The sequence below is a fragment of the Barbatula barbatula genome (genome assembly GCF_947034865.1).
Source record: "Barbatula barbatula genome assembly, chromosome: 23".
Lineage (NCBI taxonomy): Eukaryota > Metazoa > Chordata > Actinopteri > Cypriniformes > Nemacheilidae > Barbatula > Barbatula barbatula.
Window position 1 is genome coordinate 15,515,081 of NC_136786.1, and position 60,948 is coordinate 15,576,028.

Below are 60,948 nucleotides of genomic sequence, written 5' to 3' on the forward strand. Positions count from 1 at the left end.
CATATACAGTACAACTTGCCAAATGTGTAGCATTGCCCAAAAATAACCACCCCTGAATAGGGTCAACTGCCCCTTTAGGGCACCATGTTTACCTGAACGAGGACCAAGTCAAAATCTGTGGGTGGTCATGGAAACTGCCACGAGCACATTGCATTAACAGAACTGTAACAGACTGAGGGCGTCACCCAGAAAAAAGTAATGACATTAACACCTGCAGGCCGAGACTGCTCACAGCTTTCATACAAATGTCCAGCCACTGTGTGTCAAAATTAAATTCTACTGGCATCAGCCGATTAAGATCATGTTCATGATAGCAAATGTTTGAAGAAAAATAACAAAATCATATACTTGTGAAAAAGGTTTAACACTTTAACACAGAGAAAGACATTGATGTAAAGTAACATCCAATGTTATGTTTCAAACAGAGAAGTCTTCTGCACAGCCGAGGACAGAATCATATGGACACACAGCCTGAATTGGAGACTTTATGTTCAAACACACAGTTTATTTGAACAGGCCAGAACAACCACTCCAGACCCTTCACTCCGGAGTTCACGACAGCCATGCCAAGTTACTTTCGAGAAGCTTTTCTTTATATTTGCTCTGGAAGGGATCGACGGTGCAAGCATACACTCAAAGCCTCTCTCGTCTCTCTCACCCCTCTGCATCAATCTGTTCCCAAGCTGTTCCCACATTTTGGTGAATTTCCCAGGCTAATTCTTTGGCACAGACGGAGCAGAGAGGCTGATTACTTCAGTGTGAACCCTACAAGCCTCTCCAAGCCTCTGAAATGCATGCGTTCTGTGGACGAGCTCTTCTTTGTTTGCTTTAGAAAGCCTGTGGAATGTGCAGGGCACCAAACAATCTGCGTTTCTTTGCATTGGCCGTAATTATTACTTCACTGAACAGAACATTTTAAAGAAACAGCAAAATTTGGAAATCCAAGTGGAAATGTTTAGTGTCACCGTTCCCATTTCTTCAACCCTTTGACTTTATGAAATGTGAAAGGTGAATTTTTGTCCTCACATTTTTTCCCATATAATAAAAGTAAATATGGGACTGAGTCTGTCCAGCAACAAAATGACAATAAAACAATCGCCACAAAACATCATGAAAGCATTTCATTATTATAAAAGTGTAAAACTGAGACTTTTACGGTCTATTTTCAGATACCAACTATAGATCTTTCATAAAGTGCATCCAACAATAAATCCGAACCTCATTAAAACATATCAATCCTAATTCAGTCCTAAAAGTCTATCCGCTGTCAAATTTCCCCTTTTTTCTCATGAATAACAGTTCTGGTGCCGCATGCAGATATTACTAGGCTACAGGACAGCTGTGTCCCATTAAAATATGTGATGGTTGCTGATTTCCTACAGCACATGGTCATCAGGCCAAATCTACAGCCAGTAATTAGGAAGATGAAATGTTTAATTGTGCCTTAATTTTGATAAAATTTATCTGTCACCCATCCTATAATCAGCCATTATGCTCACAAATCAACGTCAGTAGATAGGCATTCTCCATTTTGACAGACATGTATGTCACATCACTGCTCTCAGATGCCCTCAACCCAGGGAGGCATCTGTGTTCTTTTGAAAACAATGCTACACTGTGGTCCTGTGCTATCACTTTTCATAAATCAACCTTAATACAGACACGATACTAGAAAACAAAGTGATAGTTCACACAAAAACAAACCAAGTGAATGTCTACCGCTGTTCCCGGTTACCAATATTCTTCAAAATATCTTCTTTTGTGTTCTGCAGAAGAAGGTTATACATGTTTGAAATGACAAGAGGGTGAGTAAATGATGACAGCATTGACATTTTTGGGTGAACTATCCCTTTAAGATCTTAATGTACCTAAGCCAGTGGTTCTCAAACTGGGGGGCCCCAAGATGGATTCCATTTTATGCAACCAAACATCAGAACAATAAGACCACCAACCAAAAGAATCGATGTTCTAGCATTGTATTACTGAATATGGTTTTGGTTTAATTCAAATTCTAAGTTTATAAGTCTTTATTTGGGGGGCGCAAAGGGGTGCACCCTACACAAAGGGGGCCCTATAACAAAAATGTTTGAGAACCACTGACCTAAGACATTGCTCCAACAGTTTGCAGCTCTTCTATCTGTCTGGTATGCCTATTAACCACCAAACAATACTTCTTAAAGTGGCCAACACAAGCCGACTCAATCGGACTGACTCACAATCAATTTCACTGAGCTAAATTAATTAGCACATGCTACAGAACAGGAGTTTCTTGTTTCAGGGGGACAGAAACTGTCCATCCTCTGTCAGCTCCACATTATGGACAAATGGACAGATGGACGGAGGAGGCAGAAGAGTGGGAGAAGGTCACAAGGAGAAAAACAAAGCTTTTCATGCCGCATGACGGAGTGTGATATTTCTAAGCAAAATGCACAGCTCTGCCAAGAGCGTCCCAGCCAAGCTCTGCCGAGCTTGTAGCAGTTATCAATGACAGCATGCCTGAGGGGGCACCCGAAACCCAGCAGAGAAGATGAGGAACATTTAATGCCTTCAACTCCAGTCTAAGGAGAAAACACAATGTAATGGATCAGTACCATTCATTACCCATAGCTCTTCGAAGCAGGGTAAATCAATTGTAAAATATCACATAGACAAGCAAATGAAGTATTACACAGCGTTTGATCATTGCTCATTTCTGTGTTCTACATTCATCACAACTTGTTAACCAAGTCAATGGCCACGAAACTGCAAATGTTCTGTCTTATTCAAAGAACAATCTTGATATGCCATTGAATAAGTAGAATCCCTTTTGTTTATGTGGCTGGTCTTAATGTGACACTAAATAAACACATTTTTTCTCTATAATGCTTCTATTCAATTCACAGCTTAATACAATGCAAAAACGCATTAATGGAGAACAGACCTAGATTATGGAAGTCTGCATATTAATGACTTCAGTGCTTCCCAGGAGGTGCTGCCGCCTCCCCCCTAGAGAATTATGGGTGATTATCGTCACTTCAGTCCTGCCAGTAATTCACCCCGCGTGCCACAAGAGACGCATCATTACAAAAGGTAATATGGGGCATGAGAGGGGCAGGGCTTTAGCAGTAGGGCTTTATAATCACATAGTCCAACTGTTCTTCTCTGTGTTCACCATGATCATCTGCATGGACTTTGGTAGCTTCTGCAATGTTAGAACATTGTGCTTAACATGTGGCACCCATAATAATTAACACAAAATTAACACATATCATTTTATAGCCCTTCTGCTGCCAAGCTTTGCCAAAACGGTCCCCTTGTTTGTGCAGTGATCTCTGGAGCACTTCATTACTCCCACTCTGCTTCAACATTTCTTACTCTGACAATCATTTGGAAAGAACAATCTTTGAAGATGTGTCTTATGATGTGTCTGTATATCTTATGATAGCATATATCCTATATATCAGATAATAACTGTCTATATTTTTATTCTGTGAAAATGAAGCAATAATGGATCATGCCATGTGATAATGGGCCAGGCTGCTAAATATTGTCAAAGAAAAAAAACGAATTTTAGGCTATATACATTAATCTTGTTAATAAAATATTTTAAGAAAAATCTAGTTATCTGAAATTTCGTTGATTTGCAATAATGACAGGCTGGCTGACTTTTTCCCACACGTTTTAGGTTACAAGCCTATGTGGTAAACAATGATAACTGACTATTCGAAAGCTTCCGCTACGAAAAATCTTCCATTATAATGTGGGGAAACAAGCGATGCAAAAGGCACACGCTCCAATATAATAGCCACAAATTCTATATTATTATTATTGATTTGTGTGAACTTACCAGTTCTGTGTTTTCGACTCTGTGAAGTAGTTTTCGTGCTTTAACTTTGAATTTCCAGAGTTTCCAGACATCCATCAAATGTTTTGTGTCCACTATAAAGCGAACGCTAAAGTCATCATTTTAAATACAGTTGGAAATCCTTTGATGCACAAGATGTCGCCACTTAAAGTTACCTTGCGAACATATGCTTTTAAAAAAAATGACGTAAGCGGCTGTGGCAAGCTTTTGAATTTTTACTAGTAAAAAATATAATTATTGATATCAAGAATGGAATTTCTATTAATGACAATTGCTTTTTTGAAATGTAATTACTAATATAAAAATAGCATTTGTTACTAGTAAAAAAAATATTGTTTATAAAAAATTCCCATCCTGAGAATGATTCAAAGCTGATTCGGCTTGCCACATTGAACCAAAACAGACCAGTTTAACGGGCGAACAGTCTCACCTGGGAACGCGATCTTCCTTTAACAGGTGTCTCTGAGGTTTCCAGGGACAACTTTGATAACGGTAGTCTTCAGCTCAGTAACTAGCTATTCTAGATGGTACATCAGTTTGCAATGTAAATTACTCTAATCCAGGCACTTGCAAGGACAGGACCCTTATTCGTGTCTCATTGGCACACTTACTGATAAACAACATCTGGCAATATGATAGTTATGTATACGTCATTGGTAATTTATCAACAATATCTTAATAAATTTCTTCGGGGCAGTTTTTATTTTGTAATTATTTTAACGGCGCTATTAGGAACTATAAACCAATATAGCTCGCCACTACTGACAGTTGACCTACGAACCCTTACTATACTTAAAACCTCAAATGTATTCATTCATATGCAGAAAATAAAATGAATATATATACTTTTCAGTTCGACCTCTTGAGTTCGATGACATTTTCTGAAGTACTTCTTTCCAATGACTGCTTTTGAAAAGAAAAATCATTTTTAAGGCCTTTATTACAACCATATTAAAGGAAAGCGCCATACCATCATTGAATAAAGCCAAAGACATACACGTATGTACTGAGTAGATCAGGATAGTCTTGCAGCTGACAGGATTAAAAGCTTCAACTTCAGTTCTCTATAACAGCAGGACATCATTTGTGTAGATCACAGAGAACAAGCCGCCCATGTTTCTGAGTTGAGTGAGCAGCGACGCTGAAAATCTCACTCTGATGCTGATGCCCCCACTGATGGCAAGAGCTAAAAAGGAGGGCGTTTCAATAAAAAGAACAAACCTCCCACCCGTCCTTGATTTTTGTTCTGTGATTAAAGAAGAACATTTGTGATTTGCATTTTAAAATATGATGATCAAAAACAATTATTGCTCCGTCTGTATGTCTTTCAACAAATGAATTAGATTATAAGCCTTCATGAGCACTGGTTTCTTACAGCCTTGTTGCGTTGACAGTATTTGAAGTTTCCTGCGGTAACTTCATTACCCGTATTTTGTCCAGAATTAGTGGAGCGTGCTGAAAATTGCTAATGACAGATGTTTCACCACTCTGTCACACTCCTTGTATCATTTGATTTGGAAAGCAACATAAGGTGTTCTGGTCTATCAGTATGTCACAGACTGTCTGCAAACAGCTGGTCATAACTCAGTTCAGTGAAAACCATTACTTTCCAATGAAGTGCTGGAGACATTCCAAATTGTGTTTTGGCATGGCCTCGGCCCCCTAATGCAGCCTGCTTGATGCTGCAGGTAGGGAGTGACAGGCCGGGTGCCAGCATCTTCCACTAAACAAAGCACAGTGCTAGCGGGAGGGAAAATAAGTCACCAGGACACTCCAAACACGGGGACATTTCGTCTCGTAGATGAACATTTGAATGAGGTGAACATCTTTGACATTTAGCAAAGGCACATCTTGGATGCCGCTGTTGGTACAGTATGTAAACATCACTGATGTATTCGATTAATATAAATGTGCAAAATGTATATATGATTAAAACTGCCACTGCTTTGACGTTAAAAATACAAAATTAAAATTGAGAATGCATTTTGAATTTCAATTAAAGTCGAATTGTGGGAGCAAATAGGATGCATTAACAGTCATTTGAATCTAAAAGAATAAAAAATGTAATAAAAAGCATTTTCTAACTGTAAGCATCGTTTAAACAAATAATGTTTGAAACCCCATCTATAGAAATTTATTATGGAGAGATATTATAGGTAATAAGAGGTTATGTTATATTTAATACAATCTTATATCCTACGTATGAAATTATTCATGAATTTTACTAAAAATAAAATAAATACTTAGACAATTATGCATTTGGCAAACACTTTAATAATAAAAAACTTTAAAAAGTAACTTACAGAAGTTTGTAAAGTTTAACTATCCTGTGGGCAGCACACATTCTTAAAATCAACTGTGAGATATATATATATATATATATATATATATATATATTTAACCACAAATGTTTCAAATAAAAGATCTCAAATAATGATAGCCTTTTACCGGACAGCAAACATTCAGAGCTTTAATAATTTCCAGTGCCCACTAACTGATGCTTGAGGGTTGTTAAATCTTTCCTCGGTAACATTGTCTGTAGGCTATTTACTTTCACGTTTGTTTGACAACTGTAAACTGACAACTGATCTATAAGCGCCCCTCTAATAATGAAGGCTCGAAGGTCAAGTAGAGCTCCGATGAGTCTGAACATTGTTAATGTCCCGTGATTCAGTCCAGGATTTAAGTGTTTGCTTTTTTCAAAGCCCCTAGTCCTCATTTCCTCTGCCCCTTGTTAGCATTGTGGGTTCCGGGACTGACAAAATAGACAGAAATTGCATTAACGAATGTTTGTGGCAGTGAATGAGTGAATTCACATGGGTAAGTGACCCCCTCTTTTCTTTCCTGCTTTGTGTTGATTCCCACTATGAATGACTATAATAAGGATGTCCCGATGCTGTGCCACGTCTCCAGCAGCCTACATGTTCTGTTATCACACCAAGAATCACGGTTGTTTTGCACACGGGACATTCTAGTCATTTCCATCAGCACACACCTGCTGGTTTTAGGTGAGGTTGTTAAGACATGAAGTTTAACAACAATATAGGAAAGTGCAAGTGACTCCAAATGAGGTGAAACTACCTTCAATTGTACAGCATGTGTGCAACCGTCATATGTGACCCTGGATCACAAAACCAGTCTTAAGTAGCACGTGAACATTTTTAGTAAAAGCCAAAAATACATTGTGTGGGTCAAAATTATAGATTTTCTTTTATGCCAAAAATCATTAGGATATTAAGTAAAGATCATGTTCCATAAAGATATTTTGTAAATTTTCAACCCAAAATATATAAAAACTTTATTTTTGTGAGTGGATGGCCTGCTACAGTGCCTCGGATTAACAACTTCAAAGCCAATTTTCTCAATATTTAGATTTTTTGCACCCTTTACATCCAGAGTTTTACACTCTTGTATCTCCACCAGATATTGTCCCATTTTAACAACCCATATATCAATAAAAAGCTTAACTATTCAGCTTTCAGTTGATGTAAAATTCTCAATTTCGAAAAATTGACCCATAAGACTGGTTTTGTTGTCCAGGGTCACATATTATCTGTGACTTGCGGAGTTTTCCTAAAATCGAACAAAATTATTTGCTTAAGGGGATGTAACAAGTTCAGATATAGCTATTTTTTTCCTTTTGTGCATTAATGAATAGAAAGGCTTTTTGTTTCATACCATATCGTAAAATTTCAATTTCTATAACCTTAAATGCATCTTAGAAACAGTTAAACTGGAAAACGAAGGATCTCCACACAAATGGATGCTCCATTGTATTATTTTCACGTGATTTTGACCCGATTACTTTAATGATTTACCCCATTCAGTTGCTCAGCTGTAGTCTCTCTCAAGCATAGCGGGACCGTCTCTATCCTGCCAATCAATGTGACATGCTCCAGCGATTTCCCTCAATTTCACAACCAAGCATTTCCATCAAGCATGACTGGTGAGAGACAAAAAGTCACATTTATTACCAATTAATTGCCTTTACGAGCTTATCGTAGTGAGTTTTGATTAAGAATTTAAATGCATCACTCTGCATCTTTTTCGGTCTTCTCTTTTTTTTTGTCCACAGATTGTCGAGCGGGTATGTCCGATGCGGAGGCACGTACGCACACTTGGAAGGTAATCTAAGAGCGAGTTGGGCCATAACAAATGGGGACAGCTGGCCTAATTGAATCATTTGAACTAAGACAGCTCAACTTGGTTATCCTCTCCGCTGCCTATAGTGATATTAGCCCGGGAATCATTAGCCATGAAATCATGTCTGAGTTCTCGTACTGCATCTTTATGACACGGCGGCCAGGAAAGGCCTGCCATGTGTTTTTTACACCAATGAGAATACTTAAGTGTGAGGGAAATAAACTCTGTCGATCGTGTATTATTACACATGATTAATCTCTCAGATATATTTTAGATAAATCACAGTTTTGTTAATAATTTGAAATTTATAGCATTTATCATGTTTGTACCAGATCGATACTGCAGAAATGAATAAGAGTATATTCCAGGGGTCCGTAACGAGGGGGCTGCCAATTATTGTTTTGATTTCAAACTAATTTGGTTTGTTAAATTATTTATTGTCCCCTACACATTAAAATGTACTAGATCAACTTGCAATGTAACATTTTACTACAATGTAAGTAAGTATAAGGCATCTATAATGATTTTTCATGTTATCAGGATTAAACTGCATTAGTTAGTTTAATGCCATATGTAACAGGGGTCCAAGTTCTCTAAAAGTGATATTTTGAAGATATTTTTTTAAATGCAGTTAACCGGTATCCATTCACTTGCATTGGTGTCCATACAAAAAAAGTGAATCGGTGCTGGTGCTGTGCGGTTACCAGCATTCTTCAGAATATCTTCTCAAGTCATACAGGTTTGAAATGACATGAGGGTGATGAAATGATGACAGAATTTTCATTTCGGGTGAACTATCCCTTAAAAACAGTGTTATTATCAACCAGTCAGAATCGAGCAAAATGAGCTAACAAACAATGTTGATTCAAGAACATGTCCTACTAGAGTAATTCATGTTGTGTATAACCATAAAAACTGAGAGCAATGATTGGTTGATAATAATGTTGTTCCAATGTTGTCTAAATCGCATTAAGCTATTGGCCAAAACCAGATGCTGTGTTTTTATCTCTTTCCTGTTTTTGGTACAAAAGGCCCGGACAGCGTTCAGGACCATTCCAAAGGTGGAAAAATATCATCTCTTTTAAACACTTTCACACTTCAGAGCCCATAATGAGCTGCAATTACACTCATTCCTGCAGATCGTTTGCCAGTAATGTAATCAGGTGCGTTTCATATGCCTCTCCATAGATGGGCTCCTCATGTCTCCAAACCCGGTTTCATTCCCTGCTTCCTTCCCCCCAGCTGGCAGACTGCCATGCCAGACACAGCATCTTCGTTTTCCACCCCCCTACGCAGCAATGGCAGAGAAAACGGATAGTATGGCAAGAACCACAGTGTTATTCGAGGACGGATGGACCTTTGCGCTGTGGCACACATTGGAGATTCACTCACGACAGAGTGATTTAACTGCCGTGTGTGGGATCCCCTGCTACGTTCGGGTCAATTTCCGTTTTGAGGGCGAGACGTGACCCCAATGAGACGCCTGCTTTGGTACCGTAGCATTAAATTATGTCCCAGAGTCCCCTGAGCAGGGTTGTGCAGAGACCTCAATCTCATGGGTGAGCTTGACTGGAGACGCGATCGACAAGGGTACGTACACACACGACGAGCCCTCGGGCACATTCAAGTAAAATTTGCCATGAGCAATTATTGAGAGTTCTAAAATGACAGGTCTATTTCAGGTTCAAACCCGGAGCGGAGCGGAGAGGCGTGCCGAGAGTCATGTGAAAAGATGGAATTATCACCTCTCCTGAATGTGCGGTCTCGGGTGACTTTCTTTACTTCCTTGCTTCATTCCCTCTCCTCTGGTTTCTGTGAATTGCACCTTTTCATATATTTATATGAATATTTTTCTGCAGAAGACACAAACCAGCGTAATTTTCTAAGTTTTAATAGTCAAATTCATATGTTATGAACAAAACAGCTTTTTTAAGACTACAATAGCGCTGGCGTCATTACATGAACATATCACTTGAAATATATCTGCAAATATTATTATTGATTTATTTAGGAGTAAAAAGAGCAAAGTGAAGATTAAAACAGTTCATCAGTAAGATTTTTATCCAGAGAAAAACTCTTTTCCTGCAAAAAGCAGAGAGAGCGACAGAGCGAGCGGGTGTTTGGTGTGGAGACACGTTAGAAAACAGTGGCAGTGAAGCATTGGCAGAAAGTGATAATTATTTTAATTAATGATAATGGTTTTAATGATTCAACATTTTGGCTAATTGATTATGATTGATTGCACATTACTGAACAAGGAAAGTGAATCAGGGAGGTAATCAGGGAGATGACAGCACAGGTCAACACTGCAGCATGCGCGAGCATACAGTACACATGCTAATCAGGCCCGGAGAGATGGCCGACACCAACACTGCCTGCTCACCACCCTGTCTGTCTGATCTTCTGACTGTCTGTCGCTGGTATGGGCACTTTTGGCCTTGTGGACTTTCTAACTTAAGTTCGGCACAATCATTTGTTTGTCCAACATGTATAAACCTGTCAGATTTGACTTCCATTTTTAAATTGCAATAAATGTTTTTGTGATGGATTTTTTATAACGTTAAGACAATGGTACAACAATTTAAAAAAGACAAGAAATAAAGGCATAATGTTTCAAGTTATTAATATAACAAAAACAACAAGGTTTAAGAAAATCATAGGTAGATCTATACGGCATTCATCTTTAAGTTTTGAAGTGGCACACGTCAAATGATAGCCAGAATAATGTTTAACTAAAAAAAACTGTTATGTTTTTATTCATCATTACAGAGTTATGGCAGTTTACTGTGATATTTTTAGTTGTGAACCGTGCTGCTTGGATGCTCATTATAAGAACCTCAACACAGCTGCAAGATCTCTTATCTATTTATCATGTGTACAATTTCACCTTGTTGGGCATATGAATAATAATCAAGTGTGCTATTAGTATACTTATTTTATACCAAAAATCTGAAATGTTACTTTCAGGGTTTTCTTTACGGTGTGTACTTCTCAGAAATATACTTAAAATGAGACTTAGTAGTTTACTGCAAATTTTGCCCCCATTGACTTTTTATAGCAAGAAGAAAAAATGTAGTTGAAGTATACTTGACACTGACAGAAAAGTGTATTTGGCCTATACGTTAATCTTTTGATATAATTCAAAACATCTTTAATAACAGGTAAAGATTTTTTTAATGCAAATAAGCAAACCTAAAAAGTAACGAGGCGGTATACTAAAAGTGAAAAAACTATATATACGAACAGTACCATAAACATGATGTCAAGTTCATTTACAAGAAAACTTATAAGTAGGCCTATACACACAGTATAAAAACTATAAACCACTAGCTTGCTTAGAGCACACATCATACGACAAAAAAGCATTACGATTATTGAACTGTTTACTGTACAAACGGAAAGTAACTGTAAACTAGTTGTGTCCTTAAAATATACTTAAAGCTAATTCCATAAACTGATATTGGGCCAATTTAGCCATAAGTACTAATAGTACACTTACAATTATACTATCAGTGCATTGATATTAGTCAACTTAAACTGCATAAAGTACACTTAAATACATAAATATACTTCAGAATAAGTTTTAGTTATATTACCACCTTACAAGAATAAGTATAACACTTATGTTGCTAAATCCTGAAGCTAAAGCTACACCACGCTAGGCTATGTAGACTGTTTAAGTCTGTTTTGCATGAAAGTGCGTGTGTTTACAAGAGCTGTGTTAGTATAAGCTACCCGTGATAATTGCGGTTGTTTGTGGAAAATGGCCATCTTGGTGCAATAAATGGGGGCATTGAGGGCATTCCTTTTTGGAGACACGTTCCACAGGACCCAACCGGTGTCCGTGACAAGTAGCACTCATCCCAGCCACTCCATATTCATTTAAGAGGCCTTTGAGAAACAGAAGAGCCTTGATGTTCTGTGACACGTCTGACCCTATTATTCTGTGCATTCACGTTTTGCTCAATTCTGTCCGTTTGGAGGACACTCATCGGGAGAGGAACCCATCGCAACCTCCCGCTAGACCTGAGTCGCAGGAACCCACAAGCCCCATACATGCAAATACGACACCCCTTTTTATTTCACGTTGGAGAGACGGTGAGTGGAGGGACCTTTGAACTCCGCCCTCCTCTCTCGACTACTTATCCCTTCCACTTTCAACCCCTAGAGGTGGCATGTCTCCGAGCAGGTTGACTGGGTTAGACTTTAATTAATGAAATGTATGATAATGTGATTTCTGTAATAGAATGACATAGTCTAATGGTGTTGTGTGATTATGATTAATATAGCACTTTACAACATGAAAATTTAGCCAGGAGCTGAACGACGGCCTTTCTTTGACTTCCGACAACTCACATGATCCGACAAACTCACCTGATCTGAACATGTATATATTCAACGGAGTTCACATTTTAAGCGAGAATTAGATATATATTAAAGATTAATATTGGTCCTTATTCGTACAACATTGCGTTAGCACATATTTATACACATATTTTTATATTTTAAGTTGCTTTGGATAGTGCATTATAGACAAAACACCCAAACATTCTTATTCTGACAGTTCTCGGTTTTGAAGGTTAAGCCAAGGAGACATGCAAACCTTCTCCAGGAGAAAAGGGGAACTATCACAGGTGTCTGCGGAGGAGACACCCTCATACCTTGTGAATTTGATAATTAATACCGTAATTCAACTAAAACCGCTCAGTGCGAGCCGTAATGAAAACTGATGTAGCTACTCAGCACAGCGAGCATCACAGGTGGGCCCAAATTAATGTGCAAATAGAGGTAAATTGCCTGTGTTTAGTGTTTTCGTCAGCACCATTTGAGTTTGTTGGAACTATCAGTAATTAATTCTGATATAACAAAGTCATAAATTTAAGGTTAAACACTGGCATTACCTTCAAAGCCGGTGGTGGGAGGGCTTTCATTTGAGAGTCGCAGCTGGGACCCAACATCTCACCGTTACCAAGAGATCAGATGAGCCGATGAGACAAAGAGAAAGTACAACGTGCTGTCAACTATGGTTGGTGGTCTATCATCCCTCAATCCAAAGCATTGTGCAGACCGGACATAAATGTGGCTTTATAAGTATCAATTTGGGCTGTTTACTTCGGTTTAGGGGTAATATTTGGTTTTGTTTGGGCGTAAAATGCGAGTCAAAATATTTTTATTCTGCTTCGGCTTCTTGCAGTAAAGCATCTCATTTATTGAAAATTGTGTCTGTGATCAAACCTCAGACAATTCAGAAAAATAATCACAGATTTATGAATATTTAATATCATAGTCACGGCAAATAAGGCGAGTAATTAGTGGGTTCCATAAATTTGCAAATTGTTATTTCATGTTGATGAAAGAGCTTCAGTTTTCCTCATAAATTATTCATGCATCAACAAAAGTTTAACGGAAAGAAATGGAGAGGAATTAAACTGAAAATTGGTGGACTATGTTGCAGTTGCAAAAACAAACACAAAGAGCTAAATGATTTTGCTTGCCGTTTTACTCTTAACTCGTGAGATCTGATGAAGTTCTTATGTTTTATCTAAGTGTTAATGCTGTCTCAGATGTTTCACCTTGAATTACTTTTCTTAAAGAGATCCCCCAAAAATGTGGTCATCATTTACTCACTCTCTTGTCATTTCAGAAGAAGACAAACGGAACAGCGGTACCCGTTCACTACTAATGTATGGACACATAACAAATGCAAGCCAATGGGTACCGCAGTGGGGTTCCCTTAAAAACATTATTTTGTGTTCTGCAGGTCATGCAGGTTTGAAATGACAATAATGTGAGTGAATTCCAAATTTCTTTGGGGAAAAAACATACAGATAATATATTAATATATATCAAATCTCCTGTAAGTATAATATAAGATAATGCAGTTTTGAATACATCTGAAGAGAAACCATATTTAAAATCATACGGAAATCTTTTCAATAATATTGCATGCAAATCTGAACTCTTGCGACTTTGTTGAGATGTTTTCTAAAAAGTGGGATGTATGATTTCAGGGGATTTCTTCTTTCAGAAAACGCATAATACGAAAATAGTCATTAGTTCTCTTTGCATTGTCTAAAACTATTTTTATAGCCTCAATTATCTATTTGTGCTTTTAAAGTACATTTGACTGAAAGGCTGATGCTGAGCTCACACAGTAGCCTATATGTATCTGTTTGAATGGATAAATAATACGATTCATTAGGTTGTGTGTTAAGAAAATGTGTGCATCTTCACATTTCCAGATGAAATCCCCCAGCCAGACCCCCGCCAATTTGTCCACACCCTCTAAAGTAACTCATCCACAAACATGAATATTACAGTAGAGAGGCTCGTTGTGATTGTTATGGTGTGTATGTGTCGTGTGTTTAGCGGGGCGGGGTGAATGGGTAAATGTTGCGGAGCAGCCGTGAGATGCAGCGAGTCAGAAAACAGGAGCAAAACAAATCTGTGATCTGGAACTTCCCAAGCACCCACTCAGGAGGGATTAATGAAGAGTACACCGCTGTGAAATTACGTGCCCTTTGAGTCAAGAAAATGGCCTTAGTGGTGCATGACCTTGAAATGAGGTGAGACAAACTTCACCTGAACCACAATTAACAATGTTACATGGGGAGGCTTTGACATTACGAGACAAAGATCATAAACGCTTTTTTTGTGTGGAAATTTTAAAAGCTGATTTTGATTCTGGTTTTATTTTTGTTGATTTTTTGTTTATTTTGTTTTATTCCCATGTTGAGAATTGGGGCCAGTTTGGATTGAATGCATTTTTAACAGTGTTGTTTTTCAATAGTTTTTCTATGTAAACATGCCCTAAACAGTCAACATATTTAACTGTCGTGAGCACTTCATGCTTTGATGAGTAAGGATTTTCATCCTTAGGAATTGAACCCATGATGGTGATGTTGCCAAGCATACTGTAACAACTTTGCTACTGATACAATGTAACTCAACAGTGTTTACAATAGTGACATTATATAGTTTCAAATATTTACCGTATATTATGAGGCTGCTGCCTTCTGTGTGCACTATTTTCTCAATTTTGTAACGCAAGAATGTGTTCTCCATGAAATGCCTCTTAAGACTCCACACGCTTAAAGGGTATTACAGGAAATGAACACTCGCTCTCCAAGCTGATGTTTGTTTTTCTTTGTTGTCCAGTAGCTGCTCTTATCTTTTGTGTAATTCTCTGTCTGCTGAAATGTGTTTAAAGAGATGAATTGGGATTGGAGAAGCCGTCCTGACATGATTATGAAGGATTCATCGGGAGCCATCTGCCACCGTTATGAAAGGGGGTGAGGGTGGGTTCTCGCAGCGAGTGTGGAGAGACAGCGGACCTTCTGTTCAGCCGGCTTCCTACTATCACACAATAGACAAGCCTTTAGCACGCAGAATTAACACGCTCTCGCATTCGCAAGGGACAGTTGTGAGGTCAGGCAGAAGAAGGTACGAATCCGTTCTCGTAGACGGATGCGGCCAGACAGGCATGGTGTTGGACAGAAATCTGTGATACTTTCCCAGAGTAAAGACCAGGTAACAGAAGGACGAGGATTCTCGCTGAACATATAGTCTACGTCATGTTCACACACCAGTTGGAGGAATTTAAGGAGCAGATGGGTTCTATTGCTCATCAAAACGTCCAGTTGCTCTTCAAAAGGGCCGGTAATGAAGCCAGCATGAGCCTGTTCTGATAACACGTACTTAAGAGTTATGTTTGAATGTCACACGTTGGTTAAATTTGTCCTATAATTATTGACTGTACAGGCCGACATAAATCTGTCAGTGAAGGTATTTAAACTGTATACACCTACACAATCCTACAGACATTCTTAACTATTTTACGACGTGGCTATTTGTATGGATTCGTACGATGTCATTCGTACATTTTAGTATGATTTTCTTTCTCGTCAGTGACGTTGGGTTTTGGGGGATAGGGGAGGGGCTTCAGAACTGCATTATTTTAATAAAAGTAAGTTTTTTGTACGATTTCAAACGAGAATTGGTGAGACCAGGTTGGTGTAAGCATAACGCTGGATTTAAAAATGTTTTACCCGTTTTTCTCAACACAATCTCAAATTAGTTACTATTCTGCAAGTTTACAAGCTATTTCATGAATTCTGATGTCATTTTTATTCATTTGTATATGGTATAGTCTCCTTCGATTTAACGCCGGAATGCCGGTTACATTTAGGGGTGGGCCATTTTGCTTTAGATCTGCAATTCGTTCGTTTTGTCAAATTCACATCACACCAGCCTCCACATAAAATAGTAACGAGTTCCTTTGAGATCAGGCTGGTTTTTATAGTTAGCCCAGAAAAGTCTATAAGAACAAAACATTGTTTCTTAATACATATTTTTTGTAAAAGAAGAATCACCACAACCACGTAAAATAAATGTTAAAATACTTACTATCTATACATGACGCCAAATACCTAATACTAGGGGAATTGGGTACCAAATGTAAAGGTTTAACACATCTCGAAGCCTACAACAAGATTTCTGAAGTGATTCAATCTAACTTTTTCACTCTGCACCTCATCTCACCTGTCATTGATTCTTTGAACATAAAATTTCACTATAAAAAGATTTATTACCCCTCTTTAAAACTGATTTATATTACAAGTCTTTAAAGCATTTCTTCACTAAAAAAGTCAGCGATGTGCACACTACGGACCGGATGATCATTACCACAGTAAAAGAAAGAAGGTTGTGGCGAGTCTTTTCATCCTTGTAGGGGAATTAAATTTCACATGAGTGCACCTTAAAAAATTGGATTGAATCATATATTGTCACCCTGGCCTGGGGCAGAGCAAGCACCACGTCCGCCGCCATCATAACCGTGGTGAATTGTCGCCCATAACCTGTGAGGTAAACGGTCAGAAATCTCAACACTGTCTGGGCAACTCGGTGACAGGCCGTTACGAAGATAAACCCAAGGAGAATCGGAGCCAAATAATTTCTCCTCTCTGCATTGCTTCAACAGAGAGTCTCTTTCATTCCACCTATTACAATCCTGCCATCACTTCACGTTAGAGGTCAAAGTTATGGTGCTTAATTACATCCCGCCCGCTCCCCGCTCCTAATAACCTGTCATTTGGGGGGAATTTGAATGTCACACCATATTGTGGAGCCGTAATGGTGTCCGGCAGATCCACTGATAGGACGTTTTAGGACAATTATAGCAGATATTCAAATCGCAGGTGGGATATTGAGTGACCCGTAGCATAGCGTACACACACTCTCTTCCACTGAATCACACAGACATGCACGTTCACATACATCGTGACCCCACGATCCCCCGCGCTTGACATTGACAAAACGAACGCCTCCGCCGCCGAAATAGTTTAACTGTAGCCTGATCGTTTTTATTATCCTTCTAATCCAGATATCAGCTATTTCATCAGGCCGGAAGATATGCATGTCATGAATTATTTTGACACGGGGACCTTTTAATTTTCTCCGGCAATATTTCATCCCACCAATCAGTGCCTGAAGTCAGCGGTGCCGTGCGGCCGTGGATATGTTGGAGGACAGTGCTCTCCCAATGGCTTCAAATCATCTGGGAGCCGTAATGAGCTATGGACACAATTATTATCATCTCCCGTGCTCCCACATTTCATCAGCCTGTGGGGGGCAGACGCAATATCAGTCGCCTTAAACATAATATAACATAAGAGAAATATTTTGGGCTTACATCTAAAAGTGGTGCTTTATGGTTTCATCGGACGCACGTGTCTGAGTTAACATTCTGCTGTTTGGTTATAATAAAACAATTTATGTGATATATTTTTTTATGAATATTAATTTATATAAATTATTAATATTTTGGAATTAAATCAAAACTTCTGAAGTCTTTCCAGAGTTCTACTGGAAGTTGTTTGGGCCACATACCGTTGGTTTATGTTGTTCCCACTGAAACCGTCTATACTTTGGGACCCTCATTTGTTCTCACGGGGACGGGGGGCCAAGATGGATCCAGGGGGTCCACAGATTCTGTGGAATTATACGGTATGAAATATATTCTTTTATCATAAATTTTATGCAGTCAAACATCAGAAAATGAAGACCACAAAAAATAGATCCCACTTCCAAAGGGTCAAGTGAACAACTTTAAAACCAAAAAAAAACATATTCATTAAAAATGTTACGAAAGCTCTTTAATAAAAATACAAGCTTATTTATTTAATCGCTTTAACTCAATTTTTATTTGCTATATTTTTTAAACCCTCTGGCATATCTTGCATCATAGTTTTCTGAGGGGCAAGTTCAATTTTCTTTTTGCATTTACATGCATTTGGCAGACACTTACAGTACATTTGAACCAAAAACCTTGCAGTAGTTAAAGCAACACCGATGCCATATAGTGATCCCACATCATTCTTTTGTTGTGAGCCCAGATACCAATTTTAAAGGGATAGTTCACCCAAAACTGAACAGTCTGTCCTCATTTACTTACCTTCTTGTCATTTCAAACCTGTATTACTTTCTTTCTTCTGTAGAACACAGAACAAGATCTTTTTCATAATGATGGTAACCCAACTACGGCGGTACCCATACACTTCAATTGAATGGACCAAAAAACAATGCAAGTGAATGGCTACCCCCGTTGTTTAGTTGCCAACATTCTTTAAAATGTATTATTTTGCGTTCTGCAGAAGAAAGAACCCTCAACCTGTGTGAGTTGAGTAAATGATGTCAACATTTTCATTTTTGCTGAACTATCCCTTTAAGACCTGCAATAAACTAATAAATTACAATTCAAGGAACTAAAGACCATAATTGACCTCCGCCTACCAGAGTATCTTTCTTTCATGTTAATTGAATCAGACATCGAATGGATTTAATGTCTGAGAGAACTATGCACACAAACATGCTCCATATCTGAATGAATCTATGACCTTCCGCCGGCCAGGGTGATGACCCCCCATTTACACAACGTTACCAAATATCACACAACAACACAACCCTCCGTCAGCCTGCGAGGAAAAGAAAAATGTTTCAATTAAATCTCCAGTATCAGCTTCAGCACTAAACACTGATTAAACACACACACACACACACTTTCACATCCTCAAAAAGTTATTTGACATAAATTACGGGTGTCACATCATTTTCCAGCACATAGAATGTAATTTACGGCCGATCCCATTGACTGGGAGCTGAACCTCAAATAAAATCGTCAAACTGCCTGGGCAATAAGATGCACCTTTCTCTCCCATCAGCACACAATCAGCCCTGCGGACACAGGCAGATTAACAATGCAAATACTGCTCATGATAGTGACGACACATTTATGAACAAATACAGAGCTGTGGCTCATATCTTCAAGCAGCAGGGAGCTTTAGAGACATGGGCTTTATCGGTTTCCCTCTTCATCTAAAATGAACTGCCTAGAGAGAGCAGATGTATCAGTAATACTCAATAAATAAATAAATGAATTTTACAGCATCCCTGTAAATGTCTCAAAGGTGAGTCTGGAGGTCTGTATGACATTTCATATTGCCAATAGTTATGAAAAGTTGAAATGTTATGAAATATAATAAAAAAGAGTGTGCTTAATGGGATCACTCCAGCAAAATAAAATGATTTATTCACCCTCATGTTTTTCAAAACCTTATATGACTCCTTTTTCTCTGGAACAAAGAAGATATTTTGAGTAATGTCTTTTTCAAAAGTGATTCTGTCTCAATGGGGCCAATGTGTATTCTTATGTATGTATTTTTTTGTGTTTTGCAAGAAAGGTCAAAGAGGTTTATGTAACACATTTATCTCATTGCACTGTTATTTAAGAAATCGCTTCTGTCCTTCTGACATCATATCTCCATATTTCATGATTTAAATGTTTTGCCATAAATCATTATTATTAAAGTTTTGCAAATATCTAACCAATAAAAAGCATTCAAAAGTGCCTGTCAACTTTGACAACACAGTATTTAATCATTCAAAAAGTACAGTGTTCTTTTTTCATTTCCTGAACGACAGCAAATTTGGACATACAAGGTTTCAAAAGGACAGTGACAATAGAAAATAGTGTCACATTAGGCGACTTAGAAGATTTTGATCAACATTAACGTCACATGCTACAGCATCACTCAAAAAGATTCTTAATTTAACTTAAAATAAGGTTAAAAACATGACACGACTTTGACGTAAATATAGGTGCAGTCTCCCTACGTATCATGACCACCACAAAGCGCTCATTTTACTCTTATCACAAGGCCACATCTACACTATATACTCAAAAGTGATCATTTAGTTCAAGAGCATTTTATCAGTGGCACTTTACTGACAAATCACAACCAAGCAACGCCCCCTTGTGTCATGACTGCACTATTGCTATAATAAAGGTGTCAGACATGTCACCGCAAGGCTTGAAAGGTCTCGCTGGGTAACAAGCTTAGCAAGTGCCAGAATCTATCTATAGAGTCACAAGAGTGCTAACACAAACTTCCCGAAAGCTAAACCAGCCGGATGTACCCTGGCTTCACACACTCGTGTTATTGCCATATGTGAGTCTAAGACTTTGGCCCAATTGAGGAGGTTGACCCAGTTCACTTTCTAAGGAACTTATGGAACAATAAAGGTTCATCAGTTGGATAAGGTCCGATTTGGCCTTGGGCAAAATCCAGGTAGATCGTAACCGAAAAGTGGCACACACAAATTGGGTCACGGACACGAACCCGAACCCAATTTGACAAAAAGGAACAACAGTGCAAAATGCAAATAATAATATGCAACTAACCATATAATAATTTACAGTTAGGATGGACTCCTGTTGGGTCATCAATGGAAATCTGGAAACTGAAGCAAAACCACTGCCATAGGGAATCTACGAATACCATGACCAGGCATCACTTCACTGGGCACTTGTCGATTTACCCATTAAAGCTTATGGCGATCTTACCGCTGTCGCCATTGCAGGCTCATAGCTGGCCTTGCTCATCTCTGCTGTCTAAGCAGAACTGGATGAGGTGGGGAGCCCCAGGGCTGTTTACACCCATCATCATGAACAAAACAGATTTCCTCCCCTCCGCCTCCACTGCTGCAGGCCTCAGCACCAAAGCTGCCGTGGTGATGCTGGCAGTATCCCCCGGCCAGGAGGTTGGACCCCGATGTCACTACCCGGCACCCATTGGTCTGCGTCAAGAGATTATGTATATATTTACAGTAATGCACAATTACAATGAACGTCAATGGGCAATGTGAATGAATGTAAAAATACATGGAGTAATTCCACCCTCTTACTTTACAAAAATTTATTTTCTGGAGATATCAACATGCCAAAAATGTTATTGATAGAACAGATTTATTTTGGGTTGCTCCTATAAGCATCAATCTAAAAAATAACCTTAAAGCCACTTTCTGTAATATGGAAATAATGGAAGTCTGTTTGTTACCACTATAGTTAACAAAACCCAATAACACTCAGTAAAAACAAAACACGAAAATCGTTTATTTTATCTATTTAATAATTCTTGTCATTCCTGTGAACAGCCAAGAATTGTGTCCCCTAAAACTCTTGGTATATAACAGCTAATATGCACTGTACATGAGAAGCTCCTAAAATCTACAATGAGTTCCGGTTGTGATTTGTGGGGTACCAGCGAACAGTCGCAAATTTTAAAAGATGATGAAAGAAATATATACAGAAAAATGCAGATTTTAATACAAATTGGATTTTGTTCATAAATATAATACTGATGCCCCCCCTCATCTAAATAAACCAAATAAAAACTGGAGATTAAATCCATTACACTAATGCTGTCTTTAAAGCAAACACCTCAGAGTGTAACTCAAAGTGATCATGATGTGGAAAAAAAACATTTATAATGATATACAGTATTTTAAAGCATCGCTGACTAAAGGGATAGTTCACCTAAAAATGAAAACACTCAGTACAAAACACTATATATATATATTGTGTTCAGCAGAACAAAAAAAAATGTATACAGGTTTGGAACTTAAGGCCGAGACAGAAATTGTATATTTAGGCAAACTATCCTATAAAATGTAGCAATCTGACATACACAGATTTTAGACTCAAGAACCAAATATTTTGATACTGATGTGTGCAGGCCGTCTTTAAAGAACACACCCCAAACTGAACGCAAAAATTTTACACCATGATATCATGCGTAACACCATCACTTTTGGGAGAACATACACACATCCCTGAGCGGCCATCTTGAAAGCGGTATGTGAGGTCAGTTGTTAACCTAAAAATAACTTTAAAAGACACTGTTGGCCAGAGAGAGAGAGAAAGGAAAAAGCGATGGGTGGCCATGCAGAGGTGACAGACACATCCATTCAAGAATGACTGGATTGTGTGTTTGGCTAGCAGGTGAACCCCACACTTAAAACATAGCATATAAAAGGTCCCGAAAATTCAGGTTTTTAAGAATCCAAGGAAGGAAAAATATAAACAGACAGAATAGCATTGTTGATCCAAGAAAATCAATGTAATGATGAATGGTACAAAAAAAGCCAAACAGGTATCAATTCTCAAGGGTCATCAGGTCTATTTTACAACATATTTGTCTTGTGTACAGAAGGTACTGTGGTGCTTGGCACATGCTGTAACAAAGAGCATTAGTATTACACGCATAGTAAAAGCAATTTGTGGTAACTTCCCTTTACTGTCGGCATAACCGTTCAAGAATTAAAGCACAGCAAACACTGCTGGGTGTAAACTAAAGCGGACAAATAAACCGTTGCTACACATTAAACCTAAAACTTAAGAACAAAGATGTCTTCGGACGTTTTGCAAAAGCAAATAGAGGATTTAAGTCTAAATGAATCAAAACAAGCTTTCTTATAAAGGCACACACACACACACACACACACACAAAAGGGCGAGGATTTAAAGATGGTATTGAAAAAACAGCATGCTTAAAAAAAGTGCTGACAGATTAAGTATCAGTATCAGAAAAATCGTAGGCCAAGAAAACAGAATAAAGATGTTAAAAATGTACAAGAGAGCTAAGAGGAAGGGTTAGGCCGACACATCTGAAAGCCCCCAAATCCATACAAAACCTCAAGATACGACACACGATCATTAACAGTCCTGCTACGTGACAAAGCTTTGAGGTTCCTTTGTTCACCTACCAAACGTAAAACGTGAGTAAGAGAGAGCAAATAGAATGAAATGCTTTCTATGAACTTCTCCCGACATCTCTCTGGGTCTCACGTGGTGTGTGTGCAGCGACGAAGTGAAACTGTCTGAATCGCTTACCGCTGGAGTTGTAATTTTAGGTTGAAACACAGTATAAGTTTATTGCAAAGTGCGCTTAGCAGTCTTGCGCTTCGAAGGCGGGGCATGCAGGGGTGGTCAAGGTCACCAGTAAAATGAGCGGGACAGGAAGTTAGCGGCCGTGCCCAGCCAGCTCACACCGTCTTGAGTGGAGCCAAGTCGAGTCACGGCCTTGTGCTGCTCCTGAGAGGGGCTCTCCTCCTCCGGCAGGTAATCTGGCAAATCTATGTTCTGCTCTACAGCCACATCAGAGTCTTCCTGGAATGGTAGTACAATCTGGAAAAAAGAGAGACAAAATTACTTTTGACTCGTATCAGAGATAATACATTACTGTATGATGCGACAGAATATTACTTTTATATTGAATGTATACATTTTACTTTTTTATACAAATGTATAATATGAACCACATAAATTATAATTTTAGTTTTTCTATTTTAGTAAAAAAAGGCACTTTTTATAAAACACACACACACATTTATACATTACTTATTACAGTCAATCATTTTGGGCTACTGTACATTAATGCATATTAATAAAAGTATGAGAATACAATCAAAATACAGTAGTCAACATTTGAAGTGGATAAAAAAAGTGAATCAAAGTTGTCCTGAGACAATAATGTGTATTGTTCTTGTCTTAGGACAACTTTGATGAACTATTTTGATCCACTTTAAAAGTTGACTACTGTTGTTTCTGCTAAACCAAACTTCCTACAGTCCCGGTGTATTCTCCATGTCTTGTTTTTGGAGCAGGGACAAATTATGCAGTAGCTAGAAAACATTAAAGACTAAAACGCAAATCAATTGTGCCACCTTATGGATGACAGAGGAACTACAGTACGTGATAATACAGTGTCAAAGTCCACCAGCACAATGGTCACGTGAGGTCACGACCGCTGCAGGTAGAGATCGCCCTTCCAATTCAACCAGAGGGGACACATCTTCAATTACATCACAGAGACTATCTGCACTGTCTGCATGTTTCCCCAGGGCCTTCTGACATACTGTTCCACAGCCAGCGGCCTCCTGAGAGTGATCACGTGATGAGGGATGTGAGTAAGTCTTGTGAAGAGGGGAGATGGCTTTACCCTAGACACACAGCACTAAATCCACGTCAAACTGTTTTACTCTAAGATGCTTTGTGACCTCAATGTAACCATAGGCTGAACAGATATCAGCGATGAGGTCTGCTTGTCTCGATTCACTCACCTCAGATCCATCTTCTCTTTTCACCACCTGCTGTGCCTGCATAACTTTGGTTGAAGCTATAGCAGTTCCCAAGGCCTAAAGAATGAATAAACAGATCAACAATAACTAAAGTTCACATTATCAACTGTAAACAAAGAAAGGCTTTTTAGATTCTGTACTCGCCTCTGCCGTCAGATCAGAACGGATCCTCACTACACATCTCTTCACTGCCATCTGGAAGGTAAAGCTGATGACACCTTTGATCTTTAACAAGGCCTCTTCACAGAGACTTCTGCGAGTCTGTTGTAAACACAATCTGCATTATTTTGAATCTGAAAATCACATTTGTTTCATTGTTGAAACTCACAAACACAGCATAAATGGGTAGGTCACTGCGTTAACTGATGGTTACCGAATCATCAAGCCCGTTGATTTGAAGCACCACCGTTTTGGCCCGTTTGTTCGTTGCGCCCAGGAAGAACTGAGCTTTTTTTCGGCACGAGGCGGCCGCTTCCGCCTCTTCGGCCTCGCTGCTGCTGGAGTTTTGCAGGATCTCATAGATCTCAGAAGCCAGCAGCTTGGTCTCGCCTGGCGACGTGCTCCTAAATAAATACATCACAACTGATAAAGACTCAAAATAACGACATCGTTTCTCGCTTTAACGCGAAGTGCTAATGTTTGAAAAGGTCGCCTCTACAGCGGACATGATAGAGATCTGAGCGGGTGGTAATCTGCCGAAATGTAGACGGGATAAAGTCGGCCTGATGGAGCTTGAACCAGTTAACCTTTAGTATTTAAGATTATCCTGATTCATGTAGATCCATGTATTCCATATATTTTAACATCAAACTTAACCTAGTTTCTACATTTGAAGAATCATAGCAAAACAGACAAAACGCTAAACACAATATTACAGTATATCTAAAAATAAACAACAGAAAGTGACAAATGAATAGGTTTTATACTCATTCCAAAACCAGCCGTAGCAAAACGCATTAACAAAAATAATAACTGTGATCATAGAGCAACACTTTAAATCCATCAACAGTTATAGAGACTTTCCATTTAGCGCATGTGTTATATGGGCACTAACTAGGGTCAAGTGGCCTGTTAATGTATTAAGTAAAAACAGCAGTTCATTGACATTATTTGAGGTCAGACGTGACATTAAAATCTTGAAATGCCCTCCGGGGCTAATGGGAGATATAGAACGCCACCATCATTCATGCCGTTACAGTAACGTACATCTGGTCAGTGACATATCTGAGCTGCCAGGCCTCTACACGTCCTGTCCATACCTGAGGGAATTATTACAAATGTATTGAGCATAACAATTGGATAACTTGACAATTCTGTGTTTTAGAATGTGGTTTGGGGCCCCTTTTGCTTCAACCCCAGCTGGTGGATGTTTGTGCAAAACCTGATGGTTCATGTGATCCCAGCATGCTTTGAGATTGTTCCAAATAACATGTGAAAGCCAGGAAATCTGACCATGGTCAATGCCACAAATCTGCTTATCTGTCCATAGACAAAGAATAATAGAAAATCGTAAATATTTCTTCTACATTAAGTAAACTAAAAGGCCTAAATAAGATTTTAAATCCCAAATTTCCCATGTGGTCAAAGACTTTCATACCTCACTATATGACTTCAAAATCATTAATTATTCAATTAAACAAATACAATTAATTAATAGAATTACACAAAGAAACCATTAACACTCCCACAGCTTTGGCATGACACCAATAGTGAAGAAGGACTGCTTCACTTCCTCCAGCCATCATTTTTTGCAGTCTGGGGCGATACACGACCTCTACCCAAAGTCGGCGTGCCTGAAATAGTGACGAGCAGCTTGTGGAACTGCAGGGCACTCCTTGATAGCTCCTGCGCTAACTGAAGTGACTGGTGAACCGAAGGGGGTGGGCAGGGAGTCGCCCTGAGAGAAGGATATGAAGCTCGCTGCCAACCATTGGCACTTCTGTCTGTGAAGCTTCGTGTTAAACAGAAGGCACTCGCCGTCTAAATGCCTGCAGACTTTCGCACTCAGAATAAGCCTGGACTGCGGCACATGTACATGTGAGGATCCCGCGTCTCTATACTTAGCCCCGGAGGCGTCGGATACGTAGCGTTTAATGTAGACATAAAGAAACTTTGAATATTCAAAGCATCAGTTGGCATCTACAGAAGCGCTATATGATATAAATACAGAAGGTCAATCGAAGAACCCTGAAACTGAAATTATGTCATAATTAACATTTAAATTCATTTATTATATATTACTATAATGTAAAACTATTTTTGTTATTGTTCATGTAGGTACAGTATGCAGATATTTATGAATGTGCAAGTTAAAAAACAAACGCATATTGTTTGAAGCAAACTACTGTCTGAATGCTTTTTGTCTTGAGACCTGTTAGACTTGGCTATTAAGAATACTTTTCACGGTTGCTCTGGAAGAACATCTATAGTTTGTTTATTGAATAAAAATTATACCAGAAAAGTTTCAAAGTTAATGAACCTTTAACTAGTGTAAAGAAAGCTTGGTACACGATTTTCAGGGGAAAAAAACAAAATGAATATGCACTGTGTACACGCATGTGTATTGTGTAAACACAAACTGTTATTCTGGATGTGATTAATCAAAATGATCTAATGAAATTAATCTAATATTTAAAACAGAAATATATTTTTTGACACGTCTATGTATATATGTGCAAAAAACAATGACCTCTGCCAGACATTAACCCACCAAAATTGCTTTTTATGCACTGAATCAAATGGCCGGACAGTTCGCTTTACGCTGTAACAGCAAACTTGCATCATCACACTCATTTAGTTTCAAAACATCCAAAGCTGCATGTGACAGGACGACCTTTCTCCTGCGCTAAAAATCTGCCCACAACACACTTTGCCTAAACCAAAGCTGCAGGACGGTGTTTCCTGTGAGAAAGTGCAAAGCGACGCTCGCCTGCCTTCATGTTTTGTGGCAGCCTGATGGGAATGACTTACTTCTGCATGACGTTCTGCAAGCTCAGCATCATCCCCAGTTCGCCCTTCATCTTCTCCCTGTTGACACGGCATTCTGCCAGGTAACGCACCGCCTGGAACGACACAAAGCCATTGGGGGTCAGGCGGGGACATCACAAATCCGCTAACAGAACACTGTTTTGAGTGTGTGTGTGCTGAAGAGTGTTATTCTAGTAGTGTACAGGTGTGATGTTGTTTGAAAGACGTGAAATTAGTCATACAGAGAGCAGAAGACTCAGTCTGTCACTTTCTTGGGGAGAAAGGACAAATGGGAAATGGCTGGCCTGCCAGCACAGCCAGCACAGTGGGGCATTCCTGTGGGAGTGTACTGTAAAGTGTTATGATAGATCTGGACAGCAGGTGGCAGTCATGTGAGCTAACATGTCTATGTAGACAACTGAACAGGGCGTGATATGAGCATCACCTGATGGTGGATATGAACACTTTTATGCAAAAAAATGTATATCTATTTGCAAAGGATAATAATAAAACAAAAATAGAAACAGTTATTCTAATATGTGTAAAACTGTAACAAAGAACTTTTGACTTGTCCTTTACATTTAAAACTGTATCAGCATGGCACTTTTTATGCTTTAAACTATGATCACAAAAAGTGATCTACAACAATTAAAAGCTACGTTTTGTTCCTCAGTTGTGAAAAATGACAATCATCTTGTGCTAACTTTAAAAAGGGCAAAAGCAGTTGTGTAAATTAATGTTTACCAAAGGAAAAAATACAAGATGAATAATAACACAATGCTCACAATCACAGCATCGCCACCCACAGCTTGTAGTAGCACGACACAACAAATTTCCCAGAAGCCGTTCCAGTAAGACATTTTTCTCTGAATATGATAATTTTAAGGATCTTACCAAGAGCGCAGAGTAGACGACTTGCGGATTGGAGTGGTCTAGGAACAGAATGAGGCCCGGCAAGCACCCATGATCTTCAACAATAGCTCGTCTGTTGAGCGGGTCAGCAGCTAAATCCCTCAGTTGATTCACCACAGCCAAGACATCAGGCTCCCCACTCATGGTGCTTTCACACCAAGGGCCATGCACATCAAAATCACAGATCTAAACTGAGGGGAGAACAGGACAACATTATAAGGTGATCGTGATAAGTAATACTTGTAATGGTACTACCACAGAGTTCATTTGAAAGCGATAAGGGCAAATTTTCATATACCACGGTATTTACATATCAAAGAACTTTAAGGAACGCAATGTTATCACGACAGTGCATGTGAAAAAATCATTGTGTTGACATATTATCTCTGTTCTGACAAACATATGACATTTTATACATACAATATTTACAAAATGCACAGTATGACGTCATTCACTGAACACGCCTTGCTTTACTCCTTATATTGATTGACTGATGGTACCATACACGTTGCACAACATTGGCTCTTAAAGCGCCCTGTGTGACCCATGATGGGTACTGTCATGCCTTTATTACGCACAGGCCCGTATGGGCCCTGTGCTAACCGGCTAACTACAAAGCCGCATTAAAAGCATCACTTTTGACAATCTAAGCCATAGCGAATCACTCAAAACGACACGTAAAAACAAACGTTTGGGGCTCGTGCCGCATTTATATTGTTAGTCCGTTTCATCAGTAACGTACATTTAAGATCCGAATGAATAAAAACAATGCCAATACGTAGAAGATAAAAGCGATTTCATCCATGACACATACAAATATATATGTAGATGTAGCAAATCAAACATATTAAATGAACAACACGTGCGTTTGATTGTGGTTTGGGTGGTCAGTATCTTGTTAACCTTGTGTGTGTGTTGTGGCACTGTTGTCCACGCATAACCTTACAGAAACACGCCCAGGACGACTCCGAGATCACACGAGCCTCTTTAAAGCAAAGGATCCAGCCCGTCGCCACTCGAACCTCCGGTGAATACGAGAATAAATGCCGCTCGTGTAATGTCAGCAAATGTATTTTAGATTTTCATGACACCGGTCCTGGTCAGGAATATTTCGCCCATTATCTGCGGAACTCTCTTCCCATAGTCTCAGCACCCCGTGCATCACTTCCTGGATTCAGACGATCTGATTGGAGGATACGGCGTGGACGCTGCGCGATCGTAGCCAATGAGAAGGGGTTTTACTGAGAGACATTTAAACGACGTTTTTGATATCCAAATTGTGTTGTAAATGTATTTGTTTTACGATGTTATGTTTTTTTAACGAACTGCAAAAGTCAAATTACTTCGCAAGATATTTGCGTTAGTTTACATCGCGCCATACTACGACCAAAAGTCGTAATTTAGAATGGCGTATGAATGACAAAACGAATGGAGATGGCAAATGTATGACAGAATTGAAAAACACAAACAAATGGATTTAAAATGTACGACAATCGTCGGAAAAACTAGTTTCAACGAACTGTCATTGATATCTTGAGAAACGGAATCAGAAAATCATCTTCTCACAATAACGACGTGCCGCGTGTGTGAGTCACAGCGATTTGATGATTGGCTGACTGAACTGCCAATCCCTCAATCTAGCCACTGGTTGAATTGGGAATTCTACGACCCGGCCTCTATTTAAATATTCTCGACGTCAATTGGCCAATGATGCAAAGCTCCGCCCTTCATACGCTCCCGTTCCACTCTTGGAAAACATTAAACATATGTTACTTACTTACTTACTTGCTAGCATTAGCATTAGCACAGCCGCTAGAAAGTCTATTACACTGGTAGCGAACACGGTAAGTGTTGTTATTTTAATTTTTTCACCGGTTAGAAGTCTCAACAACTTTTATACATAAATGAAATCTATGAATTATAACAACGAAATAATACAGCGGGGTTTAAGTGTCTTGAATCATTGAATGTGATCTACCAGCAAAGTTTAAATAAACTCGCTAGCGTTAGTTTTCATTGACAAATTTCAGCACCATTTATGTGCTTTAAGGAGAAAAAACGAGAAATAGTCCAGTACTAGAGTGTTGCTGGCAAGTGTCAAGGTGATCAGCATGGCAACCATGACTGTTTTCCAAGTAACGTGACTGTGTAGGTCGACGTATTCCCGGAGAAGAAGCGGAGACACAAATCCCTTTTTAAGTGGCAGTAATGGTCTGTTTACGAAAAGTTTACGCAGGAATCCACTTTATACTTTTATATACAAAAAGACACACGTTTAAGAAGAAATACGACACACTGTCACTTTTATTAAACTCATAATGACTCCACAGGGCCTTTATTTGAATATGGTCTAGCACAGGATACCAATGATGAGACAGGATGAACAGAGATCAGAGACTCATTGAAATGGACCTGGTAAGAACCGTGTTAAAATGTGCTGAATAAGCTGTTCAGAAGCCCTCAACTTGTGATTTGAACGGAATGACCATCTTTCTGTTTCTCTTAGGCTTTAGTATCATCAAAGCCTTATGGGTCATCCAGGAGTATCGTCAGACGGATCGCCACAAGCCTTCCTCTGGCACCTTGTCCTCGTGTCCACTTTCAGGTTTGAGGGATGATTTATTAATTCACCTTCGTGTTTGGATATGATAACATCTGCATATGATTATTTAAAGTTGTGCGCCATCATATCAATAGTAACAGTATGGATATTTGGATACATTGCATTTTCTGCACCTTCTATCTTTAAGTTTCCTGTGGCTTTTATTTCCTTTCATCTTTCAATGCACACGTCTTGTTCCTCTTGTATGTCTGTTTGCTGTAAATAAACAGTAATTAGTCATGTGGATACAGGTTTCAACTAACGCGATCCACTCTTTCCTTTTCCTTCTAGCAAACATTTAACACGAAGTAAAGTACAGTGACATCAAGCTCACCTTGAAACTCTTACATTTGCATTTAGTCATTTAGCAGACGCTTTTATCCAACGTGACTTACAGAGAGTTCAGGGAGCAATAAGCTATAGGTCCTACAGGAGCAAATAAACTCTTATTACTGTCTCTGTTTTTCTTTTCTGTTGCTCCAGCTGTCCTCTGTAGAAGGATTGCAGTCTATCTGCTTTAGGTCAGTTCTGTGGTTTGTTCTTGGAAATCTTGTCTGAGACTAAGCTTATAGCATGTCTTTAAAATGCTTGGCACTAAAATGTGTAACGCTGTAGTCATCTTTTCGTCTTGATCGTGGTTGTGATGCTGTATTGTTTGTGTAGCACTCGAATCTTAAGGCTATATTTAAACCGGTTTTCCTGGTGTTGTTTATCTTGTTGTGACAAACATCAGGGGCTTGCTTTGTGGTATGAGTTTGTTTGTTTGTTGTCAACAGGTTTATGTGTATAAGCAGGTGGTGCAATTATTAACCGTCCGCAAATCTTTAGCTTCCTCAGTTTGGTGCTGGAGCGGGTCTTGTGAACAATTCAAATGGACTAAATGGGCATGTGGCCACGTTTGCTGACGTCGGATGGATTGACAACGAAGAAAGTGATGTGGCTGGTGGAAATAGGTGAGAACATGAATCAAGAAGTCAACATGGATTAAGTGTGAATTCTATTAAAAGTTTTATCGTTTGAATTAAATACATTCGTCATTTTCATGTTTAATAGGTTTGAGGCAAATTCTGGGTTGTTTTTACGCAACCAGCAGCGCAGACCCCTGAGACGACAGCACTCATTACCCAGCATGCATCGGGCCAAGCCAGCGCCACAGAGTCAGACGGTTATCAACGATAACGCCATTCAGAAGATCAGCGCTCTTGAGTCCGAGCTGGCAAAACTCCGACAACAAATCGCACAGATTGTTCAGGCACAGGAGCAAAGCGCTCTGTCTGCAAGTAAGCTGAGCTTTGAAATCACAATTTATAGTTCTGACTCACTATTTGAAAGTCTCAATGTATGTATTACGTTTTAAGCTCCAGCTCCAGGTGGTCCTCCTGTAACCCTGATTCCCCCCATGGCTCCTATACCCCCACCTCCCCCACCACCTCCTCCTCCTCCGTGCCCAGTCCCCGGCATGCAGAGAAGCTATTCTGCCATTGACCTCATTAAAGAGCGTCGTGGGAAGAAGGCAGGACTGAACACAATACTGGACCCTGAACCCAAAAAGCCAGAACCTCTGAATATGCTAGATGTTCTGAAAGATATGGGTAAAGTGAAGCTACGCTCTGTTAAGAGGTGAGAATGCAGCGAGTTTTCTTCCATTTACAACATGATTCATTGTGAATGGTCATCACAAAGTGGCATTGACACTTTTCTTTCATTCACAGTCGACCAGAAGATGGCGACACTAAACCCAAGCCAGCTGAACCTACAGATGCGGTAGCGCTGATCGCCGAGGCGCTAAAACGCAAATTCGCTCACCGCTACCGTAACGACAGCGAGTGTGACAGCGGTTTTAACCTGCCAGCGTGCGAAAACAGACCTTGTGTAGAAACAACACCTCTGGTAAAATCACTTTGCATTCGATTGTCGATTTATACAGACATCTAGATTGTGTTTTTTATATTTCAACCAATAATTTGTTCTTTTTACAGTTTGGTCAGCATATGTTGAAATCGACTGGAAGTAAAAAGCTTTACTAGACTGGTTACAGAAGAAACTCATCCTGTTAGTGCGTTAACTAAGTGCCTTGTTACCACAATGGGCTTTCACTATTCTACATCAGCATTGTTGTGTGTCTTTGATATTGCACTTTTAAGAGAGTCTGACTGTGTTGTACCACAGTCTTCCTATTGCATGTTCGTTTAAAGGGATAGTCATTTACTCGCCCTAATGTAATTTCATACTTTTATAAATTACTTTGTTCTGATGAACACTGTAAAATATTTGGAAGAATGTGAGCAATTTTTAGTTCTGGGACATCACTGACTACAATAGTAGGAAAAGTAAAAAATCCATGTTTTTACTCTTGTAGTGGATTATGTCCCAGAACTGAAAATTGCTCACATTCTTCCAAATATCTTTCTGTGTGACTTTTTAGAACAAAGTCATTTATACAGGTATGAAACAACCTGAGGGTGAGTAAATGACACACATTTCAGTTTTGGGTGGACTATCCTTTTAACATCGATGCCAGTTATGTGATAATTTTTATGCATGTGAGATTTTATTTGTTTTTAGTTTAATCCGTTTTAGGTCCTCCGTATTGAATTTCTAATTGTATGGGACATTAGACACTAAAGCAAAGGCTTTTTCTAGCTGTCGTTTTGCACAGTACCTAAACCCAAAAGAAATTTGAACTTCAAAAGGTACAATTGCTTTTTGGAAAATCACTACTTTACTTCTGTCACCCAGTCTGACAGAAATGTGTGTGCCTTAAACAATGAACCATGTCTAATTGACAGTAAGTGCTGTTTCACAGTGTTTTCTGATCTGCTTTATTTTATTATTTAAACTGCATTTTTAGATTTAATTTATTTTTGAACATTTGTGTCTGTTTTTTAGTAAATCTCTTATGTAGTTTCTTTTGTGAAACTGGATTAACAACAACTATTTCTTTAGTCACCTTGCAATATAAGATACTTTTTTGACAGTGTTAGTGCTATGCTTTTTCTTTTGCACATACTAAATTATTCTGTTGTGCACATGAGCAACAAACACTAAAGACATGTGAAAAGCCGGTGTATTTGCACAAATATATAGAATTCAACATTTGTAGACTGTAAACTTGATGGTTAGAGCACATAGGAACACCACCTCAGAAGTAAAGGGAATCTCTTGACTGAGCTGTTTTGGTACTTCATAAGTTAGGAATTAAAAAATATTCACACAACCAACTGCTTGAATTGATTTTAATTTCTTTAATAAAAACACAGTTAATACATTTTTCCAGACAGTGCTGTAGGTTTGTGTTTCTTTGACTACACCATTACTCAAATGTTCAATAACAGCACAAGTTTATGCCATTCAATAGAGAAACATTTTGTGAAGTTTTATTCATCGAAAATGCAACTGCAACATGTATCAAAAGATTAAACGGCAAAGCCTTAACAAAATGGCTTGACACATAAGGTCATCTCCCCAAATGGCTGTTACAACAAACTGTAAACAGTTTATTTTTCTTTAAATCAACAGTCTTAAAGCACTTTCAACGAAAATACAAACCACTTAAAATAAAGCACCTCTTCTCTAAATGCCAAGAGAAGCACAATAAACAACTGTCCATTCTGTACAGAATCCAAAACGATACACAAACAAATGGAATGTTCAAATGTTAAAAATTAAATCACGAAACCAATCCATATATAAAAAAAAGTTCGCCACAACAAAAAGGAAAAGGGTCAGACAGTGCACTGAATGAAGTTTAAAATGAAAAATGACAGCTGGTTTGGTCACTTAGCTTTGTGCATAGTTTTAAGGCATTGTGTAGCAGTCTTCCGAAGAGACGAGTGGCTTTGAGACATTCTGAGAAGGAGTTCTTGTCTTTACAAAATATGGAGAGAGGCAGGGTTAGGGGGTGTGGCTACCTATAAAAGGCACCTTAACTTCCTTGTTTCGCTCTCAATCCGTAGGTCGATGAAACCCTGAGCAGAATCCACAGACAGTTCGTTCGGCTACACGTCCCGTGACACGATTCTTCTGTGGTCATATGGGTTCGTCTCCACTACGTTTTGCCACCTTTTGGAGTGATGTTCCTTCAACACAAGGGCATTGTCTGTAGGGGCGTGTCAGGTTGGACCCCGGCCCCTTGTGTCCAGGGGACGAGAGGGGAGATGCGATGGAGCACGGATGGCATTGATATGGCATCTGATGCAGCACACGCCGAAAGAGTTGCAGTCCACCGGATTTTTGTTGATCATCAGCAGTAGGTTGCGAAAAATATACAAGTGGTTCTTCACATCTGTGCTTAAAAGGCAATAATCACAGAACTAACATGATTCATTTAGAAAACAACGTGTGTAAACAGTCTTCCGAGGCAGCAAAGGACTGGGCTCTTCACATTTGTGTTTTTGTACACGAGGAGGAAGATTGATTTGCAGAAGCACTGGCACTTTCACACGCACGCACGCAAAAGACACACACACACCGTCTCTTGGTGCAGTTGTAAAAATCTCACCTCTAAATATTCGTTTTCGAATCACGTTCGGAGCAATTGTCTCAAAATGGCACGTTAAAGCCATAGGAGGGGGGCTTCCATCCCACCCCACATTCCCTTACAGTTTCTGTCAAAGCTGAAATAGTAACGCCCAAAAACAACAACATAAGTTTAAATAAATATGTTACAATAATTAAAAAAAAAGATTTTTTGCAGCAGTAGCCAAATGAGGTATCTATGTATTGCTCTATGTTGAAGGGTAAATGAGCGTTTAAAATTAAATAAATTAAATCGACAAACGAACAGAAAAGGAAAACGAATCATCAGTGGTTGGTTTGGGATGGGTGGCGAGCAACTCAAATGTGACTAGATGTTTGGCTGAGGGCAGTTAGAGGTGTTCTCCCTCATGTGAGCTTTGGGGTGTCATGACTCTTGGCTTCCCTGAGATAAAGATCTGGAACTGGGCTGTTCGGTGGCACGGGCTGGCTCGGATTCCCCGTCCTCTGAGCTTCCCGACGCCTCCGGCTCCATGGCGCTCCAGCTGGCTTTGTTCAGACCCAAGTGGCCGAGCATGGTTTGAGAGAGCCGCGTGTCTGAAAAACGCGCCCACTCTGCGAATAGAGGCTCCACCACGTAGGTCATGAAACCTGGTGACCAGGAACAAACAGTTGCATTCAAACTAGTTTAAAGTATTTCTACTACAATGCACGGCTAGTAAACCTGGAGCGTGAAGATAAAAACGTGACGATCTTACCGATTTGAACACTGGCTATGGTGTTGGCTTCACTATCACACAGTGGGCTGACTTCAAGTTTATGCTTCTTTTCAATGTCACCTGATATGGAGATACAGAGATTAACTGTGGAACAGTGGATAAAACGAACAATGGTCACAGTCATGATCGTATTGGGCACCTTGGTGGAAGAATTCTTCCGTAACCTTCTCACTCCACTGTTTGCTGAGCTCCCACGGTCGGCATGGGTTACAGATATCTGCACACTTCAATGCCATCTGGAACACATGATCAATGCATGCGTGTCTTTTCTCAAAACAACGACAAGAATCTAAACTTGGTTTAAGGAATTGTTCAACCAAAAATAAACTCAAAAGCTAGCGTCTCTTGACTAGTTCTCACGTGTGTGTTTCGTCACGAGACATTCCAGAATCAATACAGTCTATTTAAATCAAGCAATATAAAATGATTCATGTGTTCAACTAAAAGAAAGGATTGGTATGAGGGCTAGTAAATATATTATACTTCAAATATAACTTCATGTATTGCTATTACATTATTTACCCAAATGAACAAATTACCCAAATAAATATGATATAACATAATATATAACACACATTTTAAATACTAATGTCAATATAAAGCAAAAATTCTAAATGCATTTTATTCCGTATTTTCTAACAGGAATGCAAGTAAATTAAATTAGATTAAAGTAAAATAAAATACAAGTTGTAATGTAATTCATTCTGAATTCCAAATTCCAACCTGCAGAATGAAATGCCGGTGAGAAGCGTTTCCCAAACACAGGTTGTTCTCATCCAGGTGACTCCTGAAACGGGACAGGTAATCGTTCTGTCTGCTGATATCCGTGGCCAGAATCAAAGATCCCAGCTGTCTCTCCATATTCAGGCTGTCAGACACACACGAGACACATGACAAATCGCAGAAAAATTGTGGGATAATATCTGAACACCGCCGCAACAACTTGGCAAGCCCTTATGAATAACAGCAAACAATCCTTCAGTATGTGGGTCATTCGACCATTAATATAAACAATGCTGACGCTAACCTGTCCTCCACAGGCAGATGGGAGAAGAGTTCAGTTTCTCTCAGCAGACCCACTGCAGACCTCCAGTGGTGGTTTTCCAGAACTGAGGTATTCTACAGAGCCGCAAAACAGTCTGTGTTAAAAGTAACTTTGACTTATTTAAAAACACTGTGGCTTACTTAAAACGTAAATAGGATAATGTAACTAATGATGTGCTTTAATCTCATTGGAGGGTGCGCTAACCCGGTACAAAGCTGCAAGGTAATGGTTGGTTTTGATGAGGAAAGGCTGGTTGACCCCAGGGTGGTCCAGATCATGTGTGGCCGCTGCCAGCAGACCTAAGAGGATGTCGCATGACGTGAGGGACTGCGCGAGCTGCGACACGGATTGCAAAGACAGTGTTTAGTGTGCACGTAGTCATACGTACTCATCATTACCCATTCTTACAAGTACCCATATTTGATGTATCAGTTGTTTTAAATGCAGAATGTATATATAATGGCAGAATATCTTACCTTGGGTTCTTTCAGGTAGCTGTACATGGCTTGGGTCACATCGGCAGCATGCACTGCGTTGTGATAAGGGTTCTGGTTGTGGTAGTCTTCTTGAACCAAAACTAAAAACCCGATGTCACAATGAACAGCTATTCAGCAAGCTTCCTATTATTATCACAGACAGACGATTCCCCAAAAACTCAAGACTGCTTACCTAAAAACCGACGCAGTTTAACCATGTCTAACTGGAAGAGTTCGATGAGGCCGTACTGGTTCAGCAGATGAAATGTCAAGAAGACGAGACTGTTTCCTTTAAAAGCATAAAAAGGATTTTAAGGAATGAGGACGCAGGTGTTGCACTTGTTGCGCAATATCATATTTAAACCAGCAGGTGGCACCGTTGACCACAACTAATATGGCTTCAATCTTTCTGTGTATATATATATATATTATGTATACACTTTATTATGTTTTGTTTATATTAAATTATTCCCAAATGAATAATCAAATTTAGCCCATTTCTACGGATAAAACATAGCTATGTACATACACAGACAGAGGTATAGACACAACAAAGTTCATTAAAATCTAAATATTTACCATTCGTAAGTCTATCAAACCGGAATATGTCAAAATTCCAGCTTCCAACCTTGTCTAGCATACACTGTGAAAAAAGATGAAAGATAAAAATGTGATGTTAAGCATACCATAATGATGTGATAACGTAAAATAGTATGCATTTGGGATTTTCTTTAATGCACAGCTGCGTACCCTGGCCTGGCCACAGTAGTCCTCATCCAGGATGTGGAGGGAGTTGAGGTGTGGCGTTCCTCGTAGCAGACGTGACGAAAGCATGTGTCGCTGGAAACTATAAAGCCTCTGGATTCTCCGTGCCGGGATCGACCCTGCTGACTCAGCACGAGCTGCACATACACGTGGGAAAGAGGCCATGAAAATATCACGATGCAGAACGGTTCATAAATTAAACAAAATTGAGCCACTCATGTAGATTTAGTGTAGGACTCGAAAACCTAGCCGTTTTAATGTTTAGTTGCCATTGGTGTGATTGTTGTGCGAGAGGACACGTCTGACTGGAGCGCAAAAGACGAGAGCTGTGTAAAAAGTCTCTAAAACAGAGTTTTGTTTCCCCACAACAAAGAGCAATAAACTGTGTCTTTAAAGATATGGATCTGTCGAATTCAAAGCGTAAACAAAGGCGAAAGACTTGGGAAAGGGGTTTTCTGTCATTTGGTTAAATGAAATAATCGAGTTAGTAAACCAAGTCAACGAACCACAACAAAACAGCTCCATGTGTAAAAATCCTATTAGAGAACAAACTTGTTCAAATCTACTGTGGGAAGAGGGCTTGTATAATCTGGTTAGAAGAACAAAAGCAGTAGACCACAACAATAGGGTTTCAAGGAAAACAAATCCCATGTAAACTGCATTAGAGATTTTATTTAACTGAACACACTCAGGAAGACTTCGGAAAGGGTTTTCTATTATTTGATTAGATATTAAATGGGATTATAATAAGTAAATCAATACAATACAATACACATGACTATGTCTTCAGAGGTGTATAAAGACCTGAAATAATGAAGCGTTATGTTTTTATTACCTTAGAATGAGCTATTTATATCTACATACACCGCGGGTCCCCTTCGTCATGTTGTTTCTACAGTAGCCCTATACGGACAAACTCCTCTACAGAGTGCGTTTCGTAAATACATTATTTCCTTCGGCAAAGAAGCGAAAATGTGTCTTCATCATAGTTGTGTGTCTGCTACCGTAGTGCTTCGAAAGGGAGGTGAGGTGAGCCGTTGGCTGCAATTCAAAACCTCACCTCTAAATGCCGATAAATGTCATACACTGGAACTAAAATATTAGTTTGGAGACATTCGCATTAACAAACATGCACCTCAAAACAGACCCTAGCTTTATTATGTTGGTACATGAACAGTAGCAGTGAGTTTATTGTAAAGAAATCCATCAAATCGCATGGAAAGTTGTAGTAATAAACCATAAAAACAAAGTCGTGCTATTTCAGATGATCAAATACATAAACGGCTCTGACTTTATCGTTTCAAGTCAAGCATTATGGTATCAGTTTTCTGTCCGATTCATAATTTGACTTTTGGGTTTCTAATTCATTCGAAGCTTAGAGCCGTGAATTTAGAAAACACTTATCGTGAGAACAACAAAAAAAACCTGCTGTGGTCTTTTCTCGTGCATATTGATGGTCGCTTTTCTAATACTCACAGTGCAACGTGCGGAAATCGACGCCCAGGTACGGGTGCGAGCCTCTTCGTTCCGGTTCAAAGCCAACCTGACTTCTCACTCTCACATCTCCTAGAAGGCATCAAAACACAGGTCCTCAAGACATTTGTTAGGAAGCGCGTGCGCTCTCACTCGCGGGGGGTAACGGGTAAGGCAACGAGAGACAGAGACACTTAAACACGTACAGCCAATGGAATGAAGGGGGGGCACCATGCACGGCCATGCCAGAGGGATTTATGCATTAGTATTCAGACGGCTAGCGGCACAGGAGGACGCATGGAAGAAAGACAAGCTTGTGCTTCAGCCCAGGACAGAATGGAGAGGAAACCAAAGGGACTTCGACGAGGCTTGCCAAAGCTCTAAAGTCTCATCTGTTGAAAGTCATTCAATGGGCCTTTTCATCCATCTCTGGCAGTGTGTGTGTGTATGCATTTGCATGGAGGGGAAAAGAGGAAGGGGGGAGCGCAACTTCAACCGAGTCATGGCAGCCTCCAACATGTACGGATTGGAGTTCATGTGCATTAAATGTGTCAATAGTGGGTCAATAAACAAAAATCAAAAGGTAAAACAGCCTCCGACCAGCTTATTTACTTACTTGAAAACAGCTGTTTGAATATTACACAAGCCCCTATCAAAATACCAAAACTGTGAATTACAATGACGTAAAAACACTATTCAAATAAACCAAAAGAAAAGACAGACATGAGTATTAAACGAAACAAAATAACAAGCAATCAGATTCGGACCGAAGGTAGGCACCACGTCGCATGCAACAGGCGAATCAGACGTCGAAAAAAAAAAAAAAGAAAACCGGAAGCTATTCCAACATGCAGAAGAGAAGCCGCGAGAAAGCAAGAGCCATATCCAACGGAACCAAAAGAGCGTTCTCAATGACCGCTGCTGCTTTTTACGCTAACCTACGCGACCTTCTAACACAGCTCAGACGTCTCACCTGACCCATCAATATTATCAGAGGATTGTTTTTATGTGGAAAAACTGATTCGGCTGTGCCCAGTGACGCAGGTCTGTCAGAAGATGGTGTGGAAGAGTTATTAAAGGGAAAGGTTGTGAAAGCGAGTGAGCGTTTGTCTCTCCTGGTGAGATGTGTTGGTTCATACCTGGTGTAAACACGAATGAGGTTTTGATTTTGTTTGTCACAGCTTAAAGACAAAACAAAACAAGAAATTACGATTAAATATTAGGTCAGGGTTAGCTCTTTTACTGGATTGTTGGCTACATGCTTGAGGAAGTGATGTTAATGGATGCGTGTAGCGATTGAGATTATTCTGAATGTTCTGCCGATTGAGGCCGAGACGGCAGCTTGTGTACTAAGGAGGAATTCAGTCATTACAAGTTGGACGTGACTGGTCTGGTCTGGTCTGATTGTGATCTGATAGTCAATCGGATTTCATTTAGACGTGTGGAACAACGGCATAGTGAGGTTAAATCTTTTACAGCACACATCAGGGGTCTGATGTATAAAACAGTTGGTTTTACGAAAAATGAGACTGTCTGAGAAATCAAGGCTAATGTCGGATAATCTAATAAAAATCCTATAAATACACTACCAGCCAAAGGTTTGGGATTGCATTATTTGTTTTGATCACATTGTATAATAATAATAATAAACCATGAATTAACAAATGTAACTGTCGGAATCTGTTGTGACTAAAAGCATCCAAAATAAATCAACTTATAAAGTGTTGAAGGAATTCTTAGTTTCTAACTCTTATTGGATGCTTGTTATTCAATATTTGGTCCATTTTAATAAATACTGTATTTATTAAACATTTAAATAAATATTGTATTTATTACAAATATTTAAATAAACATTAAATATGTTTGATAAAATTCATATGTTGACAATTATAAAGTAATTTCAGACATAACAGCTTCAGTTTTTCTAAGATTTAAAAATGACATAGACATACTCAATCAATATGAACGATGTCAAGAGTTGATCTTTTTTTTACAGAATGTTCTTGACGATATCTAGAATGATTTATGTTGAAAACAGTAAATCACAAAAAATGACTATAACCAGAGACTGGGTCACATGATATATTGCGATTCTGTTTAGATCATTGCGCAAATATTGGTCTTCAATAACAATAAATAGTTTGAACTAACGCTAAAACTTTTCAACTTGTTTTCAAAAGTGGTTAAAATGTGCTAATATTAACAATTTCGGCGAGAATCTATCACCTTGAAAACAAGAGGATTATTATAATCAAGAAAAGGATTATCATTTGTAAATTCGTCACCTTGGAATTATATAAGGTTCTTATGTCATGTTTTTGTCAAAATTGAGTTATTTCACATATTCCTATTCTGTGGCATTGTGATATTTTACATTTAGGTACATTTTGAGATTTTGTTTAGAAAACAAGTCAAATGTAATGCAAGAACTTTGAGCTACAATCTCAAAACCACTAAGAAAACAGAAACACCCTTATAATTCCAAGGCAGCGAATTGTAAACATACACTTTTAACCTTACACAAAATCACCTGTCAGATAAATACAGGACGGAGTGGACGCATCAAACGTTTATACGGCAGGCCCCTTGTTGTTTCTGTGCTGTCCTATCAACTCAAAGGGCAACAGCTTAAACCAAAAATGAAGTCCCGGGGGTCAGCAATTAGTCCTGGTCGGGGTTGGATGCCTATTAAATCAAATAAAGTTCGGGGAAATGCTAAGCGATTCCCATGTGAGGAATGACTTAAACTGGGGGTGTAATGAGGAGATTATCAGAGGCTTTTTGACTGATGGAAGAGGCTCTCTAACCCCTCTCTGTTTCTCAATCTGTTGTACGATGTGTTAAGATTTGAGTTTGTTTACAGGCTGTGAGTGTACGGCGTGCGTGCGTGCATCAGTCAGGGAAGATGGTGCTTACCTAGCATGCGAATATACAGAGCGGTCTGATCAGAGCTGTCGTAGGAGATCGCTCCGCGTCTCTGCGGGGGAAGAGAAACATATGAGCGTTAGCATTTGCATTTACACAAACGTGCGGGAAAAGCGCATATATAAACCAAATGCTCAGCAGTGTATATTCAAATAAACCTCAACCGACAACATCATAAACATTTTTGATATTGGAGCTGCTGATTCATCTGAAAAGTGTTCAGACTGAGAACATTGTCAAACTCTGAAAAGCCTGTAAAACAAGTGAGGAATAGAAATATTGAAGCATGAACCGGAACTTTTGTGATGCATTTCCAAATGCAACAGGAAATAGAGGGTGTGGCTTGTTTTTCTACTGTAAGTTGATTGGATCTAGAATAGTACACGTTTCATGTCAAAAAAGGGCTCCTGAATGATTATTCACGATTAACTGAATCCAGAATAACAGTGTTTATATCAAATGTACAGTATATGTGTGTATGCGTTTATAAATATAAACATAAAAACATAAATATGCACATACGCATATTATTATGCAAACAACCTTTTATTCTGGATGTGATTAATCATGAATAATAGTTTAGTGTCTCAAACAGAAACGGAGCTGAATGTAATGTATATTTAGATTACATTTCAAAAACTAAAGGGACATCTTAAAATACATCAATGCCACTGTTTTGTCTCAAAATGAACACAAGAAATGTTTTTTTTGTGAGGCATGTTTGTTAAAACTATTAAGTAGTTTTATACGATTTATTCACGTTTTTTTTACGAAATGAGTTGAGACAAAATTAGAAATGAACAAATGCCATTATAATAATTCTTTAATGCTTCACATTTCTTTGAAAAATAAAAATATAATTGATGTCAAATAACAAGACTGAACTGCAATTTTAAAACGAATTCCAAATTAAATAAATTATTAATACAAAACTCTCTGTGCTTTTCTTGGACTTTTTACATGAAAAAATATAAGAATATCCGCGTTTTCCATGTTTGCCGTAAACGGCGACCCCCCTGCTGTTCAAAACATGTATTGCGATTCAAATAACATCTCAACCAGCTTGAATGGTCACATTTTATAATAGATTCTCAACAGGCTCACGGTGAATTGTTACATCCTAACAATTAGCATTCAATACAATCACTAAGCATTTTTGTACAGAAAGATAAAAAAGAAACGCAAGAAAAGGGATACTTTGACCAACCAGCTAACCTCACACATCTTGCCCATTAAACTCGAATGATTAATAGTATTGTAGTCATATAAATAATTGGCTAATCAAACACACACACTGGAGGGCTGAACTTTAGCTCATCCAATTGCAATCCAAAACACACACAACACACCACAGCAATTTCCCATCAGCAGAAGGAAACACACGCAGTGAATCCAGCTTCACTGAATTAACAGTGCATCATCTTCCTGTGTAATCCGCTCTCCTGTCCATTACGCGTTCGTGCTGGGCTATCAGGAGATTGATTCAAGAACAGACACTCGCACAGCTACTCGAGATGTTCTGTACGCGTGATTGGCCCATCCAGGGGCGGCGGGCGGAGCTTGCACTCGATCACGGCACTCGAAAGAGGCCTCTCTGTGCCGAACACGCAGTTTTGGTAATCATTGTTTTTCTAAAAGGCAGCACAAGCTTATTTTTTGGATGTCACAAGCACTACTTGCACAGAGAACAGTGTGAACACTAGAGCACAGCATGGAGAGCTTGTTAAATGCTTTGTGAAAGGGAAGAAATGTTCAGAAATCAATATGTGAGCCTCTTGTTCTGTTATTTGACTCTTAAGCGTTTGTGCATGTATAGCGCACATGCATACAGGTGTGAAAACGCATGCATCTATCTGGAAAGCTCATCATCAAATCACAAGACACATTCGCGTATTAAAAGAAAAGGACCCACACAAAGACGAGCACTTGAGCACGCCTTTTAGATGGCCGGTCAGGGCGTCCCCAGATGGCACACAATTCAGGCTCTGACGTCAATGGACTGAACCAATTTGCATACTTGATTTTCATCCATTAACAGCTCACCCGCGCCTACAGGCTCTGTCCGGAAAAACCTGCAAACGCACGCTACAGAAAGCTATGCAAGATTCTGACACAATGCACAAGCGTAATCACACATTTCACAGAATTCAAGGTTCCGGTAATCTGGAAGATGGTGTGATTTGGTCAAGGCGTTAATATTACCGGATGTCAAGTCTGCATTCTGAAAGGCAGATGGGTCTTTACTATTGTGGCTGTGATCAAAAACCAAAATTTCAAGCAGTTAAAAATAAAATACAAAATACAAGTAGTAGTTACCTATATCAAAAGTTACCAATTAAAGCAGCACTGTGTAAGAGGGAAATATTTTATAATTATAAAGAATTTCTGCTAATGAATGATATTTAACTTTTGGACATGAAGTATAACCGGGGTTTAAAAACCACACAAGAAAAAATAAAGGAAAATATACTGATCTGTTAATTTTATCAACGTTTCTGTTAACCCTAAAAACACAAGACGATACGGCTATAAATGGCCTTAGTATTATACACAGTTTATTTCTACAGATTTAAATTTGTGAAAATAAAACACAAAACCCGAATTTATGTCATTTAAATAGAATTAAAATGGCCAATTTATAAATGATAAATAAGCATTCACTGACTTACTGTAACACAAATGGGACAAATGTAAACAGACTCTAACCAATCAGTGAATTATTTATTTTCATAAGCGGTTTTAATATTTGCCAAGATGAATTCTTCACCAAGTTCAAACACAATGTGACCAAAAACCAGCAATGTAACATTGTGTAATGCTACTATACTACTAATCAGAACCTCGCTACAGTAAAAACAATGTTTTGAAAACAGGCGAGCTAATGTTATACTGATAAATGTAGTTACGGTAGCAATTTTTTTTTTTGGTTTGTTACTTTCAACACTAGTGAGAACAAAAAACCTTTCATTATCTTTCATACAGCAATTTGACATACTCAATCCGCAACAACCACCATCCAGCTGGTACAAACCAACCCCTGAGTCATTCATTCCCTATCGCTGCAGCAGTATTTTAGTATCAACAAACTCGCTGTTTACAACACATTACTCTGTGTTTTTGCATGCGAGTCATTTCTACCAGGGGCTAAGTGGGGCATGACAAACCACCCTGGCGTGCCCATATGGGCAGAGAACGCGAGCAACGCCAGCGCAGCCGGACACGGGGACAGAGGAGTTTAATATCTTGGAGGACAAGGCAGACGGCGGGCTGCTGGGCGTGATGGTCTCTGCTCTTTTGCAGATTTTCAGAAAGGTCAAAAACAAAATGTAAATAAATAACATTAGAGGTTAGTGCAGACAGTGCATAGATAATTCATATGGATTGATTTCTAATTCTCAAACTCACTGTATATAAAGAACGACAGGGCGCAGTCCAAAATAACCCTATAATTATTTTGGTAATGGAACATTCAAATAATTATTCCAGCAATTAGATGACTAACAAAATATTTTTATTTCTACCATCCAAAAACAATGTTGATAAATAAAAATCATGTTTGATCTACATTTGATTTCCAGGTCGCAAATCACGTGTCAAGCTTTTTCAAAAAGAAGATTCAATATTTGCCTATTTCAAGCAGAGCAGCATTGTGACAAATAGAAACATGTAAAAGCAAATTTTTAATTTATTTAAATGATATACAATTAAACAAAACATTTCATTTGAGTATTTATTTAAATGAATAAGTATGAAAATGTAAAATTGTAAATTAACTTCAGACACTATTGGCACTCTTTCAGCATGTACAGTACAAAGAAATAAACTAATCCAGATCATTGAAAGATTTGAATGCTTCGCGATGTTTACCTAAAACATTTCATAATACAAAGGCACAAAAATGTAGACTTGATTCAAACAAGATAACCCCTCACTTCAATGATAACCAGTCAAAATGTTGCGACAGAAACACCATTGTGTCTGTTTACCCCCAAAACTCTACGAACACTGAAGACGAACCAGTCACCTAAACCCATCCAACTAGTTTGTTAAAGAATTCAGTATTTTATGAGTCATGCATTGATCTTTCTTAAATACCTTGCCGAGACATCATGTTCAACAAAAACTATTTAGATGATCTCATGCCTGCTCGTGCTTGACGTGCTGTTTTTGCAATGCAAATGAATGGCTTTGTGTAAACGTAATAAAAATGTCTACACATTACAAAGCGTCTAGAAAATGACATGAGAACTTGGGTATACTAGAATGATAAATAAGAAACGTTGAGCTTATTAACACGTCTTAAATTAATATTGAGTGAAAAACCTGTGCATTTATGCCTTATTTTCAGTATATAAGAATGCATTATATATGAAATTAAAATGTATGTTTAAAGGTGTCAAAGTGTTTCAGCTCACTACACTTACTATAAAAACGGTCCCACTGGGACCACCTGAGGTTAAGTGTCCTCCTCAAGGGAACTGTAGTAACAACTCATTCGTAAACTTTCAAGTTCACATCTGCCAATTCCTAGGAAGAGCCCAAACAACTTTCATGTTAGCCCTGCCTAGATAATAACCATCATACATCACATTTAAATGTCCAAATTGCCAATGAAAAACATATATATAAAGCGAATCTTAGCAATGCTTTGAGGGCTCTATTTGCGCAACATTGCGGACCTACAAGCCAATTATTGACACAACGTTTGGATGCGAAACAGGTTCAAGGATGGAGCCCATCAATTCAGCAAAAGACTTCGCAGTGACACGGCACAACACCACCGTCTCCGACTAGAGGCCGTGAAAAAAGGTAAAAGACCATCACCGTGTTAAAACGTCTCATCCAAGAGAAGATCATATTTAGTACAACTTTCCATTATGTCTAATTTAACTAGATTTAATTTATTGAATGAGAAACTCTGTTAATGCAGACTAACACTCAACACAGATCAACATTATGTTGTTCTAAATCACTCTTTCTTCTTTGGAGAAAGAGGATATTTTATTTTTATATAAATGTCTCAGTGGTTTTGTGTCCATACAATGGAAGGCAATGGGAGCCAATGTTGTTTCAATGTCCTTTAAAATACATTTTTGTGTTATTTATATATATATAAAAAACTTTCATTTTTAGGTGACCTATCCCTTTAAAATGTATTAAACTCTACATATACCTATCATATCGCTATTGTAGATAAAGGCATAACCAAACTTTCAAATATGCATTTTTAATAAAGTGTGTTGGTCACGCGATTCTCCAGAAATCTCAAGGTGCCGATTACATTTGCATATAGCTACTACTGTAGCTTGATCCACCAAAATATTTTAGACGAACCTTTAACTACGTTATTATTTGAAGTATCTGGATCGTGACACACAATGTTCACAGAGACGAAATGAACTCTAAAGCATTCTGCAACAATCACCCAAGAGAATGCGATGGAAAATACATTTGCCCCCCCAAGGTGACTGCTATGGCCATGGTATGTAGGTGGCTTTTCCGGGTTTGGGGTCTGTGCCGGGTATCCTCTCTGATACATTATGATAATCTTGCTTAGATTACCGAACTGCACACTAGCAATTTCCAAAATTCCTCCCCTCCATGCCTCTCCGGCCATTGCTACAAAGTTTGCAAGTCTTTCCCTAAGTTTAGTGACTTTTCTGACCCCTTAATTGGCTTTTGTTCAGAAGATGCGACGAACGACAAACCTAGCCTAGCGTCTTATTGGTTAACGCTAACGCAAGGTCTCGTCTGTGAGTGAGTCCCAGCTAGCAAGAAGAAGCCAAAGGCCTGCTTTACATTTCGTGTCATAACTGCGCGCATTTTCGTTATAAGGCCCGATTCACATTTCACGTCTTCACGTAATCATTATTTAAAATGTAGACGAGTGGCATATTTAGTTTACCGTAGGGCTTGCGAGTAAAAAACTGTTTCCTGTTATCGACTGTTCGGATATACAAGCACGAACATCTGTAAATATATTACTCTGACAAAAAACAAATTCTGCCATCATTCTCTCCCTCAAGTAGTTTAACATCTGTATCCAAAAACGCATATTAAGGTTGTTTTGGAAGCGTTCTGACTCCTCGTCTCCTTAGATTGCAACGCAACAAACACATGAGCCACATGACAGTGCATCCAACACAAAAAGTATCCTCATCGCATCGAGTCACGTGGACAATTTTACGATGTCTTTGCACACTTTCAGTGCTTTGAAGATTGGTTGCGTTTCAATCTAAGGAGGTGTTAGAAAGCTTAAAAAAGTACCGTAATTTGCGTTTTGGGGGGAAAATGGATTTACACTACTTGTAATCAATGGCAGGATTTCGATTTTTCGTCAGAGCAACCCTTTAAGGTGTGTGTGGGGATTTTAGCAGACGATGTCGTCTTTGTTTTTAAACAGAACTGACAACAGAAATAGAAAATGTGCAAATTACAACAGCTTTATTGGGCAATAAGCTGTATGTAACACGCTCTCGGAAATTCGACAATTCCCAGAAATAATAAATGAAACTGTGCTCTTTTAATGTTTTAATGCAACCGAATCATTAGTAACATTAATGCTACTGCATACTTTTAAAGTTAGTAAATCAAGACATTACTTTTGCCTTACCGTGGGGAAATATCCCACTTGTCTAGGTCTAATAACAGAGCTTTCTCTCTAAAACAGACAGGGAACAGCTGTTAGGAGTTACCATGTCACTGTATCACACAATAAGAGCCAAGCAAACTACAAAATGCACAAAACCTACCTTAGAAAAAAGCCATCGGACAAAAACTGTAATTATAGACCAAAACAAAGCTATTCCCATTGGACCTTGCAAAAACTGTGGATCATGCTCAAGGTCTCAGTTAGCATTCAGGTGTTACGGTGCATGTCAGAATGTGGGTGCATGGATTTGTGGACGTGTGTGTATGTGTGATTGTAGATGGCCAAAGAACAGCTCAAGGCCCAGACAGAATGCATGCTGAGCTTAGTGCAGCTGTTTTGCACACACACTCTTTTCACGAGCTGCCTTAATGTCTCTCTCTCTTTCTCTTCTTCCATTTCTCAAGCACTCTCTCTCTCTCTCTCTCTCTCTCTCTTTTCTCTCTTTCACATACACATACTCAAACACAGCCGCCTAGCAACAGCCAACCAGACCAGCAGTGCCATTGACGCACGTAGTGGGAGGGGCTGGAGGGAGGGGAGCATGTCTTATCAGCGGTACAGAGAGAAGACTGCATGCTTAATTTTCTAAATAAAACACGGCCGACTTCTCGGCCGTGTTCTCGTAATCGAATTGTGAGCTTGCTATCAGGAAGCGTATTTATTTTACATTTGTGGTTTCTTGTTAGGAATCTCATACCATTCTGGTTCAAGTTTGAATGAAAGATTACGACCGTGGTACTTTGGGTGAGCAAACATAATAATATGTTTGTTTGGATTGATTACAGTTTTGCCTACCACCGCCCTGCTTTGACAACGCCAATTTTTGCACAACAATAGATCACACAATCATGACCATTGAAGTAATATATTACCAGCCATACGTCAACAAAACCTGACCGATTTACTACCTCACGATGAAGTTTTGGTAGTCTGTGCATGAATCAGTCAGGGTGTTATACCAATGAAAACAAACGTCTGTCTGCAATTTTTCACTTTAAACGTTCTTTTTGGGATGATGTCACCAAGCGGTATTTCTCCCAAACCTTTGCGCCTTCAAATGTGTGTCGTACACAGAAAACGCTTTTTTTAAGCTCTCGTCAAATACTGAAGACCATTTTACTTAAAAATGCATCATATCGCAGACATAACACATTTGAGAAATTAATTTCGAAATGACTGGCCAAAAAGGTCTCCAAAACGAAATATGGAAATGTACCACGAGGAACATGCAGAGACATAATCGTCTTAATGTTTTCGTTAAAGGGATAGTTCACCCAAAAAATTTGAAGTCTGTCATCTCTTTTCATTTCTAACCTTTCTTTCGCAGATCACTAAATAAAATATTTTGTAGAATGTTGGCCATCAAACAACATTGGTCTATGGGTACCTTCAAAATATCTTCTTCAAAATATCTTTTATGTTCTGCGAAAGAATGTTATACAGGTTCGAAATGACAAGAGGATTTTCATATTTGAGTGAATTATCCCTTCAAGCATGGCTCTGGTTTTATGAACAGGTGTGAAAACATGCTCCCTTTCCCAGACCCAAGTTGGCCTATGTGACAATCACATCTATCTGTGCAGAAGCATTTACATAAATAGCAGAACGGCAAGTTGGACATGCTAAACCGCCGCAAAGCACAGCCACAGAAACCAGACTTTCCCACAACTCAAAAGCAGTCATGCAGCCCTGTTCACTTTGTGACACCTCAACTAGTCCTTACGCCCCGGGAAAGTCCCACCACTTTGTCCCAACATCCTCTCTGCTTTGCATGTTCCTCCCAGAACGGAGTTACTGGCAGACATCTAAATGTGAGATCAATTGCACGAGAGGTGCACGCCGGGTCACATGTCCGATGGCCTACGTATTTGTGTGTGAGAGCTCGGCGATGGTGAGAGGGACCGTCGCAGCTGCAGATTCCTGAGTCAAACACAGGAAGTGTCATGATGGAGAGCGTGACGTAGACCTCGTGCTCTCAGATCCCAGGCCGGGGTTCTAACAAAACAACCCTGACAACACGTTATGAGGGGAGTCGGGGTGAGTGCTCCGATCGATTTAGATGTAACATTTAAAGCAGCTGAAAAACTATTTGGTGAACGAGTGATCCGTTTGGTACTGATCCAAGGGCCTGTCCCGCAGAGTGTAACCTCCGGACAAGCAGAGCTTTATTTTTTAAAAGTGTTAACACTTAAAGTTAACCTACAAATGGTTAGTATACAGAGATCAGATTCAACAGTAGACAAAGTAAGCTGGGAGAGAAGAATGCATGTTTATGTAAAAAATTATGGTTATGACAAAGTCACGAAAGCCACGAAGAAATAATATAAATATTACAAGTTTAATTCATACCTTGAGAATATGTGATGTTCTCCTATTGGTCTCATGACCCTTAAGTCAAGGAAGAGTCTACCTGTGTTTTTTCGGGCGTATGCAAATAATTCTACTAAAAAATGTCATCTTTTATCTGACTTTGATCCAAGCTGACTAGGTCTGAAACGAAGCAAAAAGATTCACGTCAGCTTAAGGTGACCTCGGGTGTGCTGCAGGGTCGCCCGGCGTTCCTTCCTCCGAGCACGTAACCTCTGTTTTTTCCTCAAAGCGATAACGGTCAGTTTATCATCAAGCTACAACTTATTTCTTCCTCGTGTCTAATTGCAGACGTGCAAAATATGAGAGCGCGTTCACGAGCAAACAAAAGAGGAAGCTACACAGATTCCCATTAAATCTTATCTGACGCTGTGCTTCTAAACTCGCCTCGGTTAAAGGAACAGGCCTGAGAGAGGCCTCATAAATTCAGAGCGTCCTCATGAGTTATAGCACCGTGCTGCGAGATGCTGGATAACGGTACTGCACATTCCTGTAAGTGCAAAGTCATAAACGCTGTTTTTACAGTGTATGTTATGGAGTCGAGTCGGTCGGCGCGTAAACAAACTCGTTCATTGAGCACACCTGCACATTCTCAGAACATCGAGTGGCAAATTCATACAGGCTTCTCGCTGCATGCGGAAATGCAGCTTGCAATACCTGTAAACTTTCGGGTAGTTCTGTTGCGCAATAGAACTGTGTGTTCTTAATGGAAAATCCGGTTGCTTTCCTGCTAGCACAATTTGCTGATGGCCGTTTTTGTGATGCAAGAAGGATTAATGTGAGAGGAAGTGAATCAGTGTTATATTGTGACATTCAGCAGTCGCCAACAATCCAATCAACAAATGAAACTGCGAAAGGGATTAAACAAACATCTCGGAAGCCTTCTTGTAATGGAAATTACATCGGGAAATGACCAACTTTCTGTGTGAGAGATATTCAACTGTAAACAAGGGTGGAGATTTTGTAAACGAATGGAAAACATGAAAACGCCAGATCCGCCGTTCTGATAAACTTGCATTCAAAATACGTCTTTAGACTCAACGGCAAAAACGAAAGCAAACATTACTCAAGCAGCATCTACCCACTCTGCAATGCTTAAAAGCTAATTTAAGCTAACAAACACTGCCTAAAACTAAAGCACACAAAGTAAATGTAAATTCTGACAGTGCATTTGAAAGCGGCAGTGCAAGGGTTACTCACACATTTACACACACCAGCAGCAAGTTGTGAAATACTGAAAACTGAACAGCACCCTCCACATTCTTACCACATCCTGAAACTACGTCAGTCTAACAACACGGCACAAAAACCTTATCGCATGAGTGAGATAAACAAACTTCTTAAAAAAAAAGTTATTGCGCCTTCTGCGCCACCAAACGGGACTGATATGACCTCAAACGCAGGCCTTCCAGCTACACAAACATCTGCATTTGGCCTTGTGCTCATACGCTGGATGCCAAAGGAGCCTGCAGATATAGCGGTCATGATGCTTCACACGGTGCTTGGAACGGACTGCACCGCTGCTACACTTAAGTGGCAAAAACACGCCGTCACGCTGCTGATAACCCCTTGACGCAGTTAAGTTACACTGCACACGAAGGAGTGTGTGATTCACAAGCGCAGGAACAAGAGATCCCGCTAGACACAGCAGGAAAATTCACAGGGTACGCACAGCTGCCCGCACAGTGCAAGAAAATCAAGCTGGCATGTTTGCGAGATTCGAAAAGACATGTTGTTATTTGCATTTACGCATTTGCCAGACGCTTTTAACCACTTACGGTGCATTTGAGATACACATTTTATCAGCATGCGCGTTAGTCTGGAATCACACCTACGGGCCATGCTCTACCAGTTGAGATACATTTATCTTTTGTAGACAGACCTAATATTGGCTTTAACAAATTGTTACTTAACTGTAGTTCACAGCAGGAACTTCATTATAAATGGCAACATGACATGGTTTAGAAAAAGTCTTCCAAGTAATCACTAATGGCTGGCAAAGTCTATCGAGAACACCACATTAAAATATAACAGCTGGACCCAAAAATGAAACTTCTGTCATCAAGTACAAGTCATTTCAAACCTTTTTCTGCTTAACACAAATTAAGATATTTTGAAGAATGCTGTTAACCGAACAGCGACGGCACCCATTCACCTGCAATTGATTCTGCGTCCATTCAATAGAAGTGAATGGGTTACAAACGGTCTTCAAAATATCTTCTTTTGTATTCTGCAGAAGAAATAAAGTCTTACATATTTGAAATGACGAGATGGTGAAGAAATAATGACAGAATTTTCATTTTTGGGTGAACTACACTTAAAGTACCCTAAAGAGCGAGCTGAAACAACAGGTGAATCTAAATATCGTTTACCTCGACAGACGTGACGCAACATTGCAGGAAAGTAGAAAAGGTAATTAAAGGCCGACACATTGTTCCAGTGAAAAACATAGAAAAGTACAAAACACAAACAGAATTTTGTTAAACATTGCATCCAAGTGTTCTTGCATGCGTGAGCTTTCCACGGCTAGTGACTGATAACAAAAAAGACAGTTGGACATCTTTATAAGTGGAAAACTAAACTTAACAAAAATCGAGAAGAATGATGATATAGAAAGAATGAGAGAAAGAGAGAGACCCTTGCCATCTGTGATGTTGGCAGCTGGCCAAAGCACTACCCCCAGAGCCCAGGCACATGCTTAACTATCTCCCTCTGCAATGGTTAGCCTGCCTCGCCTCCAACAAACACAGCAGCCAGGGCCATCTATACCCGTATCAGCATTGCAACCAATGGTCTCTTGTGTTTTATGGCTGCATGAAAAAAAATCTGTGTTAACAAAGAGCTAATTGCTCTTCCTCTATGAGCCTGCGAAGTGTGCATATAACTTTCTGAATGTTCCTGACTTAACTTTTGAGGCATCACTTGCGACTTGTGCATCCCTTAATGTTCGTCCTACCTAAATGATGCCTCAAACCTTTCCCATTTAAAGGGCTCACACCTATAAAATGAAAAAAATCAGCATGCAAGCTTAGAATAAACTAGTGCTGGGTGACGATTAAAAATTGCAGTTGCCTTAATCGCATGTTTTTTTGTGATTGATCACATTTTTAAGTGTAAAATTCACTATTGAATTTAAAAGTAGTGTATTGTGCACTTTTAATTTAAACGCACTGCTGTATGAACAAACGTGCAAAAAGATTTGGTTTGCAAACACTTTAAACAAATAATGTGCATTTTTACAACAGTGTTTCCTTTTTTCAAAGTAGCAATAACAATTTTAACTTAAAATATTTCTTGTAAATCTCAACCTAAACATTCAAATCAAATTAAATATTAAACTAAATAAAATCTAAAACCAAAGCTATGTCACTGCCAAGACATTATTGTCTGTCTAGTTTGAAGTTATGATTACTGATTTTACATAAACTCTCAACACAAAATGTAAAGTGTACAATAATTAAAGTGGATTTAAAGCAAATCTTTAAACAACTAAATTATTGCACGCTACTTTTTTCTTTATCTTAACACTTCATACAAGGGGAATACAATTCCTTTAATATGAGGTAGTGTTTTGGGCCCGTCCTTTATTGTTTGCCCCTTTAAGAGCAATCTCTACAGATATACGGGCCTAATATACTGCGACGCATCTGTTTTGTTTCCCAGCTGTTAAAGTTCATAAAAAAACTACTTTTACATGGAATTTTGACGTTACTTTGTGTTTATTTGTCCGTTTAAGCACAAGAAGATGTTAAAAATAACTCAGTTTAGTAGTTTGCGCTCGGACTCTCTAGGCGCGCATGTTTAACATGTTTTCTGCATTAGCCTCACACTGCATACAATACACGCACCACAATTCATTATCGTTGTGGTTTTGTACCTTAGCCGGTTAAATTTTGGTATTCTGCAGGCTATTGATTTCCTTCCACTTTATCATAACTAGAATTAATAAGCCTCTTACAAATGCGCATATTACGTCTTTGGGGGGCGAGAGCATACGCGCATGGCTGAAGGAGGGGAGACAAAATGGAGTGGTTTGTTCCATCAACTCCACTGTTAATAAGATGTTTAAAACTAAATGTCCATGTAAGAGTTTGGTACCTTTCCATTCAGTTCTGGTGTTCCTGGTTCATGTGCACGCTTCAGCAGTCTTAAGCCAACCCCAAATACACCCATTGGTTAAGACGCGTGGTGACGCCATTACCCAGCAAGTGCCAATCAACATCCCACTCCTTCTGTGACCCATGGTTTGTCTGTACATTTCAGAGCCAGTGAGCAACAGACTTTAGAAATAAAATAATACTTAAAAAAACTTTGTTAATCCACGATAAAATAATTGTTGCCGTTTATTAATTAAAGCTGTAACGCAACAATAACAACGCATTAACTTTGCCAGCCCTAGAATAAATGCAATGTAACTGTCCGACATTATATAGTTTTCATTCTTGGTGTGAACAGGCCTTAACACAAGAAACTTTGGGTTGGTCTATTTGGTCCAGAAACAGCCACCCAGAACACCCTGACAACATTCTAGCAACCACCGCAAAAACTCTAGCAACTCCATAGCAACATGTTAAAAACACCCAGGACAATAGCAGAGCAATAACTTTTCAAAAGAACATGATTTCCACATATTAAACATCTGAGATTTGATTTACAAAATATTCACATTGTAAAAACCCCTCTAAAGTCATTTTTGTGATTTTCTGTTTCTACATAAAATTATCCAACATGCAATGAACATTCTGTAAAAATATAACCTTGAAGTCTTTAATACAAGTAAGACCATTTCAAACATTGAAATCATAAGGAAATTAATGGCTGAAAACAAACTTTTATGCTTGTAACCTCACGGCTAGATTTTGAGAATAGTAAAATAATTAAGAACGGATTAGAAATTATGACGTGAGCATGATTAAAAGTGGGGCTAAACACAGCTCTGTCTGCAATCAAGTCTAATCTCTCATGTCATTATTTTCTAGGTGGCTGCACTGAAAGCTGATTTCATTCTGTGACCTGAGAACAAACCGGTTAATGTGGCTTCAAACAACAAGCTTATTGCAAATTCCCGAATATGTTTTACATCCTTATGAAGGGAACACAAAGGCCTTGATGTGTCAGGACCAAGGGCCGCTCCGAGTTTATCCCACATTCCACCCACGGCCGAAATTCCAGGGCAAGCTTCGATAGATTTTAGGGAAAGCTCACTGGGAGACGCAGTCAGTCCTTGGGTTTTCTGCGAAGGCGTTTGTAGCTGTTGGTCTTTGCAGTATAACAAACAAGAGATAAGGGACGAATGCTTTTTGCGCAAAGCTTGCCGTTTAGAAAGGCAAACAATCTCACTGCATTCCAACCCAACAAAAGTATTAAAAGTGACAAATACTCGACACATTTTCGACATTCTGACCTGCAATAGGTCTCGTAGTTTTTAGCTAATTTGACTAGAAAAGAAGCTCACACGTACATTTGCATGTGTTTGCGTAGCATCTCTGATAGCATCAGAAGCGGAGAGGTTGAGGCAATACACTGGACAGAAGGGTTATCTAATCTAACTCCCAATACAAGCAGTTGCTTGGTGACATGACCCTTATTATTGACTGACTGCATTTTCAATTCTAGGCCCCCAAGCCCTACAGGGCCTCTTTCACTAGCCAAACATGTTATCTTCCACTGTGTGACTACAGAATTTATCTTGTACAGTGAGTAACAATCTTTGTGACCTGAAGATACATTCCTCTGATTAAAGATAAAACACAGACACAATAGGGACACGCCTGACTACAGTTCATCATTTTACACTAAACACTTTAAGTTACATTTAGTAACTAGTTAAGTAGAAATGCTTATATTGTGTGCACAACAAGCCAGTTATACAACCTCGGTTGAAATGGGATGCAGTGCCACTTAAGCACCAGATCAATGAGCTTGTTACAGCAGACGACAAATATCCCCCGCAATGGTGTAACAAGTTGCACGAGGGCTGCCCAAGAGAATCCCCAACAAAGTTGCGTGTGCGAGGGGAGACCGACATCCATTCCGTCTGGAAAGGACTGTCGGCACGCGGCCCAAAGGCACAACAAGACATGTTTTGTGTCGCCAACACCGCAGTATGACAGCGACAACAGGCAATTAGGAAACAAATAACGCGCTCTCTTGTCAAATCTGACACTCGGGAACTTCTGAGGAAACGCATAGAGACCCTAAACAACCACAAGAACAGATAAAAGTGAAGACGTACATGCGCAAAAGTGTCTCAATCTCGCGAGCTGCCCGACCAGACGGCGTTTTTGCGCATTATACGCGATTCTCATTGATAAGAGCGCGCGTGAAAGTCCCAAATGCTCCCTAAGATGCTCCCTAAGAAGCTCCCTAGATAAAGAGACGCGACCGAAAATGTGTTCGTTCTTACCTGTGACAGCTGCCTCGGGTCGGGGGCTCCGAATAAAGAGGAACTGGAGCTGAAACTGATGGCTCCCCTCCGGCTGAGAACGTGTTTGGGAACCGGCCTGTCTAGAGGCAAAACCGGTAACTGATAACATAATTCCATTGAATAATATAAACGCTGTGGATCAGGATCAAAAATGATTCAAATCCCCCCAAAAAGAAGAAAACGATCAACGAAATCAACAGAAGGCGGAGAGGAGAACTTGCATGGGAACTTCGGCGCTGTTGCAACTCTCAACAAAACAACACGGGAACCCCCTCCTTTAAATTGTAAATAAAAATGTCAGTTTAGATGCTCAAGAGGCGAAGCGCTTCATTTTGTTCGGATCGATCCGGTTCTCGCGCACACCGCCGTCGTTATTATTGATATGGTCCGCATTTCCCCACGCGCGTGTCTCGTGCTCCATTTCGCTCGGTTTTTATTCATCGGGCTCGGCTTTTCTTCCTTTCTTCTCCCGTTTCCCATGCACGGATCGGGGCCTGCGGAACGACGAGGCCTCGCGTCTATCTTTTTAGTATCTTTAGAAAAAAATGCTTCCTCATTTTTTAAACTCCGTCCAGTCGTGAATCATCATCATCGTCGTGCAAATGGCTCCGCGGTCTCGTCTCCCAAATTAAAACAAATGGCATGACCGCTTCGATCCCCGATGCTCGGATGTGAAAAGAGAGGGATCCTGCGAAAAAATAAAGAGATGTTCGGGAAGTTGACTCTAGAAGAGGTTCATTCAAGCTCTGCCGTGCACGAACATCTATTCTCTCTCTCTCTCGCTCTCTCGCTCTCCCTCTCTCTCTCTCGCTCTCTCTCTCTCTCTCTCTCTCGCTCTCTCGCTCTCTCTCTCTCTCTCTCTCTCGCTCTCTCTCTCTCTCTCTCTCTCTCTCTCTCTGCAGACGGTCCTTTTTTGTCAGTGCAGACACACCGGTAGCACCCGTAATTCAGCACACACTCAATGCAGCACTGTACATTAACCAGAAGAAAGTGGCCTGGGTGAAATAAAAACACGCCCCGCGCGCGTGTTGGCACATATTGTCAACGTAAAAGAAACACGCAAATGGGTAAATAAATCACGCTGGTTATATACGGCAGTCTCGGTTCGTCCCGAACATGCACCACCTGCGAAAGAGATGCGGTTCTACGGAAAGCCTTCACAACACGTCCTCGTCTCTCTCAGCCAATAGACGCGCGGCGACGTATGTTACGCACGTTCCTATTGGGCTGAATATGCAGAGCTTTTGAGACAACGAATCCCATTGGCTAAGATATGACGCCGCTTCCAAGACCGATTTATACACTCGTTCGCTGACTGTACGGACCTCGACAAGGGTATTCCACTACAACGGGGTTTGCCCTGCGGCCGGTCTACATCATTGCCAGTGATTACCTTTCCTGTATGAGTCATCCAGTGAGAAATGAGCTACAGTTAACTTCTTTCAATAATAAAACCCAGGAGCATGCTTGCATGGGGTTTTTACCATTTTTGAAGGAAACGGACCTGTCAGTATTAAAAAGTAGCTGTATTGTCATGAAACCTGTAAATGTCAGATACAGCTCAGTGAATATATTTGTCTCAGTAAATATATTTCTCAAGGTGCTGCTGACACGGAATTTCACAAATGAAGTAGTAGAATAGAATGACACATGGGGTCAAGACGCGTCCTGTATGGAGACATTTGTCTCATGGATTGCTCAGGTGTGATTTTGTCCCATTGTTCAAATCTTGAAGGAACTTCTATGAACTCTGATCTTTAGTTCATTCCATGGTTTCTCTATTGGATTCATGTCAGGTGATTGGCTGGGCCATTCTTGCAGCTTTATTTTCTTTCTTCGAAACCAATTGAGAGTTTACTTGGCTGTGTGTTTGGGATCATTGTCTTGCTGAAGTGTCCAACCTCGTTTCATCTTCTTCATTCTGGTATAGATGGCAGCAGATTTTTATCAAGAATGTCTCTGTGCATTTGTCCATTCATCGCTCCTTCAATTATATAAAGTTTGCCAGTGCCGTTTGCTGAAAAACAGCACCACACCAAGATCTTCCCATCTCCAAACTTCAATGTTGGTATGGTGTTCAGTGCCATTTGACCTCCAAACACGGTGTGTATTATGTCATCCAAAGAGTTGTATAGATTATATGGATTTTGACCGACATCTGGTGAAAATTTCATTTCGACAGCATCTTGAGAAATATATTTACTGAGAAAAATCGTTATTTTACCCGCTGTATATCTCTCAACTCTCTTATTGTATATTAAAATCTTTGAAATGTATTTGTTTGCTAAGAATAGGAACGTAAGACGGAGAACGTTGTAGGTGTCGTGGAAAGTTGTTCTTGTAGCTTCAAAGAATTGCTCAGACAAAGAGGGTCCAGGTGTCAAAAAGTTAACTTTATTTGCGCATGCCAAACAAAGTGAGATCTTTCCAAAGCATCTAAAGTTACAGTGTTTTCAAGCCCATAATTATAGTAGTATTTCTGACAAGGGGGCTTCTTTCGAACCAATCAAATACCTTACTGTTATCTTTTTATTACATGACATGACTTTCCACCAATAGATTTCCAGCAGTCAAGTATGTTTTTACTTGTGGTTAGCCAATCGTCGATTCCTTTTTTTT

General features: G+C 39.3%; 3 protein-coding genes across 33 annotated transcripts; 1 reads left to right on the forward strand and 2 right to left on the reverse strand.

The window, feature by feature from the left end:
* Nucleotides 1–19,898: 19,898 nt before the first annotated feature.
* Nucleotides 19,899–29,999, reverse strand: armc1 (armadillo repeat containing 1). 4 transcript variants are annotated; one of them, XM_079487826.1, is made up of 8 exons: nucleotides 29,909–29,999; nucleotides 29,289–29,550; nucleotides 28,325–28,533; nucleotides 27,434–27,525; nucleotides 24,837–25,026; nucleotides 24,608–24,724; nucleotides 24,446–24,520; nucleotides 19,899–23,510 (listed from the first exon to the last, which is right to left on the reverse strand). In XM_079487826.1, exons 3-8 carry the CDS (start codon nucleotides 28,484–28,486, stop codon nucleotides 23,319–23,321), a joined length of 828 nt encoding a protein of 275 aa, XP_079343952.1. In that variant the 5' UTR covers nucleotides 28,487–28,533; nucleotides 29,289–29,550; nucleotides 29,909–29,999; the 3' UTR covers nucleotides 19,899–23,318. The 4 variants fall into 4 exon arrangements, with proteins under 4 accessions (XP_079343952.1, XP_079343951.1, XP_079343954.1 ...); XM_079487825.1 differs by having other exon boundaries at nucleotides 29,289–29,997; XM_079487828.1 differs by lacking the exon at nucleotides 29,289–29,550 and having other exon boundaries at nucleotides 21,229–23,510; nucleotides 29,909–29,997.
* mtfr1 (mitochondrial fission regulator 1) lies at nucleotides 29,196–34,397 on the forward strand. 2 transcript variants are annotated; one of them, XM_079487824.1, is made up of 8 exons: nucleotides 29,196–29,369; nucleotides 30,673–30,757; nucleotides 30,849–30,947; nucleotides 31,773–31,897; nucleotides 31,998–32,224; nucleotides 32,303–32,564; nucleotides 32,657–32,834; nucleotides 32,924–34,223. In XM_079487824.1, exons 2-8 carry the CDS (start codon nucleotides 30,722–30,724, stop codon nucleotides 32,969–32,971), a joined length of 975 nt encoding a protein of 324 aa, XP_079343950.1. In that variant the 5' UTR covers nucleotides 29,196–29,369; nucleotides 30,673–30,721; the 3' UTR covers nucleotides 32,972–34,223. The 2 variants fall into 2 exon arrangements, with proteins under 2 accessions (XP_079343950.1, XP_079343949.1); XM_079487823.1 differs by lacking the exon at nucleotides 29,196–29,369 and adding an exon at nucleotides 30,049–30,186 and having other exon boundaries at nucleotides 32,924–34,397.
* On the reverse strand, nucleotides 34,168–59,276 carry pde7a (phosphodiesterase 7A). Of its 27 annotated transcripts, none has more exons than XM_079487793.1 (15): nucleotides 58,309–59,104; nucleotides 42,875–42,935; nucleotides 41,098–41,139; nucleotides 40,575–40,607; nucleotides 39,962–40,051; nucleotides 38,471–38,622; nucleotides 38,300–38,363; nucleotides 37,914–38,009; nucleotides 37,721–37,821; nucleotides 37,449–37,580; nucleotides 37,227–37,318; nucleotides 36,923–37,067; nucleotides 36,339–36,435; nucleotides 36,179–36,259; nucleotides 34,168–36,071 (listed from the first exon to the last, which is right to left on the reverse strand). In XM_079487793.1, the coding sequence occupies exons 1-15, from the start codon at nucleotides 58,444–58,446 to the stop codon at nucleotides 35,848–35,850; spliced, it is 1,548 nt and encodes a 515-aa protein (XP_079343919.1). In that variant the 5' UTR covers nucleotides 58,447–59,104; the 3' UTR covers nucleotides 34,168–35,847. The 27 variants fall into 27 exon arrangements, with proteins under 27 accessions (XP_079343919.1, XP_079343941.1, XP_079343930.1 ...); XM_079487815.1 differs by lacking the exons at nucleotides 41,098–41,139; nucleotides 58,309–59,104 and adding exons at nucleotides 49,497–49,544; nucleotides 49,636–49,846; XM_079487804.1 differs by lacking the exon at nucleotides 40,575–40,607 and having other exon boundaries at nucleotides 58,309–59,226.
* Nucleotides 59,277–60,948: the final 1,672 nt, after the last annotated feature.

What these genes read in the sequence shown, in the direction of transcription:
- mtfr1 (XM_079487824.1), top strand. Translation starts at nt 30,722, where the DNA reads ATGAACAGAGATCAGAGACTCATTGAAATGGACCTG. An exon ending in GACTCATTGAAATGGACCTG is followed by an intron (nt 30,758 to 30,848) that starts GTAAGAACCGTG and finishes TGTTTCTCTTAG; the next exon opens with GCTTTAGTATCATCAAAGCC. An exon ending in GTCCTCGTGTCCACTTTCAG is followed by an intron (nt 30,948 to 31,772) that starts GTTTGAGGGATG and finishes GCAAATCTTTAG; the next exon opens with CTTCCTCAGTTTGGTGCTGG.
- pde7a (XM_079487793.1), bottom strand. Translation starts at nt 58,446, where the DNA reads ATGGAATTATGTTATCAGTTACCGGTTTTGCCTCTAGACAGGCCGGTT. An exon ending in CTCATTCGTGTTTACACCAG is followed by an intron (nt 40,608 to 41,097) that starts GTATGAACCAAC and finishes GTATTTTGATAG; the next exon opens with GGGCTTGTGTAATATTCAAA. An exon ending in CGATTTCCGCACGTTGCACT is followed by an intron (nt 38,623 to 39,961) that starts GTGAGTATTAGA and finishes GTGTATGTGCAG; the next exon opens with CTCGTGCTGAGTCAGCAGGG.
- armc1 (XM_079487826.1), bottom strand. Translation starts at nt 28,486, where the DNA reads ATGAGTGGGGAGCCTGATGTCTTGGCTGTGGTGAATCAACTGAGGGAT. An exon ending in TCAACGGGCTTGATGATTCG is followed by an intron (nt 24,725 to 24,836) that starts GTAACCATCAGT and finishes TGTTTACAACAG; the next exon opens with ACTCGCAGAAGTCTCTGTGA. An exon ending in AAAGAGAAGATGGATCTGAG is followed by an intron (nt 23,511 to 24,445) that starts GTGAGTGAATCG and finishes TCTTTTTTCCAG; the next exon opens with ATTGTACTACCATTCCAGGA.